The sequence below is a fragment of the Falco peregrinus genome, chromosome 6 (genome assembly GCF_023634155.1).
Source record: "Falco peregrinus isolate bFalPer1 chromosome 6, bFalPer1.pri, whole genome shotgun sequence".
NCBI lineage: Eukaryota > Metazoa > Chordata > Aves > Falconiformes > Falconidae > Falco > Falco peregrinus.
In genome coordinates this window covers 66,498,199-66,570,287 of record NC_073726.1, presented here as the reverse complement: position 1 = coordinate 66,570,287, position 72,089 = coordinate 66,498,199, and the positions used below count along the sequence as shown (strand labels likewise).

Sequence of the window (72,089 nt, the reverse complement as noted above, 5' to 3'; positions counted from 1 at the left end):
TAATAATAATAATAACAACAACAACAATAATATATTTTCAACATTGCATCTTTTTAAAAACAAGAAATCCTAGAGCTTTGAGGTATTTTAAGGTTTCCTCTTGCCTTCTCCCCCTAGCCACTTGTTTCTTTTAATCTTAGTTATATTAAAAAATGTCCATTTCAGCAGGTAGGACAGTTTACTGTCCCCTAAAGCCCATTACCCAAGTGACCTTTTTGGCCTTGAGGTACAGGAGTTCCCTTCTTCAGTTTCAGTCTTCTTTGATGTCTTTTAGTGCCCCCACAGAGGCCTTCTGCAAAAGCAAACTACATATGTCCAAGCTAATGGGAAGCAAAAAAGTTGGGATAAACAAGGTACCTATGGTACCTTTGAGATTTTCCCTGTGTGTTTGTAAGAGGGCTCTCTAGAAATGAAAGGGCATATTTCACAACTGAAACAGAACCGCCACTTCAGACCCATCAGACATTAAATATCACAGCATTAACTCTTCATTATGGAACAGTTCAATAAAATACAAACCCAAGAATACTGGAAGAAACATTCTCTTACACAGATCGACCGCTGACGGACAGTTCTGCTGTCAAAGCCCCAAATGCTCTCAGCTCACTGAAGACTATATGTGTGATGTAGGGCCTCATAACCATTTTCCCCACATTATGGGAAATGGGTGTCCTATTTTTCTCTTTTCCTCTCCTTTTTTTCCCCTGTCTCTCCATTGATCCTCATCACTCTTGTCAGCCTCAGAATGAAGAGATCTGTAATTAAGTGCTAGATGATTCAGATCATTCGCTGACAATTCAGATCACGTCAGGTGAGGCATATAGAACATGTACATTAAAAAGCTGCATTTCATCACATCAAGAGATTTCAGTTGTCACAGGCAAGCACAGAACAGAAGATCATCATTCTAGGAATATGTTATAGTGATGATGCTGTTAGGTGTTGAAACAAGGGCTTTACATGTTATGCGTTGACAAGCAAGATGAGAAGACATTTAAAATTAAGTACAGTTAAAAATCTTACAGAGTCCAAGCTTTATCATGTTTCCAGGTATTTTTAAAGCTGTAATTATTTATATTTTTCTTTTGTAACTTCATGAAAACCTAGTAAGTATATAAGAAAAGGTGTGGATTTGCTTGTGACGCAATAAAGTTAAGAATTAACTGATATTTTGTTGCAAGTACAGGAGAAATGATCTTTCTGATTATTCACAGCTCATCTTTTTCTCCCTAATAAAGTAGGAATAGGTCAAGGAAACAACTTTTATGTGAGGATATATTTATTTGTAACCAGGGTTGCTCTTCAGGTTTTTGTTTTGTCTTATTATTTAAGAAACAAAATATCCAGAAACCTTCTGGACTGCTTGTACCCCACTGTCTCGCCTCTTCAGCAGACATTGGGGTGGTTGAAGTCTCCCACAAGGGCCAGGGTTTCAATCATGAGGCTTCTTCCAATTAGCTGAAGAAGGTCTCACCTAATTCTTCCTGATCGGATGGGCTGCCACAGACACCCGCCACAACATTGCCCATGTTGATCTCTAATCCTGACCCATAAGCTCTTGCCTGGCTCATCACCCTTCCTATGGCAGACATGCACGCATTCCCACACCCTCTCACATAAAAGGCAACTCCTCCCTTCACCGTGCTGGTCTGTGCTTCTGAAAAAGCCAGTACCCATCCATTGCAGCACATCCCTGTGATCCCAGTGAGATCATAGCTCTGCAACTGCTCGCAGACATCTAGTTCCTCTTGTTCGCTCCCCATGCTGCCTGGAGTTCCTCTGGACTTCCTGGGTTTAATTCCCAGCACTAATACCTCTGCAAATACTTTGCGTCCCCAGTCTCTGAAATGTGTGTATTGTATGTTTGCTATTCTCCTGGGAGTACCTGGATAACTAACAAGGAAATAGAGTGGCCACATGCACCTTCCCATGCACCAGTGCAATGGTCTTGCAGTTACAGAAACGTACCTGCTGCACATTATTGCATGCCTGTTCCAGCTGAGCTGTGATTTCCCAAAGAGCTTTAAATAGATGCTTTTGCAAGACTCTTCTGCATCTGCCTTTTTGCCTCCTTTTGCATTTTTACGTGGGTCTTGGAACGTAATCTTTGAAAAGACATTGTATAACCCCTTAAATAAATCTCTGGTCGCTTTACAGAGTTAGGCAGATGACTGCAGTCAGCCAAGCCACTGTGATTTGCCAAAGCCCTGTTGAACGGCTGAGCTATAAAAACAGACTACAGGTGGGGTCCTGGCCCCTTGTGCTTGCAAAGTGCTGTTTAATGTCATTGCTGTGATTGTTTAACCTGTAAAATGGACAACCTAGATTAAAACTGGATGTACATTTGACTGACTCGTTAAGCACAATTGCACCACTACAGCCCATTTACAGAGGACTGCTTTCTCAGCTTTAACAGTAGGATAGTTCTCTAATGACCTTATTATTGCCTGCATTTGACTTGAAGACCTGAAAGGGAAGTATACCATCCTACATCACATGAAGGAAAATTAAGATAATCAGGAAGAATCCTACGAATTATTTTTTTCCCGTGTGTGTATGAATTCAAACTATAAATGGATGAAATGTTAGCACTCCCTCAAAATGCAACATATAATCTGAATTATTCTATGGGTCTGAGGGACCCCAGGAAATCTAGTCCAACCTCCATAAGAAATTCCAAACTGCAAACCGATGCAGATGCAGCTTTGCAACCAAGAGGGATGTGATCTCTAATGGATGTATTTGGCCATTGAAGCTGATGAAGTAAATCTTGCCATCTTTTGCTGGTTTTTTGTTTGTTTGTTTGTTTGGGGTGTGTGTGTGTCTCTCTGTGTGCAGATTTCATATTGTAGCTGTATTCACTCTTGCAGCATTTTTCTAGTAGTCCTGATAACGTAGACATGTCCTGCAGCCAAAATTACCATCTGGTTTCACATTTGAAAAATTTAAAGTTTACATGCAGACCATGATGGGTTTTTTTTCTCATCATTTGTCACAAATAAAAAGACAATAATATTATTAGATTTGTACCTTAAGCGCAAACAAATAATAGAAGATAAATTATCCTGAAATTATAGTTTTTGGAAGTCATGGAACAATAGCCTCATAGTAAAGAGGAAAAAGTCTATTACTTACAACGCAAATGTGTTTATCAAGGGATACTACAATACCTCAGGCTGTGTAATTTCAAATGAATGGTGCCTGTAAACACAATTATCTTGATATTTTTTTTTATTATTATTGCTGAAGTCATATACAGCTGTGAAGCATCACCAGAAGTGGTACTCTGCAGAGAAATCTCTGATTAAGAAGCTGGAGAATTTTGCAACTTCAATTAACTAAGATGAATGGGGGAAATCTGTAAAGCCAGTTGCAAGTGGTTTGTTTTGTATAAAACCCATTTTCCTGGGAGTAAAGATCTATTAATCAGCAATGCTACATCATGAAGGAAACTAAAATCTATTTTAAAAGGCATGGGGGGGGGGGGGGGGAGTAGCCTCATATAGACCTGTATAATTACAGAAGCACAACCTTAGTACTTTGGATGCAGTTAAACATGAAACCAGTAAAAAGAGACAATTTTTAAGTGGGAAAGGAAATAAACTGTACTGGTGTAAGTTATTTTCACATTGAAGTACTAGCATAGCTAGTGTGAACAAAAATTAAAAAAAAAATCACAATTTTATCTGAATTAATTACACCAGCATGTAGCCTGTGCCTACATAAGGCATCAGAACTGAACTTTGATAGATGGAACAGCTTTGCGATTTTGACATTGTTCAACATCCAACATGGCTCTCAGTAATTTATTTTTTTTTCAGATCGTTTGCAATCTCTTTCTCATAGACTGAGCTGTCAGTGACTCTAGGATTCTACAGAGTAGTGTCTGAGGAACAATACAAAGAGTTGCAGGTGATGCATTCTTGGAAGAAAGAAAGAAAGAAAAACACAATCCCCAAGGTTTTTTTGTAATTTACTTTTTAAAATTTCAAGCCTTTGTGATTTTTCTTTCCAAAGTCCATTATTTTTTCCAGCAAGCTGTACAGAGAGGTTGCCTTCCATAAGCCAAATATCTGATAAAACCACATATGAAGTACACTGAATGACAGTTCCAGAGGATGCCAAATCCAAATTAATCCTTTAAATTGCCCAGAAAGACAACCTAACTAATCATTCTCAATATGAGTAAAAAATTTTAAATCCATATAAATTCCATAAATGTATTCCTTTTATGCATTTTTTTTGTTAGATGTGCATTTTAATGCCTTTTAGATACACTTATCTTTATTAAATATATACATCTCAGGTAGATGAAACCACAACATTGCAACCCTAGAAGGGGTTTGGAAAAAGCGATCTAAGACCTCACCTTGTCCCAGAGGTTCACATGAGTAATTTCTGATCAATAAATAAATAAATTCCTCATATCTGTGATGGTGGCAAAGCACTGGAACAGGTTGCCCAGAGAAGTTGTGGAAGCCCCATCCCTGGAAATGCTCAAGGACAGGTTGGATGGGACATCGAGCAACCTGGTCTAGTGGAAAGTGTCCCTGCCCATGGCAGGGGGGTTGGAAGTAGCTGATCTTTAAGGCCCCTTTCAACCCAAACTAGTCTATTATTCTATGATCTCCTTTTATAAGCATTTAGTGATAGACTCCATAGACTTTCTCAAAAATCAGTTTCAGAACTTCATTATTTCTTGATGTCAGACTCCTCACTGTAGTTTATACCCATTTTATCTTGCCTACCACAGCCATGGAGAAAGACATCTTCCCTTCCTCTTTGCAAGTGTTATACATATCAGAACATCTGTTACTGAGTCTGTTTTCGGGACCTTTGATCACTCTTGCTGCTCTCCTCTGTCTGTGGGAAGAATGTTCAGTGTTTATCTTACTGAAATTAAGGACTTTCGATCTCTCAGAGAGATTTGAAGTAGCAGCAGAGGTAAAACATTAGCTTGCTATAGCCTTTTCCACCTCTTTGCTGCATGTCACAGAAGAAAAGAGATGTCATTCTTTGGCTGGGGCTTCTGGACCTCATGGTAAGACATTAAATAGGTTTGGTAGCAGTAAGCTCTGGTGAAGCTTCAGACTGAGAATTTGGAGATGTGAATTTTTCTATTTCTGTCCTTTACCATGATGCTTTTATCTCAACATGTCTGCTTCCTCTGTAAAAGCTCCCACATGCAAAACAATGTGCAAGAACCAGACATTACTAATTACATTTTTCAGCTGTTTGCCCATGCTGTCTATGTAGTGTTGAACTCCAGCAAAGATTACACATAATTCAAAGTGTTTGCTCGAATTCTAAAGGACTGTCTGGTACACTCACAGACTGATGATAAATAATTGAAATACAAGACAGTCTGATGGCTTGTCACAGGCTGTTTGAAGCATCAGGCTCCTGGCAAACCTTGGATTTTCAGTTGAAGCTCACCCAGTTCCTGGGCCTGCATTATTAACTATCCATCCAAACTTAGTTTAGACTGAGATGAAGTTGTGTATTGAAGTTGCCTTAACAGCAGCTGGTAATTTGTTGTTTGTTACAGAGGCAGGGCAGGAAATCGATTAATTCATTCAGAAAAGGAATCAATTTCTCCCCTAAGCATATGTTTACCCTTGTAAAGAGCAGTTTATAGAGTAGGATGCCTCACAAGGACTTTGGGGAAAAATAGAACTTCTGGCTAGACTCTAATTGCCTTTCTATTTACATGTTTGGGATACTTGCGTCCTCTGTTTCCTTTAAAGTTAGAGTCCAGAGCTCTGAAGGACTGTAAAGTTACAAGATAATTACTGTTAAGGGACTATGCTTTCTAAAAAAAAAAAAGCCCATATTATTTCTTTGCTATTGCCCCCCTGTCCCCAATATCCAGATGATTTTAAATAGAGAAACTTGGAGATAGTAAATGTTTAAACTTTCCAAAGGCTTTTTACAACCTCCTTCACAAGAAGCTATTGAAGAAACCTGGCAACCAGCAGGGGAAAAGTCATGGCACAGTTTAAAAACTGACCGAGAGAGAATTAGACACAAGTAGCAATTTCTCACTGTTGACAGAGGTTAATACTAGAGTGACCTAGGGACAAGCCTTAGGACTGGACCAAGGATATTCAACCCACGTATTAATAAACTGAAAGGGACGGTGAACAAGGTGACTATATCCCCTTGATTATTCTAGATTCTTGCGGCCAGTGAGGATTACAAGAAACTTTGGAAAGACTTAGCAAGCCTGGGGAATGTGCCAGATGTAATGGATCCACAGATAGCTATGTACAATTTTTGTCACTGCTGTAAATTAAGAAAGAAAAATTCGCTTCTTCTCTGTAAGAACAGCTAAAATATTGCCTCAGGCTTATAATATTTTTTTTTATTACTGTTAGGCTATGTTTTCTGCTGTTTCAGCTCTCTTCAGGACCAGATAAGCATTAGTGCTAATGCAGAAAAAGTGACTGGGGCTCAGCCCAAGGGGGGAACATCTGCTCTTTCAGCATTTGCTACTTCAACCGCTTCATCAAACTGCAGCATAAATGTTTTGTCCAAAGAGAAAAAAAAAAACAACCAAATCTGTCACATCAGAAAATCTGCTCTCCTGAATCTGGAGACCACTTAATCATTTGGAGCAGCCTTCTTCTCAGCAGGGGAAAACAATGAACAGCAATAATCTACCGGCTGTCCACTGTGTCTTTCTGTACTGTGGATATCTGTAGTTCTCCCACTACTGCTGCAATGACAGCAACACACTTGTAAAAGCCCTGGCAGCTTACACGACTGTGTCTCATGCCGGTTGTGTAAGGATCCTTTACACCAGACCCAATACATTACCCTTTGGATAGACATTTTCTTCTTCCTCTGCTGTAGTTCACAGCAGCTCATCAACCAAGGCCTGCAAGATTATATACTAAAAATGTGTTTAACAGTGCTGAAAGCAAACCTAGAGGTGACAGCTGTGAAAAATTAAGTCATTTGCAAGCCAACCTACACAGGCACTCCTGCCACTGCCAGCTAGAAGACTGGGAGCTGCCTCAAGGACAGGACCCTAGCAGGAGAGCCCAAGCTTTGTCACGCCAGATTAACTAACCTTCAGCCAAATAGATTCGTACTTCCCAGCCTCTGTTGTGATTGCTTATTACAAAATGGAAATAGTTTAGTGCTTGTTTATTTTTTTCAAATATACATTTATCTTTGTTATTTCTGTATTAAAGATCACTGGATTGGTTGACTGGTTCTGAAACTTTTCTCTATAAGGAATCTACATGAAAACAGAAGAAAGTTTCACAACTTCTAACCAGCTATAAACAAACAAATGGAACTTGGTCATTCCCAATGAGAAGAGAAATACAGCCTGAAAGTGCAGAAAGCCTGTGGAAGGTAGTGTTGGGTAACTGTTGTTCATTTACATACTGCCAATTTTAAACACACTTTTGCATTTACAAAGGGCTGCTGTGTTTGTCTATTTCAGGAATAAATATTACAACTGCTTTCCTGTGCTTTTTGCAACACTATTTCACAATGCTATTTCAACCCTGCATAATATAGTGGTTTTACAAGTCAAGATTAAATAATAGCACCATTTAGAAAGCAAAGATTGAGCCAAAGAACTTCAAAGCTGCAACATTCACTTATTCAGCTTTCATGTATTTAAAATTGCAACTAAAATAAAACAAAACCAAAATTAAATGAAAAAGCATAATTCATTCATTTGAAAATAGGTTCTAATTAATAACCTGAAGTTTAGATTTCTTTTGCTTGCTCCCAAATTTCAGCATAAAAAAAAATCCAAACCTTTTCAGCTCTCACCTTACTATACTGAGCTAATGCCTTCTGGTGCAGAAACTATTAGACTGTGTCAACCTGAAGTTCATTAGTGAATGCATTAACAGACACTCATTGCTTTCCTTTCCTATGCAGTAAAAACTCTTTCTGCTGCCCTGGTCATAAAGATAGATTTGCTGTAAGAATCATGGATATGAATGCTGGCCCTGTTTTGCCACTCTGTATTCCGCCTCCCCCCGCCCCAAGTGTTGTTGCAATGCATACTTCCCATTATTTTTTGCTCTTTTTGTTGCGTGGTATATTTCCTGCTTTGCCCCTCTTACCTATTACCTTTAGAGACCTTCACTGCAGCTGTTACTTTCCAGTGTCATTTCCTCCAAATTCATCAATTCATAATCAAAGAGAAAGAAATTATTTAGATCCTTTCCCCAAGATGATCATGTTTATTTCTGCATTGCCAGTTCTCACTGAGTCTGAGTGAGACTTCATTTCATTCAAACCTACATTTTTCTTCCTTGACTAGCAGGTACAATGAATACTGCTGAACGATTGCAGTCTCGGTACGATCCTTAGTTCTGGAAGGACATTTACTCTCAGTGACAAGAGTCACAAGTCATGAAAAAGTGATATTCGGTCTAGCCACCACCTACAATGTGAAGCTACTTTGACAGTATAGCCACATGCATTGCAGGTGATCCTGCATACTTCTTCAACATCTTCTGTTTGAAAATTCCTCCCTGCTGCTGCTCTGCTGTTTCACCACATTTTACTTTACAGACGATTGCCATTTCTCAGCATGCGAGCAGAACAAATTCAGAATACATCAACTTGGTAACAATACCCTATGCAGCTGTGCTACACAGCTTAACAGTGAACAGTACACAAGTTAACTCACGAGTACTTCCTACTTTCAATCATCTCTGTCCAGAGGGCAATTATAACTGCCAAGGTCAAATCCAATGTTTTCAAGGAGTCACTTGCTAAACCATGAGACTGAAGGATGTACATATTTTCTGGGGATTTAGTTTATATGTTGGAGAATCAAAAATAAACTCCTCCTCCCTCTCCCCATACACTTTTAAACTATGTTGTATTTTCCGGAGTTCCTTAACTGCAAGATTAATTTGTTACAGGAACAACACTCAAAGCTCAACTTTAGCTTTTGTAAGCTTTGTTTAGCTAAACACTGCAGATGAAAACAGTGAAACTATTTAACTAACACTCTTCCTAATATTTTCCCGTAATTTTTCTGAAGAAAGGGAAGCACTATATCTCACATAGAAATAGAACAGAAAAGATCAAAGTTTTTGAGAAGACCTGGGCTCCTGTAGATACTTGGCCTAACAATAGCAATGGTACTACATGGAAATATTTGCCTGAAGACACTGTGGAAAACAGAGAACAGACAAACCCTTGAGGTCTCATCTCTCATGTTTCTCTGGTGTAGTCACCTAACTTTGGGGAAACTGCTTTGAAGATGGTACTAGTACTGGCATAGATATGGAGACAATGAGAGCCTCTATATGCTACTGAATCAAAACACAGATAAGAAGCCGAGCAAGTTGCAGTTCTCAGCTTGGTGGACAAGATATTAATCTCCCAACTATCTCAGACAGGAACACAGAGGTCATTTTTGCTCTTAGTTTTTGTGGTTGTGGTTTTTTTTTTTTTGTTTTGGTTTGGGGTTTTTTTGTATGTTTGTTTTGTCTTTTTTTTTGTTTTGCCTTTGCAAAGGAAGTGGAAGATTCCCATGGCTATTTCCATACCTGCTTATTACCTGCCACTCAAAGCCACCAAGCACTTTCATTTAACTCATTACAAAGAAAGTGTTTGGATCAAATTGCTCCAAATTCTTCAATTCTCAAGAGGAAATTCTTATATACAAGGTATCAGTTGTGATAACAAAGATGCCTGATGTGATCTATTTATGTAGAATTCAACTGGCAGTAAAATTTCATCAGTTCTTGTTATACTAACCCACCAAAGATGTACTGATACAGGTATCAATTTTTAATTACAAAATTGTATCCAAGTCCAGGGATCAGGGAAAGTCCTACCTCCGATTACCTGGTGATCAATAGTCTATAAGTAAGATAAATTACCTTCTTTCTTTCTCCCTCTCTCTGAAAAGAAAGCAAAGTAACATTAAAAATATTTTTTTAAAAAACATTTACTTCTATGCTAGATTTTCTCTGCCTGTGTACAAATACATGTTTCCCCCAGGCTATAAGGGATTATTCTATTTTAGTTGAAAAGCATACAAAGCATACATCCCAGCTTTAAAACAGAGAACTGAGAGACAGGATATTAAATTCTTCTAGCATCATAAGTAGACAAATCTGTGAATACAAGGAAAAAGCTGACTGTATTTCTTAATATTACAAAAGAAAGCCTGAAGAAATTCCAACTGCCAATAATGTGTCAAAAAGTGACAATGTTTCTTACTATTAACTTATCAAGAAATAATTTTAGTGTAGTTTCAAAACCTCTCTAAGTCAAGCTTTATATTTTTATTTAGTCAAATACCTTAATAGAGCGACTCCCTTAGTAGCTGTTAGGCTTTATCAATGCTGCTCTTACACTGAATAAAAAAGAAACTTGCTACCCTGTCAGTATGCATCCACAGCAAGTTATCATTGTTTTTATTATTAGAACTGCTGTCAAGAATGATAAAGGCAACTTTAGACTTCTGTGTTCCACTGTTGTAAAGCTGATGGGTGAAACCAGAACATTTGAACAAATATTCTAACTCTTCAGGAAATGAGTGAGACATGACTGATTGGTAGGTGCATCTTAGCACAAATGCCCACTTCCTTGCAATGGTTTTAGTTTCCTTGGGAGAAGATCCAGTAGAATATACTTTTTTCTGTATAAAGTTTACACTAGCAGATCAAGCTCACGTTACCTCTTTCAAAACAATATTTTTTTTGCTCTGGTAAGTTGTCACTACATGAAAAGTAAAGCAATCTGGCTGAAACCTTTTTTTAAAAGGTGACAGTTTTCTGTCTAGATAGCCAAGAAATTATTGATGGGTTTTCACAGCCACCAGTGGGAAAAATGCATTTGGAAGTCCACAATGTGTCGCAGCTGCTCGCTGCAGCAAAAATGCTTGTGCATGCAGCAGGCAGCTCTGCATCAACACGGGCCTCTGCTTAATAGCAACACTCAGTAGAGCAGCATTTCTCAGTCCAAATGACACCTAAGCTTTTCTGAAAAAAAAAATAAAAAAAATCATACAGCATGCTGCACCTATAATTTCAGAGCAGGAAGGCAATAAACAGCTTCAGTATGAACACACAAAAGTATTACAGAACATTGTAAGTCAAACTATTAATGATAAGAGAAGCCAACAAGTTTCAGTCATTGGGATTATGGATTATCTCTCAAATGTGCACACAAATCTTATTCATTAAAATACCAAATGCTTGGGGAAACAGGATGGTTTGTACAACACAAAAATTGAATGTAATACCTTTCTTTGCCTTATCACCTCAACAACTATTGCATTCCACCCCCCACTCCCCAGCGTGAAGCTCAGGTGTTTACAAACTTGACTTATAACTGTTATTAAAGGGTTTTGTATCCAATGGAAATTTTGAAGAAATGAGCTTGAAATAGAAAATGGTCTATGAAAAACTACTCAGTCACTATGGGGATCTTATTTTTATATTCTTCACTTGCTTGCCTTGTTTGTTGGTAAAAAAACTAAAATACGGCAAAGCCTACCTCAGCTCCTCTCTGGCTGCTAGGTCTAACTTTTTACCCTTCTGCATTACAGAGGGTCTTTTAAATCCTGATTTTCACTGTACCATTTTGTCTAGTTTAATTAAAGTAAGGCGTCTGTTGCTGAATCACCCTGCTATTAAAATGTTGACTCTTGGAGATGTGCATTTGCCCAGGAGTATTTTGAATTATGCTGTATCACAACTAACAAGAAAATTGGAGTTGCAAGGCCAACCACACTGTAAAAAGCAGTAGGACCACAACACACACTATGTCTTCTGTTTCTGCCAGCAGTATGATGTGTTAACAATCAACAGTTCAGTATGTAAATTAAGTACCTTGCAGGTTTAAGAAAATTATCTTGCTTCCAAGGTTGAAACAAAATAGGGTCATTTACATTTTTCCTACCATCAGCATTATGACAGCAGCAGTCAAAAGGATGTCAAGAACCCAAACAACGTGCAGGTTAAAAGACTTGTGTTACATCCACGTTATTTCAGGTAGCATCAAAGATCTCTGTGGCACCACTGATACTACTGTATTCTGCAACCAATCTGTCTTCCAGCAGCTTTCAGAAAAAAAAAATGAGAAAGTAAATCATATTGTTTAAGTCCTAAAATTACTCAGGGTACACAAGAAGATAAAGCATCTGACAAAAAAAAAAATGTGGGACATGCTACTATAATATTTAAAGTGGAGAACAAGCCTGCAGCAGCAAGGATTGGATAGAAAAAGTCTTGCATTTACTTGATTACTCCTCGGTCTTTCCTCCTGTGTTTTTAATTCCTCCTTTCCTGTTATAGGTAACAGGCAGCCTCAGATAGAGTATTTTCGAGTAACATCTACGAACAAGTTCTCTGCTTACTTTCTCGCCACCTATTAAAAAGAGAAAGCCAAGATGGGGCTAAAGTAGAGCTTTTGAAAGCTGTGCATTCAGGAAGGGTAGATAAGGATGAGAGAACAGCAGCACCTGTCACAGGTCAGCCCTGGCAGGTGAAGAACAAATACAGTTGACAGAACATGATTGTTAGAAACCACTCAGGGAGATTTTGGCATTAATTCCTAGTACATTTCACTCTGCACATCTCTGCAAATCTCACCTCTGACAGTAAAAACCCCAACCCCTCAATCCCAACCTCTGAACTTTGCAAATTGGGAACAAGGGATTTTTCTTCCCCCAAAGCAACCATCGGCTAAATGCCAAATATTTTTTTTTTAAACTGACAAAAGAGAATGGCCAATATATATTCAGTGCTTTACAGTAAGAACAAAGCCTTAGAAGTACATCCTTATTAAGTATACAGGTTATGCAGCTTTATTACTGTAGGCTAGGTCTTTTTTCTTTCAAGTTATTGTTTAATATGGCTTTGTAAATATTTCAATTTATAGCTATCTTCAGAAATTTCATTAATTTATAAGCTTGGGTTTCGTTCTTACATTTTAAGCCTCCGACACTAGAAATTGGTGTGCTTCCCATCTGTTTAATCTCTCATTAAATAAACTCTTCTGTGCTTTTGAGAACAGTACTGACACTGACTGCAAAACACACAACCCCCCCCCACACCTTTAAGGTGTGTCAGGTCCAAAGAGATAATCCTTCAATCATCTTACAAGCTAAGTGCACAATAAAAGACATTAAGTTTTCCTATTGAGAAGCGAAATACAAAGAGGTCTGTGCATACTCATAGAATGCATCTGTTGCTGTTGTAGTGATCCCAGTTCTAACCACACCTCATCCAATGCCTCAAAAACTTAACTATTTCTTCCCGTATTATATTTATGCCTACTGTTCAGGATGTGTCCACGTGTAGATACTGGTATCAGGTGTAGGACTAGATTTTCACAGCAATTTGTCAAAAGTATAGTTGGGATGTATCTTTCAGCACACATTTTCTTTTAGAATAGATAAGAACACACAGACTACATTTTTTATTTCAAAATGACATAAGAGATAAAACTGTAACTTTACCTTTTACAACAGGGATTTACTTTTTGCAAAGGAGCAATGAAAGAAAACTTAAAAGCATTCTTGGTTTAGGAGGCTTCCTAAAGCACATGCAAGACAAATTAAAAAAAATAATATATATACACACACAAGTGACAGGAATAAACTTTGGGAAATACTTTGGGAACCATAGATATTTTTTGCTCTTTCTAGAAGGCTACCATGCTATGATGACTACAGCTCATCCAGTATAATGACAAATTACTGTTTAATAGTCTTTAATAATGGCCACTACCCTCGCGCCCTGCATGCTAAGAGATTGAGAAGTCTTCTACATTGCAGAAACTCAATTAGGCAGTAACAACTCCGTTCAGGTATCTGTCTTTACCACAGCCCTAATGAAACTTCTCCATCTGCCCTGTGCTACAGTGGACTGTAGCATGAAGCTGTTAGGACACTCCAAAAGCCTAGGACATCATGCAGCTCTCCCACAGATATCACCACTAAAGAGAAACCAAGTTGAACCATTACACAGGGACATGCAAATACCGATCTGGTTTGGTGGCTGCACTGAGAAGTTGGGGGGAAAAAAAACAAACCACCAAACATTTTGTGTCAACCTGGAACATATTTCTTGGTTTTCCATGAAAATAAATAAAAAAGAAATGGGTAGTTGGATTTTTTTTTTTGTCACAATATCCTGCTACTCTTTAAATAAAAGGCTACATTTCTTAATTACCAGTGTATTACAAAAAGAAAGAGGAAGTACAACAATTTCCATGAAAAGCTACACACTTTTCAAGACATCCCACCTCCAAACTCCCAAAACAGTTTCTAAAAAATGTTTTCTTTTACTTTGGAACAAAAGCTTTGGTGAACAAAGTGAGGCTTCTTTTGAATGCACTGAGGAATTACTTTCAGTTATAGGAAAATAAACACATACAAAGGAATGTTAAAAGGTAAATAACTTTATATATATAAACTTGAATATATTGTAGGTTATGACATTATTTTCGAGACCGAGGTTTGGATCCTTGAAATTTACACTCAGTTTGAGACAACTGTAAGAATTTTTCCTTTAATGAAGTTTGATAGATGAATTGAGACAGTCTATTGTGGTTTTGGCACACTGTCCTGCCTCTCAACTTTAATGGCCATAAGATGAACCTCAGTGCATGAAAAAGAAAGCCTCTATTCTTAATTTTGAAATGTTGCAAAATGACATGGAAAATGCAAACTCTTATTTTCCCATACTGAAAAGTACAGATGCACTCTGAATTAACATTAATCAGAATAGCAAGCAATGGTACCTAAATGCAACTTTTCATAGTTTAAAATTATTAGAAACATTGTTTTGACTGCTAAGGCAGGGAGACAGCAATGCTGCTCCTAGGGAAAAAAAAAAAAAAAAAAAAAAAATCATCATTCACCTCCCAAGCAGGCAAACACTAGGTGCTTTTGAAGCCTTTTAAGATACTGCAAGAAAAAGTGCTTTCCAGGTAACTCATCTAGCAAGTTTGTGGCATGACTTAGTTGAAACCTGTTCCAAGACATCAGATAAGTAAACCACAATTTAGAAGAGAGCTTTGAGAATGCAATTTTCTCAAAATTGAGAGAAACAACCAAGTGATTCAATTGAAAAAATTGCTTTCTTGGGCCAACTTCCTTTTGGAAGGGAGCTGAGAATTCCATTCCAAAAGATAAGCCATAGAAAAATACTAGGAAGAGTTTTTACATGTATAGATGAGTTTGGCTAGCCAGTCACTGAGGAACGTGAGTGAAAGAAATCTTCATTCTGAATCTTAGCTAGTATTTTCTCAAACAAAAAACCAACACAAAACAAACCACAAAAACCCCCACCCAGTAAGATGAACACACAGGCACTGAAGCACACACATGAGTTGCCACTGGTGATCACACTATTTGAACTGCTTTGGTATGAACATGTCCTTTTCTCCAATAATTGACTGAAAGGTTGTGCGTACAGCATTAGAAGTCCATGTTTTCGAAGTTTAGCACAGAAAAACAGATCAAGTTTCTTTTGAATTTTTTCCCTATATTTATATTTTCCCACTTTGACACAACACTTTCCTGTACTTTTCTTTAAAAGTGTATATTTTAAAACAAATCATATCAAACAATTCAAGCAATTGGATTTAAATTTCTATGGACAAGCAAAGTTATAAGAAGTCGTCCTGACAAAGTCATTGTAAAGATGCAACAGGAATAATGAATACAGTTTTCTATACAATTTTATTTATTTCAACTGTGCCTTCTGTAAATAACTGATTCAATTTCTTTGATTAAGTAAAGGAGAAAATAAATTCCTTTAGTTTTCACAGGTAACGGGAGGATGATCCCTCTCTCTACAGACTGTCTTGGAATTTAACATGAATAAGAGATCTTCAACATTATGCATTACCATTTCAGCAGGAAATGCAAACTGAAAGACCACAGAATTAATCCAAACCTCTTTTAAATGGATTAATTAAAAAACCCAAAACAACTTCATATATTTAGTTCTCAAAGCAGCTTCCATTCCACATTTAAGTCTTATAAGTATCTGAACATTTTAATCACTGTACATATGAGCTGGAGCTTAGATGCCTTCCAGACAAATATAAAGTTGTAGCCAGAGATTAAAAAACCAAAACAAAACTGGAGCAGAGGGAAATAAAACTCTACATTCTCATATCGCACAATTCAAGTTTATTCCATTCATTCTTGCAACACAAACTTAAAAATACAGTATCATTTAGCATTCTGATGTCTATGAACCATGATAATGATGAACCCAACTGTGTCAAAACAGTTAACAATGGTGAAAAGAGGAAGTCAAATATCAAAATGCACAGAGCACTAGTTTTCTTCTGTCACTGCGTAGAAAGATGATTGTTTATCCATTTACAAAATATAATTAAGACAAGTTCATTTTGAAATTTCGCATGCAACACTGCAATTGCTTGCCTAGGACACTCCATTCTTACCAGCCTCTTCTACAAATAATTCAATCTTATGTTAAAGGATAGAGTTCCATTTGATTATCATATTTCTTTTCCCATTTGCTCCCCTTAAGAAAAAGGAGCAGAGGGTATTAAATTCAAAATATACTTCAGGTTATAACTTATTGAGCACAAATTTCAAAGAGAAAGGTTTAAGAACAGAGTAGATTTCCAAGTATATGAGATTCCAGTCTGAGAAAGTATTAAGTTCTGTTTATAGAATATAAAATGATTTATGGTTTGGTATTTTCATCTAGTTAGGACCTACTCAAAGACAGAGGCAGCCACCCATTAATTTTTCCATAATATAGCTAACAAGAAGGGAAGAAATGAACAAGCCCAGTTTCTAGACAACTAAAAAAGCATAAGCTTTTATCATTACTTTTTTTTTAATCCTGGGCAAAATGATCAATTACCTCTTAAGTAGTGCAAAAAGCAAAAAAGTATTTCTTCTTTATGAGCCAAACATTAAATGCCATCTTTTAACTATCTCAAAAGGCAGCTTGGGTATATATTACAGCCAAATTAACACTTGTCTCACTGAAGTCTGCATTTTTTTTTTTCAAGTGAAGTAAGAAAAAATCAGGTGTCTACATAATTGTAGAAAAAGGGAGGCAAAATTGCCTCAGTGAATCACCAGAAGAGTTAGTACAAAGACGATGTTCATTTACTATAATGCTCAGTTGATTGAGAGTCAATGAGAGTTGAAGGGCAGGGCAGGAAAGAATGCAGAGGAAAAACCCCAAAAAATCCAAAAGCACTACGGCCAGACAACTCGACACTAATTAACACAAAAAACTTGAATAATCAAGTTTTCCACATAAGAACAGATTGCAGTTTTCTAGACTAGTATTTCAATAGCTAAGTATTTAGTAGCATAATACGGAGGCAAATTTATGCCAAAGATTGTTACTTTCATAGCTGAATAAAGAATTAAACCTATAGTCTGTGTTCACACTGTTACAATGACATGACAATCCAGCACTGATCAGAGATAAGATTAAACAGTTCTCTTTAAATAGTCATTAAAAGCCCTGTTCACCAAACATGCTTGTTCTTTTATCAGCAGCTCACCGACTGATTTATCACCGATTTCCAACCCTTCTGCTCTTCCTTGCCACTCATCTCCAAGAAGCAAATAGTAATTGCACTATACAGTTCATGGCCAGAGTTGATTGTTTTCTCCATTGCTTTTCTTATGGAATGTGTACACGTAAATCAGTTTCTGCTCTCATTTTACAGTTTAAACGCAAGGCTTTTTATAGCTGAGACATTCAATCATAATATGCAACATATGATTCAAGTAAAACTAAGTCTCCATTAAATATGAGTGGTAGTCACTAGCCTACTTCTATGTAACTTCTCACTTTCAACAGCGATATCAAAATAATACCAGCTACTTTTGTTTAAGAATTCAGCATGAGACATTATATACATTTGTTTTCTGTATTCTGTACGCTATCAGAAAGTTTGAAATCTGTATTCAAAAAAGAGGAAGATGTACAGTTTGTGGTATACACTTTTCTGTTATAAAACTTGTTATTCAATTTTGGGTGAATCAGCAGTCTAATGAAAATTTTCAAGATGAAACCCAGAAGTTCAGACATTCCTGAGGACTGTAAGATGTGACAGAATCCCTACAACATCATTTAATACCTTCCCATGAATTATCAAGGCTGTCATAGTACTGTCATACTTACTGGTACAGCAAATCTTATCTAAAAGTCCATGGATAATGTAGTATGGTTGCACTGGGAATTTTCACAACAAGCTCCATGCCTTAATGAACTTTAAGAGGTTCTTTCAGCCAACAATAAAACGCCAATTCAAAGATATGCAGAATTAAAAGTTTGGGTTCTTTCCTCCGGTAGTTAGAGCAAGACTTCTACTTGTACGTCTTCCTGTTCCTACCACGCAAACTTAGAAAGCTGACATGTATCTTTAAAGTTTACCAGAAAAGTTCAGCATCAATATTCACCTAACATGAATGTCCAAATCTGACTTCATTATCCTTGTGTACCAGCCTGTAGCTTTTGCACATGTCTAAATTTTATGACACTAAGTAAAGAAATTCTATCTTACAATCCTTTTGGAAATAACTACAGTGACATTTTGAACTCTCTCAAGAACAGTTGCTTAAAATGTCTGCCCTGGACTAGAACAAATATGGGAAAAAAATCCAAAAGTACCTTGGCAGATATTCTGGAGTGTAACACCACAATGCCTCAACTGATCTTTCCTGGTTTACTTGAGTCAGGAAAACATTAGTGTGACATCCAATTAGTCAATATAAAGAACAGCTCCAATAACTAGTATCAAAAGTCCTCAAAACTGCAACAAAAGCTTTAGGCAGAATAAGAATAAAGCTACCTGCTGAGAGAGAAGAGAGAAAAGCAACCCAGCCACCTACATTACTACACTTCAGATTATGGCAGACACTAATAGCATGGGACTATTGTCTCCTTCACAATTAGTTTCAGGTACATAGCACAGTACTTCCATCTAAAGGAATCTTTCAACAAAAATCTTAGTACTAACCTAGGAGGTTTACAAGCCAAAAATTCAAGATCATGGTCTGTCTTCCTTCTTCCATTTTCGTGAGAAATGGGAAGAGATTGTGCACTGACAAGAAGTGCTACAGGAACACTGTTCCTAATAGTTTTCAACCCTCTCCAAACAGATTATCTTTGATACAAGCCCCTAACTAGTCTGATTCATGAAGAATTTCCCTCCCCCCCAGAGTATTTAGCTGAAGAAGCTGGAAGATGCAAAGAGTGACAGACAGGCAGCAGTGTGAGGCCACAAGAGAGGCATTTAAGATATCAGTCCATCCGTCACTGAAGAAGAGTTTTGATTGCCTGGTTGTCAGTGGCTTCAAAGGCAGTTAGTCCATCTGGGCCTTTCACAGTCTTATCAGCACCCTGTAAAGACATTGAGAAGGACTGTCAATTCACAAGGCCAGGCTGTATTAGTATTAAGTGTGTCACAACAGTTATTTACCTTGGATAGTTATATTAATTACATACGGCTTTCTAGTGCAGTGCATTGTTTTCATTTAGAAACTAAACCGCCAAGATTCATGTACAAAACTATCTGGCATGCAGCTAATCGAAGTTTCAAACTTTACAATTAGAAATAAAAAGTCACATAACTTTTGTCACACAGCAAGTTGCAATATCAACAAATTATCAATTAATCTTGGATAGAAACAGAAGGATTTTTGTTTGGTTTTACTCTTATGAATGCAAGAATTCAGCGTTACGCACTTGACGAAATCTGTGGTGCAAAAAGCTTTTTCACATGCTAAATTAGACAGTTAACATCTGGAAGTGCTTACTTATTATTCTATTAAAAATATAAAATCATACTATTTTCTTTCTATATCATAAAAGACTACATCCATCTAGGATTGTGCTTCTCTCCCATTTTGAAAAAATCCCTATTGCTACATACATAATAACCACCACCAAACCATGAAATCACTCCAAGTCCAAAACTGATAAAGTTTGTTTTGAATGAACTATGCATACAACTAAGAGGCAACAAAACAGAATAGGGAGATAACAGAAGTATAGAGGATAACAGAAATGCACCAACTAGACAAAGTGCAGAATAGCAAGCACAAACACAGCCTGTGCTAGGATTATGGAAGGACAGCAGAAGAAGAGAAGCAGAGAGTGATTAGCTACTCATGTTTGAGCACTGTGCAGTCATATACCTAAAAAGGAAAACCCAGATTAGATTGTAAATAGGGTAAAGGGATAAAAATTATTAGAGAACACAGGACTGACTACAGAAATAGAGAGATGTTTCCTGAAAATAAGGTTAGACTCCAGAACAACTTTTCTTGAGAAGATAGGCAAGTGTAAGACCTTTTAAATATGTGTATTTGCTCAATCAAAATGACAGGAAAAAAGACTGTGGGTACAAGACACACTTTTTCAAGAGCATGTACTACAGAGATTTGTCTTTATGTATAAACCCTCTGTAGAAGAAGTACAAATCCTTTCTCACACTACAAGGAAGTGCACAGATTAATAGTTACTATTAAGGACACCCAATCGCTTTTTAAGAACATAATGGACCTAGAACTTCCAGAGGTTCTTTACTGATAAAATATTATACACTAAAGCCCCACTAAATTTCCATACGTACTACCACGTCTGTTCCCAAGACAACTCTCAGCCTAATATGCTTCCCATTGTAACTGTTTCCAAAAATCTAATAAACTGGATCTGATATTAGAATGAATCATAGAATGGTTTGGGTTGGAAGGGACCTTAAAGATCATCTAGTTCCAGCTTCCACTAGACCAGGTTGTTCAAAGCCCCATCCAACCTGGCCTTGAACACTTCCAGGGATGGGGCATCCACTTCTCTTGGAAGTCTGTTCCACTGCCTCACCACCTTCATTGTAAAGAATTTCTTCCTTGTATCTAATCTCTTTCAGCTTAAAGCCATTACCTCTTGGCCTATCACTACATGCCCTTGTACAAAGTCCCTCTCCAGCTTTCTTGTAGGCCCCCTTGAGCTACCAGAAGGCTGCCATAAGGGCTCCCCAGAGCCTTCTCTTCTCCAGGCTGAAGAACTCTTAACTGTCTCAGCCTACCTCTGATAATTTTTGTGGCCCTCGAATGGACTTGCTCCAACAGCTCCATGTCCATATGCTGGGGGCCCCAGAGCTGCATGCAGTACTACAGGTGGGGTCTCATGAGAGAGTGGGTAGATGGGGAGAATCACCTCCCTTGAACGGCTGGCCAGGCTTCTTTCGATGTAGCCCAAAAAGCTGACCATATTCTAGGCTGCAAGCTTATATTGCCAGGCCATGTTGAGCTTATCAACCAAGACCCCCAAGTCTTTCTCTTCAGGGCTGCTCTCGATACATTCTCTGCCCAGCCTGTATTTGTGCTTGGGATTGCCCCAAAAATCATGTGCAGAACCTTGCAATTGGCCTTGTTGAACTTCATGAGGTTTGCATGGGCCCACCTCTCAAGTCTGTCGAGGTCCCGCTAGACAGCATCCCTTCCCTCCACTGTGTCGACCACACCACACAGATTGGTGTCATCAAACTTGCTGAGGGTGCACTCAACCCCAAATTGCTATGATCTGCTACCAATACTACTTTTCACATCATAAAATATCTCCCTCAAACACCTGAATATTCACAAGTAATCTGCCATTCTAAAAAGATGTGTTTACAGTGGTTTCTAAGGCTGTGTTTGGTGGCAGTCAGCTGTGGGGGCAGGGAGACATGCTTCTGCTATCAGGGAAAGAGCCTGAGAAAATGAAATTATATTGGGAACTCCAGTAAAGAATTTAGAGGGGAATATTTATAATTGCAGTAACTCCTTCCAAGCAGCTCATTTTCTCTAGTACCTTTCAGGAAGCAGAACACATACAAAACATTTAGTGCACATGCAACAAATTCACTCCAGGACAGGTGCAAGCCTAACATTTACATCTCTCCTGTTACCATGTAACATCCTCATCCCAAACAGTAGGCTCCACACTGCAGTATCACTGTTCTACTCAGCATGAACATGAGCTGAATCATTCTGTTCCTAAGAAGTGACATTGTAAACACACACTTAGGCTGAAACCACTGAAACTCACCGCTTGTGAAACATTTATTTTTTTTCTCCTGAAAAAAACACAACTGAGATTTAACAGGTATTTTAACAGTTGCCATCTTGGCTGTCCTAGAAGAAAGGCAACCATGAAAGAAGTAATGGCTTCTTTTGCAGGTGTTGGTTGTTTCTACTGCTTAGATAGCACTCTCAAATTAGAATCCATATGGAAATCAAAGGGCTTCAAAGCTGTTCTTTGATGTTAAGCTCAGAAAACCCGAAGGAACTCAGACTTGAAGGAAAATGGAACTATGCAGTAACTGACCAACTGTATTCATCTTGAATCAGAGTTTAAAGAACTTATAAACCTCTCCACCAACGTACCAGCATTTTGGGTATAAAAAATGTAACTGTTAAAAGTTCTCTTCATACTTTAAAGTTACTGCAGCTAATTTAGACATAGGACTGCTTTCCACCCTCATGCACATTTGTACTTCAGAAAAGTTACAGATATGCAAGTCCTGACTTTCTAAAACAGCTTTACTGAATGTAGGATAAGAGGGTCATGATTACCTAAGGAGGACACCGTTTAATAAACTCTGTGTTAATAAATTAGGAGAACGGCCCCTTAGCTAGGCTGAAAGATTTCTGCCTGCATTTAATATAATGAGAAGAAATAATAAAGTTCAGGTCAATAGGACTTTAATTTTCAGAAGTACAACACTGCCTGGAAGCAAGTTTAATGAAAAGTTATAGAAGTATGATGATTCTACAGTATTCTCTACTTCCTCAGAATAAAAAGTATTAACAGATTATGTTTGCATTTATGTTGTTTTCTTAAATTACACACAGAAATACATATAAACTCTTCTTTCCTTGGCAGGGTGATAACAAACAAGAATGTCTGCCCTCTTACGCCACTGAGCAAATCACAAGCATTAAATATGCTCTGAAGGCAGTAAAATAGCTGCTAGGGTAACACTGCAGTTCAGGGGGAAAAAACCAACAAACAGCAACCCCAAAACATGAAGGCAGCAAAGGCAATGCAGAGCTGTCACCAAACCCTGTGAAACTGGAACTGAGGGCACTTAGTTAAGCTGGTAGAAGATTGGTACTCAGAATGAGTTGCCAGATGAAACTATGAAGGCAGATGTCCGTTTGTTCAAAAAAGGATATGGATGAATTCAGGCACAACAAATTATAACATTTCTTAAAGGGGATAGATATGCGTACCTCTGAAGTCCCTAATACAACTATGAATGAGGGGAATAGGTGAGCAGAAGTGCTCATACTCACATCCCTTCCCAAATGTCATCCCTTCTGCCACTGTCAGAGGTGGAAAAAAAAAAAGTGCTAAATTGCCTAACTCAATAGGATATTTTTTAACACATTTTTAGTAAAAAGCAGAGATCAAATTGCATTAGATATTTAAAATCTAAAAAACCCAGAACTATCTTGAAAACTGAACAAATGGGTGTGATTTGTCAAATCTTTTGCAACAAACCTCATCCTCCATTAGAAGCATTCAAAACAGTTTGTTTATTGTAACATCGCAGTGGCTTCTACACTAATTTAAATTACAATCTCAAAAACAAGATTCTTAAAGAAAAACATTGAACAATTTGAATTTTGTATATTTTTGCTTTTCAAATAGGCATCCCTTAAATCTGCTATTCCTGAAGAAGCTAAAAGCAAACTGAAATACAGTGATGTTGCTTCAGTCCAGTTTTTAGTACTCATTACTTAATCTGTTATTCTGTAGAAGGCTGGCACATAAGATGAGCAAAATAAAACTTTGGTGTTTTGGAAGACAATTCAGTTCAGACTTTGTCAAAAGCTACTAAAAATTAATTTTCTCCCCAGTAGTAGAATATGGTCCACTATTATGTTACTTAACATTATTAATAGTTCTGAAAAGACAGAGGTGAAAAAAATGAACAAAAGATCGGTCAATTCTGCTTCATTTTGAGGTCACAACATGCTGCAAACAACTTCACTGTTTAAAATTATAAAGACAATTTTAATATACCTCAAATTCCTAGAAAAATATTTTTAAGATTAATAAAAAGGAATAACTTCTGTTTATGTAGTAGTAGGACAAGCCCTACCTCTGAACTTTAAGCAGGAAATGCTCTTTAGACCAACTGTAGTTACTTTCATCTATTACAGTAAGTGAGAGCAAAACATTTTCAACTGAAACTGAGACACTGATAGAGCAGTTTTAGGCATCACAGCCTCCATAGGTGTGCTCATGGTGATGTCCGTGGTATAATATTACACACACTTTCATAAACTTGAAAAATATCCTACAAATTCCCAGAACTATTTCTAGGCTATATACTGTATTGGTAAGACTTGATAGTTTAAAAAGGAAGAATTATTAAAAAGGGCAGTTCTATAGGAATAGGCAACATGAATTCTTCAAAAGGTATGTTTTAAAGGATACGGTATTTTGATTTCTAGCCTGACCAAAAAGAGTGTTTATTAGAAAAGCTTGTCTCAACTCTGACTTAGAGCATTTACACTACTTCTGGTAGCCATAACACCTTAAGATTTAACTCATTCTACTCTATTAAATTCACCTATCCCTTGTTGATGACAGTAAAAACCATCTTCACCCATTGTTTATTTCAGTACCTGAGTCTTTCAATTTTTAAGAATTAATATGACACTGTATATTACCTACAGGTAACTGTAGGTTAATTAAGCTTTTTGGAGGCTGATCTAGCATACATGTAGCAGCTGTTTGTTAATCTAAACATCAAAATCTTGTGCCCAAATGGAAGGTAAAGTCTTCTCTAATGTACAGAAAAGTTTCAAGTGTAAAACCTCACATTTAATTCCGCCCCCCCCCCCCCCCACACACACACTTAAATGTTTTACAGTTTTATAACAACTTTGTGATTTCAGACCAGCATTGGAGCTTATAGATCTGGAAGGAGTGACACTCCTTGAACATTTTAAACATGCCAACAAAAACTTTGGTTTTAATCTTTAACTTTAAATTGTCACATTATCGATGTTTTAGTTTAGTTCATATTGGGCAGACCTGAACCACCAGAGATGGCCACAACTGTGCTATGTTGAAAACCATTTAATGAATCCAATCTGTGAAAATCATGGCAGTAATTGATTGTGGTTGATCACTACGATTAGCACAATAGCAGTGCTTGAAACCACTCGATCAACTGTAATCTCAATTTTTGAAGTTTTAAAACTACATTTAAGTTTCTTATGTAATAAATCAAACTGAGCATTACTGATTCCAAAATTAGAATATCTAAACAAGGCATCAGGAAACTCACTGAAATGATAACTTCAGAAGAAAGCATGTAATAAAGGCCCTTTTGAGAAACTCCTTTGGAAGATTTACATTAGGTGTTTTTCAGTTATCCTGTGCATGCACTGTAATTATGAGAGCAAAGTCTTATAACTATTTCACTTTGTTTTGAACAATGCAAGTTGGTTTACTTATGCAATGTAACTGTATGTTGATTATATCTTTTTTTTCATATTGGAAAAAGTGTCTAAACTTGAATACCAACAGACATTATTGTAATATGTGAAGCTACAGTTCAAAGTACTTTAATCATAAAACTGTAATTCAACAAAATGTTTTTTACTATGCTTCATGAATAGAAAAAAATGCAAAATATTGGGGATCAAATCTATCCAACCATTCTAATGGGTGAAGACTCAGGTTTTGGGTTTGGTTTTTTTTTTCCCCTCTAAAACACTGTCAACAACTTCAATACTGGACAAAGGATTTACCAGAGTGAAAACAACATTCTAGAGCTGTGTGCTTTCTGAAGCTGCAAAATAACTGCTTAAAACTGCTGGAGTACTCATTTGCAACCACTAATGAATATTTAAATCACATTTCAAAAACTTCCTATAAAACCTACCAGAAAATTCCATCAGATGGTTCTTTTTTTCAGTACTTAATTCACCATTTTTAATGAATGTACTTTCCAAGGTCAAACCAAATGTTAAGGGATTACTTGCCTTTCACAGATCACACTTTAAATGATTGCAGGATTCTAAGAAGAAACTTAATAGCTAAATCACTTGGTTTGGGGAGCTCTTAATACACCTCCAGAGACAGTGACTTGAAAAGCTAAAGTGTTAAAACACAGACAAGATTATGGAAGGAGTTCTGCAGTTTTCCTGTTGCTCCAGTTTTAATATGCAGCCAAATTCTACAGAATCACCAGCTGGTTTAGAAAATGTTAAATATGTCATAATTTGGAGCCACAGTTGACGCAAAACAGAATTTAATGCATTCTTAGGGGCGTAGTGGGAGGGAAGAGGCAGGGAATAAGATCTATTAAATCTAAACTTACCCAGAAGTAATCAGTTCCAGTTCCCTGAAACTGCACAAGGGAGGTATAGCAGCACGGTATACTCTGTTCTGGCAGGTATAATATTCCAGACTTTCTTACTTCTACCAGTGAAACCCCTCCTCTGAGCATGGAACTACAGCTTTTTTTCAAGCATCTATTTTGCTTCCCACCTCCTTGAAGTCTCATGCTACCTGCAGTTACAGCTGAATGTTACTTCCCATACAAAGGTTAAAACCACTGTTATTAACCTGAACTGGTATTCAGATTTTGCCCTGCCTATTTCTTTGTAAATGTTTTTAATATTTTTATTTTCATTGCTAAAATGAAGCAATGATAAGCTTTTTTTTCTTAGAAAATGCATATATTTGATTACAGGTACATTTCCCAGACAATGAAACTGTGCATTCCGACAACATGATTCCCTGTGATCAGGTACTTCCAGACACCCTCCCAACATAAGCTTCTAGACAAATTTAATTTTCCACAGACCTTATACTGCACAGCTAAGGGATTCAGACTTGCATGGAAACAAAACAAAAACAACAGAAGGAATATAGCTGTGGCAAAAGTTATGCAAGGGCTAAATAACCTTTAGCTTGACTATTTTTTTTTTCATAGAAGAAAAGTTGTAAGGCTGCATTAATCCCTCAGATACAACAGTATCTCAGCTACCTGCTGTCAAATGACAATAGCTAGTGCTTTCTTTAGTTTACTGAAACTAGTAAAAATCAAACCAGGCTTTCAAAATGATGATGACAAACAGGCTTGCAAAATATTTTCCCCAGTTCTTCAAGAATAAACATGAAGTATGGTAATAAAGGGAAACAGACCAGTTGTGCCTTTGCAATTAATAGTATAAAGCAAGTGTGGGTATAAGGGACACTACAGGGCTAGCTAAAGGGACTTCATCCTTCCCATCCGCTCCATGTCTCTTATTCTCAAATTTCATCTGAAATTCATTCATCTCCTACAGAAACTGTCAGAACAGTCAGCTGAGCAAGTATTTAGTACGTGAAAACAAGCAAACACCACCTGCCATTTACAAGGGAACAACACAGAGATCAGGTGAGCAGTAAAACAGAGAAACTAGGTTCTATCATACATCTGCAAAAACTGTAATCAAACCCAGGAGGCCACCCTCTAGAACAGGCAGGTCACATTGCAAAAGCACTGAGAAAAATTTCCAAGGCAGCAGCTGAAGTGAAACTGATGATACCTCCGTTCTGTCTCTTGATTTGGCACCAGCATTTCTCGAATTCCGTAAACGAACACAAGGAGCTAAATCCACAACAGAACTTTAATTTAAAACCACTACAGGACACCACAAACTAAACTTCTGAAGACAGCTCAGGTGTTTGGCTGAGCAGATTTAAATGTGACTGCACATTGGCTGTACGTTACAAAGCATCCAGTGGCAATGCCTACTTAATCAGGTCACCCTCCATCTCCACAGACCCTTATCAATCCTTACAAGGCTACCGAGGTGGTTTTTTTTTTGTAAAGTCTTGCTAGATTCCTCACTCATTTCCAAACGCTGCCATACAAAATCCATTTTAGGGGACTGGTAATAGTGTAGAGACTCCTCAGACCACTGAATGTTTTGTCTTGTCAAACTATAGCCTCAAAAGCTAATTTAATAATAGAATACTTCAAATTGCCCAAGGAAAGGGCCATTTATAGATCATATACCACACCTTTCCACTTTGTTTCTTCAGACAGCTGCAAGTTAAATTATATTTCCCTACTACAGTGTCATGGTTTAACCCTGGCTGGCAACCAAGCACCACAAAGCCACTCGCTCACTCCCCCCTGCCCCCCACAGGATAGGGGAGAGGATTGGAAAAGTAAAAGTGAGAAAACTCATGAACTGAGATAGACAGTTTAATAGGTAAAGCAAAAGCCATACACGCAAACAGAGCAAAATAAGGAATTCATTCGCTACTTCCCATCAGCAGGCAGGTGTTCAGCCATCTCCAGGAAAACTGGCCTCCATCAGGCATAACAGTTACTTGGGAAGACAAACGCCGTAAATACCAGATGTCCCCCCTTCCTTCTTCCCCCAGTTTATATACTGAGCATGACATCATATGGTATGCAATATCCCTTTGGCTAGTTTGGGTCAGCTGCCCTGGCTGTGTCCTCTCACAATTTCCCCTGCCCCTCCAGCCCTCTCGCCAGCAGGGCCTGAGAAACTAAAAAGTCATTGACTTGGTATGAACATCACCCAGCAGCAACCAAAACCATGAGTGCGCTATCAACTTTGTTCCCACACCAAACCCAAAACACAGCACTGCACCAGCTACTAAGAAGAAAATTAACTCTATCCCAGGATATGCAGCCATGAATGCCCAGAACGAAATTATTCCAGAATTAAGGTTGATAGTTAGATCTTTTGAATTTTCAGAAAGAAGCTCATTTATGTAACTTAATAAACATTCAAGTCCTTGAAAGCCACAAGATTTAGACATAAGGCATGCAACACAACAACTCTCCCAGCAACAGTAATTTTACTCAGCTGACCAAACCTAGCCACAGGTAATGAATGGTGGTGATAATTTTGACCTGACAATGTACAGTTCTATTCCAGACTTGAACACCAGCATGATGGAAAGTTGAATACATTGAGGAATGGCAGACACTGAAGTTGGCTGATAGAAAGCCTTCAAGGACAAGTCAGATAGTCATCTACTCTACAACAGTGCCATTCTTAAAAATGACTTGAAGATAACCTCTTGGGATCCCTTCCAGGCTTTTTAAAAATTATTTAATCCGCATGCTAGATATGGTTGAACCTGATTTAAGTTTTTCCTCAACATATTCCAACAAATACTGCAGAATAAAATAGAAAATTCTGCTTCTGAGACAGAGTGCTTATCAAGGTATCACCCTGCTATGGTACTGTCAAACCAGATCAGTGCTTCAGGGAGCTCTTGAGAATTTGAAACATCTCTCCTTCTACTGCCTTCACATAAAACTTCACATATGGTCAGCTCCCAGAGGAATCTTGCTTCCCCAGAAGCTGTGAAGCCATTTGATTCTGATGCATTGCTAACCCCAGTGAACAAGAACAGGTTAGCTGGTTGTGACTATAGCAAGAATGGCTGGAAGCACTACTTGAAAGTTGGAATTGGCTTTATACTGCTTCTCAGAAAACAATCGGACAAAAAGCTAGTTTAGGAGTAAGAACAATGTCTTTAGTCTTGCTCCTCCTGCTGTCAGTCCAAATACAGTCTAACACTTAAGTTTTCGGTAAGAAAGGAAAACACAGTTAATGTCACCTGTGTGTTCAATAAATGCATAGAATTAGCATAACAACTCTTGCTCTATATAAGTCCAAATGGGTCCACCAGCTTTATAATTAATAACAGCTTCTGAGGAGAAAAGGAGCATCTTCTCTCCAGACCAATGGAAGAACTGGTTTTTTACTTGTCTTTATAGTGTTTATTCTCTTCTGTTGAAAAGGGTGATAGGGAATAGAATTAGAATTATGTCATGTCATTTCTCCCACCTTACCACTAAAAGAGCAATGCATATAAAAGACAGTTTGACACATCACATCCAGTGGATTAGATAGATTTCAATGGATTCATAAAAGCTGTGTAGCTCAGATGTCATAACTACATGTCTAAAAAAATCCTAATCCTCAACTCTTGCAGGTGAGTGACGGTCTCTTCTCCTGAGTAACAAATGAGAGGAGAAGAGGAAATGGCCTCAGTATCTGGGGAGGTTCAGAGTAGATACGAAGAAAAAATTCTTCACTAAAAGGATAGTCAAAGCATTTGAACAGGCTGCCCGTCTTCACTAAAAAGATAGTCAAGCATTTGAACAGGCTGCTCAGGAAGGTAGTGGAATCACCATCCCTGGAGGTATTTAAAAAGGTGCGTAGACATGGCATTTAGAAACATGGTTTAGCAGTAGACTTTGCCAGTTTACAGTTGTACTCTGTGATCTTAAGGGTCTCTTCTGAACTAAATGATTCTATGATTCTATCAGTTCAGCTGTATATGGATGGCCAGCGATTCCCAGATAAACCACCAGCCTTCACTATTCCAAAAAAAGTCATTTGTATTTTAGACACAGCGTCATCACAGCATTCAAATTCCATGTGTGATAAGCATTAGCTAAGAAAAATGAAACAGTCCTTTCTGAGGAATACTAAGAGCAAACTGCTTTATCATAGGAAAGTCCTGTTGAAAGTTAGTTGAAATTCCATAAAACAAATGGTTGCTTTAAGGGACAACAGTTGGTGTAATGTCTTCAACTATTAGTATAATCTACAGAAAATTCCAAGTCACGTGGCGTACATGAAAACTTTTGTAGAGACTGAACTGATAAGAGCCAGGATAGGTCCCCCAATGTCTTTCAAGTAAAGCCCTTATGAGTGTAACGTGTTTCTAACATGAGCTTTGAAGAAGCTCGGCTGTGTTTTACTGTGCAACTGCATGATCACCAGTATCAACAATAGAAAGCACAGGTTTGCAGCAGCCCAGACTACTTCAATTTAAGATCAAGTGGCCATTCTAATAACTCTAGTCAGTTTAAGAGCTTAGAATCTTGATTCAGTGTCTCTATATGTATTTATTACCCTCTGAAAGTGAATTACGCCCAATTATTTTTAATGCGTTTACTGCTTTCAGCGGAAGAATGTTTAAAAAATGCTTTGCAGTCACACCATGTGAAGGAGTAAACAGCTTATTCCATCATATGAATGAATCTTCTTCAGTAACAGAGTTTACAAAAATCCTACAGTGTCATCTTGACTAAGCTAACCTTTTTCATAATTGATACTTTTATTAAGGTACATTTTCTGCATTTTATGTTCAATTAAGGTCTGAAACACTACTTGGAATGACCTTCCTCCTCTCAATAGTTCAAGAGTCTCACATGAAAAGTTTATGAACATTCCCACAACTCACAGTACTAGAAGGCAGTACAGAATGTTAACTTAAAACAATTCAATTCCCAAATCAACAACTGCATCCAACAATTATTTATATTACATCTAATCTTATCAGATCAAGAAGAACAATCTCTTCTTCCTTACAAAATTTTAACTTGATCAAACTGCTAGCTTTTTTATATTTGTAATATGCACATACACTAAGGAGATACGCATCACTGTGTTAATCGGTTCTCAGAACTTATGAAAGTACAAAATAATACTCGTTATTTTTGTTTTCCGGTTTAAATTACGTTAAGGAGGTTACTGACTTTAGTCCAAAAGCTTAAGGTATATGCTATGACAGAGGCCATGTATGCAAGAGATCAGCTAACAGGGTAAATGAAGGCAGCTGAAAGTAGGTACATGTAAAATAATGAAGCTTTTTAGCAGTAAATAGAAGTGTAATATTTCAAAAGCAACAAAGAACAGCTTTGAAGAAATCTTAAATATATTGATTGGTCCTTTTTTTTTTTTTTCATTTGCAGTTCCATTACTTACATACACTAACATGAGACATTCTTAATATTTGTCCTGTATTTGGAGTTACAATAAAATATACCCATTCCAAAAGTAACTAGGAAAAACACTGAACAAAGTTAAACAGTAATTTTTAAAACTTTCAACAAAGGTGGAACTACCTAAACTCCAAGGTATCTGCTGTCAAAGAACATTGAAAATCAAACGATGTTACAAACTGTGTGACAACAGATGTTCAAACAAGGGTCCTAGGATAATTGTATTAAGAGAAAGAACAATCTCTTAATATACGATCTGCCTCAGAGTGAGCTGATGAGCAAAGTTTCAGTTCATAAATACTTCATCAGCTAGCCCATGTGAATGGAAGCAATCAGATGTAGTACAACATTCAGCTCTGCATGAAGAAACCTGAAAGTAATATAGGCTTTCCCAAACTACTGAGTTGAGGTTAGAAAAATGTTCCTGCATCTCCTAGTCCAAGTTTACTTTAACATTCTGCACACTTTGTAATATTGCCTGATCTTTATGACTCTTGAACTTAACCAATGCCATTGAAATTGTAGCAAGTACAGAAATCAATACATTCTCACAAGCTGCGTGAAAAACAGCTGGTTCAGGAAGGACCTTAATCCTTAATGCCCTTGCTGACAGAGACTACTATGAATGCACAACCCTTACTAGCTGCCTGACAATTCATGTGTGAACTCAAGTTTTGAGGAATCTTATTTATTAATTGAGCAACTTAGAACACAAAACACTTCAGAACAGAAATGGAGAGAAATACAACATGGCAAAAGGGTAACTTTTCTTGTAATGTGTATATAATGATCCTAAATGAAGGATCAGTCCTCACAACAAGTTTAAGCAAGTTGGATGTACCACTTGAATCCTAAATTAACCCACACAGTACTTCTTCACAGAAAGGCATAACTAACATTAGACAGGATCAGAGAAGTGAAGAAAAGTGCAATTCATGCATCATTAAGGCAGTTAACGGAAACTTTACCTTCGAAGTGGCATATGGAAACATTACGCAGCATGAAATCCTTTGGTCAAATTATTTAAATTTGTTCATATACTGAAAACGCACTGTTAACCTCTTTTCAATGTAAGTGAGGTGTTAACAAGAAGGAGCACATATGAATGGAGACAAAACATTGCCTGAATTAACTACTGCTTCGTGAAATGGATCACCTTTGTAATACAAATCAAAGGGAGAACAGAAACAGATCAAGTTTATTCTCCCCAGGACAAAATTTACAAACACTATTAATAGAGAAACTTGTCTTCCTACTTTTTACTTCCCCACACTCTGCCAACCCAGATGGGTTTTCAGTCATCTGGCAAAAGCAGGAGGGAAACCACACCTCTGAGCAATTTCACAGTGGAGATTCCATCACATGAAACACTTAAACAGCTGCCAAAGCTAAATCCCACTCCTCCCTGTCTGATGAAGGATAACATTTTTTTTCTTGCCTGATTTGTTGTTTATTGCTCTATAGCTGGAGCGCATAGTACTTTTAGTGGTCACTACTACTACTGCTACACTACAAAAGTCCTGGAACTTTCTTCTTCAGCTATCTTCTCCATAATCAGTGTATCCTTTTGTAGGCAACCAAATGGAAAAAACAATCAATTTAACACCAAGGAAAGCCCAGAAGGGTGGGAACAACAGCAGGAGATGAAAATCGTTAATAGAACAGGGGGTGGAGATTCCCTGAGCCTGTCCAAGGAAGGTCTCAAACACTTGCAAGATCAAACAAAAGTTTACTTTGTATGACCCTGAAGAGGAACTAAAGACTGATAAGAGAGAATAGCCTGCTGAAGGATGGGTAATGGGCCAAGAAGCAGCGGAGTCCGAAGTTTTCTGCAATAACTGGGGGAAGATAAATGTGGAAAGGGGAGATCCCAACCACGGGCTCAATTCAATGCCAAAGGACTTGCCCTGCTTGCGCCCCCCAAAGAAGCATGTGTGCTAATTTACATGGCAAGCAAAGCTGATTTAAGTAAGAGGTAGTCCACATTAAAGGATAAGAATAAAAAAAGGAAGACAAGTACCATTTTGGGGGGGAATAAGAAAAAAGAAGTGACTTCCGGATGAGTGCTCCTACAAGAAACACCCCGTTGGCAGGCCCGATGCTAGACCCAGGACTGGTGATCCCTCCCCTGCTTCTCTTTTCCTGGTAAGTAACACAAGGCATAAAACTTTATACACATGGTGATTGATAAGCATTTCTACTAGCCAATTGTTTACCAACGAGCCTAACTATGGAATAAAGTCTTTGTTTACCTACAGACTTCAGATATTGTGTATATCCTATTCCAACCAACAGAGTCACCAAATCTGAGGCACTCCTACCTCCTTGGCAGGACACGACACCTCTCTGGTTTAGCAACATAAACAGCATTCGTTTGATGTTCTGAACTTACCTCAAGCATTATAATCTTATTTTAATAATCATAGTAATATACTTTGCTAACGGATAACTTGTTCTGAACATTTGTATCTCACCTTTGACAGAAGCAATTTCACACAGGAAACATGGCCCTCATAGACTGCTGATAGGAGTGGTGTGATATTATGTTTGTCTGGAGCCTGTAAATTGAGACACAATTTCACACAGCATTAAAAGGTTTCACTTTTGAATTATTTTTGTCAACAGAAAACTGAAGGTAAGGATTTAAAATATCCAGAAACTTATTCCCTCAAGATGTTTTACTCTTCTTTGTAAAAAGAATGGTCATTGTTTAAAAAAAAAAAAAAAAAGGTAACAGCAAGATGTTTCTTCCATAAGTCTTCTAGGTCTATATATATAAAAATATATATTCTATTTCTATATATAAATATATATTCTATTTCTATATATAAATATATATTCTATTTCTATATATAAATATATATTCTATTTCTATATATAAATATATATTCTATTTCTATATATAAATATATATTCTAGGTATATATACACACAAATATATCTATTTTTAGGCCAATAGTAGAAATTGTGGGGTTTCAGCTGACAAATTTTGACCAATTTACAAACACTACTCCTAATTCTTCCATTTCCCAGCCAGTCTGACTTCAGAAGCTAGTTTTGGCTGAAACATTATTTGGGCTGTCTTCTCTAAACTATAATCCTGGAAAGAACAAGAAATGAAATAACTGCAATGTTCTTTTCCCCTCTATTTTTTACTCCTCTCCAGGTAGAAGGACGTCTGAGGGAGACAGTCTTTTCAGACACCAATGGAAAAATCCAAGCCATTTTGTTACGGACTAAGTCTAAGAGGTTTTACACATAAACTTTCAGAGAAGCATTCTAAAGCGTAGTTTTTGGGGTATATGGTTAAAAAATTTTGAAACTTCACTTTATGGAGAACTACACTATTTTGAAGTGCCAATACAGCCCAGCACGTCTTTTCACAAAAAGATCCATGCTTGTCAAGATACAGCAACATGACTAAATTTGTACAAGTAAGAAAGTCTCAAAAAAAAAAAGGCACACCAACAACAGTTGATTCTACTCTAGCCAAAGATGCATTGCACTGCCTTCTGAAGTCTCTTCCAACAAATATATAGTATGTATTCCATGTAAACTTCATTCAGATGTGACGACTCCATTTATTTTTCTAAACATGGTCAAATTAAGTTTAAACTTTTTATAGCTACAAACAGCTTTTCCTAGTGTGTCCAAAAAGAATAAAAACATTTAATAAAAATAATTTTAAGCTTCTAACCTCTAGAAGCCCACCACAAATTAAGTGCATCCAATTTTTTCTCTTAATCTAAGTCCTTCAGTAACCTTAGCACTTATACCAATCCCCTGTGTGTGGGGGCAGAAGACCCTAACATCTGTTTGCAAATTGAGGTACATACATTAATATCAGCTCCTTTCAATAGCAGAAATTCCAGAATCTCAAGCTGTCCACAGTCTGCTGCATAGTGAAGAGGCTTTCTCCCACCTTCAAGTGTCCGGTTGACATCTTCACCCTTCAATGTAAACATAATCTAATAAGCAAAATTTTAGAGCTAACACACCAAGAGCTTGGACAAAAAGTCCAACACTTTCAAATATGCTGAAGAATGTTCCATCAAAATATTTAAGTCATTGCCCAAGAAAACTGAAAATTAAGTTGCTCGATTTCCTTCCCATCATCTACGCATTTAAAAATGTAAGACAATCTTTGTCCCTCCTTCCACACTGCATCAAGTGTATTGAGTACCCAAATGCACTTGGTAACATGTATTATTAAAAAAAATACCATCAGAGCTTGTAAAAAAATGCTCACATTTTGCTCATTTTGCTTCTTTGCCTGAACTGGGACCCTAGTTATCTGGCCAAGTTACTTTACCTACTTCTACACATACTGAAGTTTCACACACTGAGAAACCAGATGCATAGAAATAAGTCAGCATCGTAACTATTAGCAAGTGAATACAGATCATCCATAATTAAAAACCCAATTATGAAACTGCCCATTCTGTTTTATAAATAGCACCCAATAATTCTACACGACACAAAAGTCTGAGAACAGTCAACCAAATCAGGACACAGGAAGCTGTATTCTAATGCCACTCATACTAGTGAATCAAGACCTTTCTCAAGGCGTAAACAAAATTTAATTCAGTGAGTGCCTAATCAGCTTTATTTCTTCACCTTAGGTTGGGCAACTAAGGATAAACTGATTTGCTGCACTTCAGTAATGACAAGGTGGTACTGGAAACCAAATACTGACAAGCTATGTGGTAAGTGAGTTCCTTCTTGTTTGTATGTGCAAGTAATAGTATTTTAGGGAGCGGCTAAATTTAGCATCATATCTCCACAGAAGAACAATCAAAAGAATTACAACTGCAGCACCAATTCATACTTCTCTAGAGCCCCTGCAGTTCTCTCAGTCCTGCCCCAAATCTCTAGAAAGTCCACAGAATAGAGGGTTTGACACATCTTCTAGACATTACCTCCCTTCTAAGAATGGAAGGAGGACTGTCAGAAGGAAACCTTATTCTGCATCTAATGTTCTGTATTATCAGTTTTATACTACTGGCCAAACAACAAGATGATCTCTGAATTCTCTCCTAGCAGCAGGATATTAAATTCTTATAACACACTCTGTTGAAAGTCAAAGCAACACCACAGCATTTAACTAAACCACTGTGCATTCTGTGGTCTCAGAGGTCAGGACCCAGTTCTTACACTATTGAAGGTTCTGGCTTCAGAGAAGAATAAAGTAGCTGCAAGTAGCACAGTGAAAATAACTCTGCAACTGCTGTTACTGACCCAAAAGTATGACTATGGCTTCCGAAGTATGTTGGATATCAGGAAAAAGACAGTTTTACCTATGATTTTCAGAACAGCAACAAATTGTACCTCTAAACAAAGTCCACCGCGCTTTTAGCTATGTGGGCTACCAACACGGTACAACAGTTTATAATGTAAAATTCCAACATGACTAACTGAAGATCTAACTTTGTTTACCAGTAAAATTGTTGCAGATAGTTTTGTGATGTAAACTTCCCTTCCCTTTTGCTAAGCTCTACCCATGTTCTTATTTGCACCTTGCCACTTCCCATCAATTTAAAAAACAGCTGACATTTAAATATAACACACAATGTTTGCAGATACATTAAGGATTGGGATGCATAGCTTTAGCAAGCCAACCATGTAAAAGCCATGCAATCACTACTCTGAAGAAGGCTTTAAAAACTCCTGTAATGTTTGACACATGCTAAGACATGGCAAGTAAGAGGGTAAGGGAGAAGGCCAAGCAAGTAATACCTGGGCCAGTGCACAGTAAAGCTAGAGCATTCAAATTCAAGAACAAGTTTAGAATCATCATGTCTAAAGATTAGACCAGCCTAGCAAAACTCCCCCTTCCTTAAGGTCATAAATATTTCTCCCATTGGCTTACATTATCAGATTATTTTTTTTTTGTTTTAAAGAATATACCACAGACCCCCTCTGTTCTCTCCTAAGCTGGCTGTAGAATAAATTCCTGCTGGATAATAAACTTTTGGAAGGAAAAAACATCACCTGAACGCAGAATTTTCTCTTAAAGATGATGAAAGCTTGCTTACAGGGGAGTACCTAGCAAAAAGTCTGCAAAGATGTCCCAAACACAGATTACACAAATTTGAATACTAGCATTGAGAAAATGTATTGGCAGCATTCAAAAACAGAGTGTTTCAGTCTGAATTAACAGAACCAAGATACCCTGTAAGTTACAAAAATAATAAAAAAAAGCAAGTACTCCTAGATTCTGCAATAAACTGTCCAATATCCAGTTGTTCCATGGGTGTGAAAAGCCACGGTAAAACAGAACGCTGAATGTTATAAAACTTTGTTGGGTCTTTTCTACTCCTGGTTCAAGACATATAGAAATAGGAAGGGAAGAAAAATCAACCCATTTCATAAAAAGGGATCAAACCCTGGCACAAGCACCTGCTTTAAATGCAGTCTCTAACACATGTATGTCAGAAAACTCGCAGGACTCTTCATAAGTAATTTTTCCTCTGGCCTTTAGATCTCCTATTTGTATTGTCTGGGGCATCTCCCCATAGAAGAGCAGTGGTCTCCAAAGTGGGGTGCAAAAACCCAGACAGGTGTGCAGGACAATCCATTGGGGTGCAATAAGAAAAAAATTTTTGCACTGTTAATAAAATGTAAAATAGTGTTTATTTCAACTTTAATTTCCAATTTTGAGCATGTTTTATAACATACATACTACATAATACATGTATAAAATTTATTTATAAATATAGAGATATTGGTGGAACATGCTGGAAATTTATTTATTGATGAGGTGCATGATCAAAAAGTTTTGGAGGCTACTGGTATAGAGCTCTATCGGTATCCATGGGAACAACAATTTAATTCTTTTTCAGAAGGAGCTTCATGCTGTAACACTAAATAGTTTCAGTAGAAGTTGTATAGGTAAACTGAAACCCCCCGTAAACCATACCCCTACACACAAGTTACGCAGATTAAAGACCAATTGTCACAAAATTCACAAGGACATCTTTACAGTTTTGCTTGTGCAAAGAGAAAGTGCGTTTAGACATGAAAATACTGATTTCATATCTTTAATTGAAATTCTATTAACATTTTCTATCTTTATCTACACCAGCTTCCATTTATATGCTTAAATAAGTCTCTAAGATACAAGTTTCATATAAAATCACCTATAAAAATGGGGAAGTCAGGAAACTGCTTGAACCCTCATGATCCAAATTAGTAATACACAGGTGAAAAAGACAGTAGTTAACCAGTTACAACAATAAACATTTTACTTGGCTAGACAGTGATACGAAACATCTAACACCCTAGATAAGGTTATTAAAGATTAACTAAACAAGCTGCTGTTCTCTTTTGAGCTTTGGATATACAATCCTGTGGGTGTTGACTTTTGTCTTCACTGGATGAGCACTCCAAGTTGGATTCTCTTGCTCTTCAACTTGGAAGTATTCTGTTTAGCTAAGCTAGGGCGAGATGTTTACTTACATGGGCAGATGGATTCTCAGTTCTGACAGCCTGGCCAGCCATGACAGACCACATTTTGTATAGGAAAAGCATCTTCTCTATATGGTGACATGCAAAAAGTGATTGACTATACACTACAGAATTCAAGCATTCGCATTAGCAAAGAAATTATACTATATAGTAGCCATAGCTACAATGCTGATTCACCTCTTCATATGATAAAAAAATACCTAAGCATAAGGTCAAGACTTGAGCCCCTCATAAATAAGGCAGCTCTGGTCAAGGTGTGGCTAATTATGTCAACAAAACAAGACAAAGTGGTCTCTGAAGCCCTATGACAGGCAAAGGCAGGAAAGAGTGCAGGAAGTAAAGACTTAAAAAGAGTTCTCTCTATGTAAAGTTTTGTGAAATTGCTGTGTTTTCATATAATATTGGCCAGAGACATTATACTGAATGTTATAAACTTCCGTATCAGCAATCTTTTCAAGTGATGTTTCTCAGTACTGAACTTGGAGACAGCAAAGTAAGCGAGATTTTTGGTAGGATAAAACTCAGACTATATTAAATAGCTGCTAAAGGTTTTCTTTTAAAAGACTATATTCTGCACAGGTCAGAACACACATGAACTGCCAAAGAGCATGATTTTTCCTTTACACCCGTAGGAACAAAATCTTACGTACATTAGACAAAAAGTGATAGAAAATTTTCCCAGGAACATTTAAGGGACTTTTGTCATCTTCTAGAATCTAACATAGCAGCAAAGTAGGTATTTGTTACGAGGGTACTTTGAAGGAGACTTAGTTAAGCCAGAATCAAAGAATCATATTAACTTCAAAATAAAAATATATTTTCAAAGGCATGAAAGATTACTTAGTTTCACTTTCTAGAGTGGACCTACAAATTCACTAAGAATTGTGTAAACCTTTGTGCAAAGCCTCAGAAAAGAATTTGCCCTTGCAAAAGGAAAGACATGAACACCTTTTAACAACCTTCCAGAATATGCTGAGTTTACTTAGTCAGACATTTAAGGCTATGTCTGGTATAAGCTACATCAGTAATGTTTTTCTTTGCAGATCAACGACCTAGAGCACCAGCTATGCAGTAACATTAAAAACCAGTTCCGCACATGAAACATCAGAACCAGCAGTTAGCAGGTATCTGCCTTAATCCCCTCTATTAAAATCTGATTACAGGTAACGAAAAGCCTCTCTGTAAATCTCCAGTTACTAAACAAGACAGCATGAGAAGATTTTTATAACATGTTAATCTTATGTCCTACTTAGAAATAGCACATACATGGATAACAGCAGAATATTCAATTAGAAAGGCTTTAAATGTCATATTAATTTTTCAGTGAAGGACAGGAAAATAAAAACTCAAAGCTCAGCTCTAAATACTTTCAAGAATTTTCTCTGCTTTTTAAATAACTAATAGTAGGGTTCATTATAGCATCCTCCGAATGCAACTATCACCCACTTTCTGTAATGGAGCAATTAAATCCAAAAGATCTGTTCTAACTAATTTCTTAAGTGAGTGCTGTCAAAATTATTTACTCTTGAACTTTCTTAAACTTAATTCTTCAACTAACTTCTATCTCACACAATTTCCTTGCTCCACTTTTTCTGCCAACATACCTACACAAGCCAGGCTGTATCTCATGTCCTTTTACAGTTAAAAAAGCCAAAGCTTGCCTGGAATTCAGTTCCATCCCTGTGCACTCTGAGAAAGTGCCTACATTCTTCTTTGTTACCCACCCCCAATTCCACTTTTCATGCTCCCCCTTTTCATACCTAAGATCAGAGAGGAGTCCCCTGACAGCCAAGCTGCCCTCCTGCTGGATGTCCCAAATCTGGAAGGATCTGCACCTTGACAGCTGCCTTGAATAAATTCTGCCAAATTTAATTCCTTATTCTTTTGCAGCCCAGTTGAAAGTATGAATCAGATTTCATTGACTTTCGTCCCTAATGCACATTATGACGTCAGCTCAATGGAAATGTTGAATAAACAAGTTTAGTCATAAATTACAAGTTCTGAAACTCTTTATTTACTGGGCATATTATTTAATCACACCAAACTGACACTGTCCTTGAATAGACCCCACCTTTTCTGTAGGCTTTATTACACAGACTGTATTCTATGCACCCCTTCATCTAGCTTTACCTGCTAACCCCCTGCTTTCCCAGTTCCCGTCAGTTTCAAAGGCATCAACACTTAAAGCGAAATGAGCTGAACCAAACTTCATCTAGTGCCACTCTAGCATTTCTACAGGGTATTCCGTGTGCTTCAATCACAGGCTTACGTTGCAGTGGCACACCAACCACAACCAAATCCGAGCCAGCTATTCACCTGAGCACCATGGTTTGCCAGTAGTGTTGCTCTAGAATATTATTGCCATGCTATTAAAGTCACAGCTCACCCATCAGTTTAGCACCGATTTTCTCCTGTGTAGCAGTTACAGTATCACTACTCTTATCCACAGTTTGATCCTTCTCACCTCTGCATCAGAATTAGTGGCTGAACAATGAATCCAATGAAGGAACTAATCAGTATGAGAATTAACTTGCTAAATTTCTCCTTTCCAGCTAAATCCATTCCTTCATCTGACTCACCACTTGGCACACGTACACAGCAGAAATAAGTAGCTGGAATTTACACTGCAGTTCTACCACAGGAATAGAAGCTGAAAATTGTGACCTCATTAAATCCTATTGCATAGGCTAACTGTATTAGTAGAGCAGTATCTGTAATACTGGTGGCATTAAAATGCTCTTTCAAATTTAGAAACAACTCCATATTCCCATCTGTACTTATCCTGCCATGCAGAAATAACTTCATCTCCCTATTTCATGCACTCTTTTCATTCCGGTTTTAATGAAGGAAACCTGATTCTATGCAGTCAGATGCCCTTGGAACACAGGGAAGCATCCTACAGGAGCTGCACTACTGGGTAATTCCTATCTCCATTGTTCCGGAAAAAGATGAATTCGCTGTACAACCTGTTGCATTACTTATATCTCTTGGCATACAAAGGATAGCCACTGTTACAGTCTATTAGGTAACGCTGACATTTTAAATATAGAAATACCTTTATTGTTGTCTGAGTGGGAAAGAGGAACAATGAAAAAAAATCTCTTTATTAAGAAAAGTTTAAGTCCTATGGATGAGATATTCCAATTATCTTACTGCATACTGAGAATACTACCTCCAAACACTTCATATTTTACTACCTTCCTGTAGGCCTTTGTTCACACTGGGTTTATTGGTTTTTTAAAAAATTCAGCAAAGAGATCAAGTGACACAGGGCATGAGAAGCATTTCAAACCAATCTCATTGTACAGATCTATAGCAAAAGGTGTTAAGAATTCAACTCATGGAAAGCATCTCAGGTTTTGAGCATTTATATTACTCAGGTGTAGAAACAATACGCAAATATGTGCGGACAAAAGAGAAAAGAAAAATTTAGGTATTGTACCTTCTTGTTTCTTTGTCACATCTCAGTGCATGGTCTTTATATCAGAAGAATCATGCGTAATATTCATTTATGCACTGTTAGCAACATTCTTCACTTTTAAAGCACATAGTGTAACAACAACAACAAAATCCTCCTGGGAATTTATGCCAGAAGAAACATTAGGAAACAAGTGAAATTCAGTGTAGCATCTGCTTTCTATATTCATCTTCATAAGTTGTCTTTAAAAAACAAATCTTAGTAGATAGGTAGGTAAGCTTTGATACACCCAATAACAATGATCAGAGGTATAACTGAAATGTAAAAATCTTTCTTACATTGTGATATTCTGAATCCGGAAATCCAGAAATTAAATTGGGACACCTGACCATGGTATTTTCATTCCATCAGAGGGGGATTGAAAATGCCATGGTCAGGTGTCCCAATTTAAATTTAATTTTGTAAAATGAAACTGGGAGAAGTAAACTATAATTTATGTGTTAATGTTGGATACAATCTGAAGACATTTTGCCATAATTGAAACTATATTGGTAGCCACTGAAGGAAATCTTTCCTTCCAACCTAACTAATTTTTAGTTTTTACACCTAGTTGCCTGAAATAGTAAATTTTATGGTTTTAAGTGGAACACAGATAACCTGAGTTTTAAATCACTTAAGAGCACTGTATTCCTTAGTCTTCTGAAAGGAGAGCAAGTTTGGACAAACCACACCTTGTAAAAAATTATTAGCCATATACTCTGCCACATTAAACTATGACATACACGAACAGGGTTTAGCCGACAATCTTGCACTTCCACAACGGGAATGTGGGGGATGTAGCGGAACTAATATATATTAATCTTCCCCTAACACTCTCCTTCATTTTCTCAAACTTTGAATCAGCTCACACCCCTTCAATCACTGTCCAGTATAACTTTTTCCAGACTCATCCATCTCTGGAAAGATTTTTTAACAAACAAAACCACCGCCCACAACATAAGTACTCTGACGATAAAAATACATTCAGCTATCTTTGTCATCCTACTTGTATTCTCAAAATGGCTGTATTTTAAGTATTTAAGCCAAAGTTCACTGCATAAACCGTGTTCCAGTTGTATGTTCATAGACTTTTCAACTGTTTATTGCTGTCACATGTCAGCTCTGGGGCTCATCTAATCCAAAAGTCACCTCTCTAGCACTGCAGATCTGAATATCTTTATTAGGAATCCTTAATAACAATACAACAGAAACAAATGAAGAAACCCCCATTTTCTACATACTTCTGTTCCTCAAGGTCAATTATCCTACAATTCCAAAAATAAAATATTAAGCTCACAATTAAGTCAAATAAAAACTTCTGTCATTAATCTCTTTGCTGTAACAGTAAAAACATAAGATGATGTTTTTACATAACTAATCCATGGGTCATAAACACTAGCAGTAATGAAGGAAAACTCAACTACCACACTTCCTGAGACCTGACTAATAATCTAAAAATATAAGGACAGTTTAATTCTACAAGCTTGTAAGCCTAATGACTCATGGAATCACAGACTATTTAAGGCTGAAAGGGAACTCTGGAGGTTTTCTAGTCCTAACATCTGCTCAAAGTAGGTCCAAACAGATCAGGCTGCTCAGGACATTGCCCAGCTGAATTCCACACACCTCCAAGGACTGAGGATTACACAAGCTCTGTAGGCACAAACCCTTCCCAGGGTTTGATCATACTCACAGTGAAGTATTTCTCACATTCAGACTGAACAGTTGCCTCTTAACACTTTCACTATGCATCTCTAAACAAACCTCTCTATATCCTGCCCTTGGTAGAGAAAGACAATAAAAGTTCCCTAAAAAAAAAAAAAAAACAAAACCAAACAATCAAAACAAAAACCAACAAAAAACCCCAAACCCAAATCACCACAACTGTAAACAGCATCTCTTTTTATGTCCTCAGCAATCCTGATGGCCCCCAAGCTCTTGACTCTCAATATGTTCCAGTATGTCAATGTCCCTCTTCTACTAGGAAACCCAGAACTGGACACAGTGCTCAAATGCAGCCTCAGAAGTGGTAAGAAGGGAAACATTTCTTTCAACCTGCTGGCTGTTTTCTTGCTAACACAGCTCTGTATGCTGCTGGCCTTCAATAACACAAGAGCATGCTGCAGACTTATCTGCAGCTTGATGTCTACCAGGACCCTGAAGTACTTTTTCTAAAGAGCTCCTACTTAGCCAATTAGTCCCCAGCTCGTACAGGTGCCTGGGTTCACTTCTTTTTATCCTATTGTCCTGAACAATAAAGACATCCCATTGTCTAGGTCACCAATAAAAACGTTAAGCAATACTACTACTACCAAGCCCTGACAGACACCACTGGTAACCAGGCACCACTTAGAGGTGACACTGCTAATCACAGCCCTTTGAGTCCAACAGCCCAGCCAATTTTCCACCAACCTTACAGTCCACATACTGCAAACTTTGACTTGATCTCTCACTATATCCTTACAGCAAAAGTCTTGTCAAATGGGTTCAAGGAAGAAGAGGATTTCCTGCATAGCCTTCCCAGAGACTGAGGCTAAACTGACCTACCTACAGTTCCCCAGGTGTTCCTTCTCACCATTATTGAATATGTGAGACATTTGCTTTCTCGGATTCATCAGAAACATTCCCCCAGTCACTAAGGCCTTTCAAAGATGACAGAACAGCTGCACAAAGACATCATACAGGTCTGTCAGCACCCTCAGATGCATCCCACCTGATCACATGGACTGGCGTATGTCCAGGCTACTTAAGGAATTCCCTAATTCCATTTTCCTTTACCACAGACAGTGCTTCATTACCAAAGGCTCTCCTATTAGGTGGAGGGCCCTGGAAGGCCTTACCAATAAGAAGGGCAAAAAAGCTTTTTATGTATTTTATCACTTGGTCCTCTGCTCAACAAAGCAGTAGCTCCAGATCTTCCTTTGCCTTCCTTTCATAATCAGTCACTAGCTCCTTCTACCGCTAGTACCGATTCCTTGCTAGTTTCAACTTCAACTGAAGTTCAGCTGTCATACTCCCATCCCTGCATATTTGTGCAATGTTTCTACATTCCTTCCACTGGATCATTTTGCTTTCACCTTCTGTGTAACTCTGTGTATTTTACAAATTCCTCAAAATAGTAAGTTGTCTGTCCAAGTAACAGCCTTGAAAAGCACTCTCTCAACTCAACATTTCTCATTCTGTCATGAGTGAGTCCCTGAACAGAAAGGCCCTTGAAGCATCTTAACCTTCTTCAGCCAGGCTGCAGTATCATCTATATTCAAATAACAAAAAAAAAAAAAAAGGGCAATCTGACCTTCCATCCTAGAAACAAAATTTTATAGCTTGCCTCCTCTGAACTCTTCTTCCACCGATCAGTTCCTTAAGGACAGAACTGGAGCCTCAAATATCCCAGTTTTCAATTAACCTTCTAAAGGCTTCAGAACTAAAACTGAATGCTACAAGTTCAAACACAAAAACACTCTCATTTTTTTACTTTTGCCAACACAAAAAGCTGAGGTTTACCACTGAAAATTCAAGTGCTCCTACTTCAGTTTCCTTACTATTGACATTTTCTCACTATTGAAACATTCCTTGGACTTCGGTACAGAGAGCCCAGATTCCTCATATGACCTGATGGAGAGTGCTCTCATCCTCCTCAGTCCACCTTTGGAGTGGTTCCATATGTATACCATTCTGTAACCCTCGTTCTCACCTTAGGACTGCCAAAGAGCTGATTCAAGCACTGCTAAGCTTAACTCAAAGTTGGATTTGTAGGTGTCTTTTGTTCCGATCTATGTATTTCTATAAAACATGTTGAAGAAATCTGACAGCATTATAGAACACCAGTTCCCAACCACAGAGCTCACTATGTAAAAGTATTCACCTGGTCTGCACTTTAGGCCTTCAGTTCAATAACCCCACAACACTCGTCTTTCGAAGTGGTGCTGTAATTCAACCGAGTTTTTCCCCCCTACAAGAATAGCCTCAGGTTCTAAAAAGCAGCATTGACTTTAAAGTAGTTTTCATTCCTGCCAAAATATAGACTGATCTAGCTAACCAAAGTCTACACTAGCACTTTCACTGGTCCTTGGAGGTTACCGATAGAAGCACTCTTAAATGAATTCAGTAATTTGGGCCTAATGGCTTTTCCTGAAAAACTTATTACTAGTTTTCAAGTGTTAAAATTTATGCTACTGAAAACACCTTTGAGTAGTGGGAACAATAAAACGATCTCTTCTTCCAAGCCGGTTATACAATTTTCTCTAGAAATTTTGTCAAGTTAACTGACGTGGAGCACTAGCCTGAAGCAGTTTCTGCTGGGTAGAGCAGAGAGGTTAGATATCTGCATCCATTACTGAAACTGTCTCAGTTTTAAATTGCTACAGTAGACATACCCTCACATCAGCTATCTTAACACAAACCTGACTATAACTGAATCACTTGTCTAGTACTTTAGACAAGGAAACCATTTTTATAAGCTTCTGGGTATTTCATCATAAGCCTAGACTAACATGCTATTTTCAATTCCTGCCCACTTTTATTGATTAGAAACAAGAAAAATTCAAGTGATCAGCTCATAACACAGGTCAGTGCAGCATATTATTTAACTTTTGTACATTTTTTTGTGTAAGAGGAAAAAGCTCTGACACATGATGCTACATGGATTGCTGAACTAACAATTGGGCAGAGCAGGTCAAAAAAGATAAATTCCACATTTGCCCTAACTTGATGCATTAAAAAAACACTCAAACAATGCAGAAGGCCTAAGGAGACACAACATTTTTCTATATATTCTGCTCAGCTTTACTATTCTCAGATTACTGAGTCTCAAGTTTTCTTGTCTCTATCTTCTGACTCACAAGGACAATGACCTTGTTGCCCCCTGGTCAATATTCAACCTAAAAGCAACAGTGGAACATGGTGAAGTAACTAATAAAGGCTGTGTTAGGTCCAAAGAGCAGAAAGGGAAGGAAAAACATTGTGTTGTAACTTGTGGATAAGTTATGATTTTGAAGCAGATTTCTTCAGTTAAAAACCAGCAGTAAGTTCCTGCCAAAGCTGAGAAATCAACCCATTGTAACTGCAAGTAGGCAGTTTCCCATGGCAACTGCAAAAAAATTGTGCAGGGTCCAAGTTTTCATTTGAATCCTCTATATTTTCAAAAATTATTTATTTTCAGCCCATTAAGTAAATTAACATAATCCAGTCTCATCCAGCCTGCCACAGAGAGACTATTGCTGCTATTGCTCAGTGGTTCAGCAAATTCTGACCATTCCAGTAGTTTTCCAACTGTAGCCAGCATGGACTACAGTTGTCTGTGGACAACTGAACAGAAGCAAGTGACCTAGATATATTGTATGGGATAACTACTTTCCACTTCAAGTATTTCAGAAGATCTAGAAGTTCTTTGGTTTTTGTTTAATGGCTGAGAGGGACTACATTAGCTAAGCCTTTCTACTGATGATCTTTGTGTTGATGGCAAGAGATATTTAATAATGCCTTTTTGACACTGACAGGTTTTTTTTATTCCCTGTCCTCTATATTTCATAGCCTGGAGCAACAAGGTATTTTCTCCCAGCCGTCTTCTTTCTGCTGTGTATGCTTTGGAGAATATTTGAGACAAGCTGTCTTTACACCTTCCTCTTATCACGTCTTCCTGAAACAGACAGAAACAGCAAAAACATCCACAAAAAACCCTGTAGATTATTATCAAAAAGCAAAATCAAGTTAACAGATGTTGAGATGGAAACTTCTTGAATACAGAAAGTTAAAGCTATGTGGAAGAGGCTACGGACATCAGTAACAACTTGTCATTGCTGTTCTGGATCCACATCTAGTCTTTGTTATTAGTTTTGCATGCCACATCCATCTGACCATTTTTTTAAAAGTTGAAAAAAGGCTACTCAAAGGATTACAGTGTAACATTCCTGCTAAAAGACCGTCACCCATTTACCAAAAAGAGGTATATGTTCTGATGACAGTATGGGTCTCTCCAGTCGGCATTTTGCAGCAAGTTCTACGGCCAGAGCAGACAGATGTAGATGGCCATGTATGTTTAAAATTAGTATCTACTTTGCAGTTCTCTGCTTTGATAGAAGCCTCAACTGCTAATGATAACACTAATTTGCTCTACACAAGAAAATTAATTATGAACCTCATGCTGAATTTTGCCTGTCTTGATATGGTATTTAAAGTACTCTGAAAAGCTTTTATAAGCACCCCTACACTTATTTTGGCTTAAGCCAATAAGGTACTTAGCAAGCGTAATTTTCAGGTTTTATTTGTTAGTGGTAAAAAAATACCTAGTTTATCCATGATAATCAAATGCAATGTGAAATCCTTTGTCTCAGTCAAAAGAATACAAATCCAGAAGCAACTGCTAAATAAACTGAACTACTGAGCCATCTGTGCTTCAGTTGTATCAGCATTTTTAGAGACAAACAAACCTGATACACAAGTTGTTCTTTAGAACAGTAATGAACCTACTGTTTCCTAGCTACAGCTTCTAGAAACTCATGCTACAATCCCAGCTTCAGAGCTGTGTCAGTATGTGCATTATTGAAAACAGTTGTTTCACCTCCCCCACCCCCAGCCCAAAATCCTTAATCTAAGATTTGAGCAAGAAACAGTGGAAACCACTCACTACTTGCATTAGCAAGTGATGAAACAGGAATGAAGGGACCAGTTTTGCAGCTTCTCTCAGCTCTTACGTATTCCTATTTAAAAGCTGTCCAAAAGCACTCACCTGTCAGTTAAGCAACAGCTCAGAGTAACAGCAGCAACTAGTTCTGACAGAATACACTGATGCTTATTTTTATGTATTATTACTTCTAACAAGAGACTCTGTTCAGAGTACTACTTCTAATTAATGAATGTCAGTGCGCTAAACATTCTAGATTCTGAACTGAAACAGTCAGTGATCAGACACACTGAGCTATCTCTGCTTAGAACTGTTAGAATTTGGAATTAAAGCTAAAATGCTTTAGTTGTGGCACCAAGGCTTGTCTATCAGACATGATACAGTGGCCACAACCAAAAATAAAACCATTTAACTACTAATTCTTAAGGAATCACAGACAGATCTAATGACTTTATACCCTAACTTGACATAAAACTAATGTTCAGTCTAAAGAGACGTGTTAAGTACTGTACCCAATCAACACAGCAGTGGTCCATTTTCACAGGCAACACTGAGCTGACCTAAAATTGTATTTCCTGCAGAAATGACTTGCCAGACTCCACATCTTAACACTGCTGCATTTTGATCCAATTTGGATGATACCCACTCTAAGACTATACCAAGCAGAACATATTCCAGCCCACATGGATGCCAGATGATTGCTAAACAGCAGACATCAGCCATACTTAAACCAGAAATCAGATAAGGTCTCAGTAATTCAGTACTATACCATCAGCAGATTGACAACAGATGACACTATCAAACCAGAAAAATACACAGAACACCTGTTCATGTAGTTTCACACAAACTCAAGCTTAACATGTCAGATCATCTAGCCACGGAATTATGAAATCAAGTTTGGACAGATAAAAATACAGTGCCATGTTTTTCTTCCTTGGTGCACTAAGTTTGTTTTAGAATACGATATTAAGTTCAAGGATAAAGCAATCCAAAGGTTTAGTAACAGGATTCAGGCTATTTCCATCATCAGATCACTGCTCCAAAAGTTAACCAGCTGAGCAAAGAATAAAAGCTATTACCATCCAATCTGCACTTAGTTGCTAGCTTTGAATTAAAGAACTTTCAGTCACAGTAAAAGCCCCAGCATCAACATCTATTAAAATCCTCAGTACATATTGTCCAAAGAATGCACAGGAAGTGACTTTTCCTTCTAGAAGAACAATAGACACCAGATATTGAGTTTCTCTTTCAGCAGATGCCACCTTAATATTTCGACTTGTGTGCATAATCTAAAAAACTAAGAACACCAATCCTCCCCCCCGCAACTAAATATGAGTTCTCAAATTTAAGGTTGTACTCAGTCATGAAGATAGGAGAGGATAAACAGGAAGATGAATTTATCTTTCAAAAACTACTGGCATAATTTCAAAAAACTACTGAATTTCAATGTCATAATTGAGGCTTAATATCATAAGCATTACTTACTTCTCTAGAATATGAACAAAGGATATGTCCAAGGCAAGATCAAGTGTTCTGTTACACCCAAGCTTAGCTTCTAAGTAAGTTTTGCTATGAGATTAACAGGCATTATTTTGCTGTGCAAATTGAGTTTACATTTTATTCACACAACAATGCATAAAACGATATGAAATATCAAAAGCAGTATTAATGAGTTCTAGAAGATCTGTGCCTTAACACATTTTTTGTTGAATTGCTCAAGCTGTTTTTGATTCAAATCACACCAAAACAAAACACAGAAGTAAAACACTTAAACATAAAAGCTGTTTTTAAATTCACAGAAAAACCACTGTTTTCCAAGCAGTATATACTTTAAAAAATATGCATTAACATCCACAGAATGGCTCTGTAAACCAATTACATACACTTGGAGTATTCAGCTCCACTGTAATACTTTCATTAAAAGTTACCAATACTGATATTGCATTTTTATAATTTAAATAATCCATCTACAAAAGTTAAGCTATTTTCTCCAGATTTCAACAGGAATTACTGTTGAAAATACTTTAGTAAATACAGTCTACTAACTTGTCACAGGAACAGAACTGAAGACTGTATTTCATGTTATAGTCTAATTGAAGGAACATATTTTGAAATCAAGTGTATTTACTGTTGAGTTATTATCTACAAGGTAAACTTAAGTAACAGATAATTAATGCTTTATTACAGAGCAAATTCAAGTTTTTTAACCAGGCTAAAAACCCTTTAGCCAAGGAAGAGTTAATAGTATTACTGAAGTTATTGAAAAGTCAGCAACCCAAGAAACAAAGGTTCTCCCAAACGCCTCACTAAAATACAAAGGATCCTGCAATTATTTTTTTTATACAGGGCATAGATAGAAATGCAGATCTCACCTCACAGGGACTCTCCTGACCAGTCTTTTTTATATAAAGATTTGAAACCTCCTCCTTTCAATTCCACACCTGAATCAAGTACTTGAAGTGTTTTAGAACAAACAAAAATCGTTTTAAAGCATTTATTGCTTATGGTGTTTGTATTCACAGCATCATTAACAAATCAGTTTAGAAGACAGATGCTGATGGTAACCGTTCTAAGGACAGCCTCTATCTTATTGTCTCAAATAGCTTTCCAGCTCATCTTTCCTCCTTGAAGCTAATCACTAATTTATAGGCCACAAGTGTGTTAAAAAGCAAGTTCATAAATTACTGGAGTTTGGGGAAAGAAAGTATCAGTCATTCAACAGTAATTATCAAGACTTGATCTTAGCTCATAAGAAACTTTGAGCACACGATTCTGTTTTATAAACTGACTCCATAATTAGATACACTTCAGAATATTCTTTGAACTTTGGCTGAAAGCATGACAGGCAAATGCCCAGAACACATTTCTAGTGATGTTTTGGTCTGTTCAGCTTATTAGCCACTGTGTGCAATTACTCCATTTTATTTTCAAAGTGTAGCTGAAGGCGAAGTAAAATGATTTTACCATTTCCCTTTTGGCCTGTAACCAATGAGGAAGGCAGCAATATACGTAAGAAAAGACAAAAATCTAGACCATACTCGAATCCTTGTTGCAGCAAGAAAGTTACAAAAATTCTTTCTTTGGAGAAATGCAATAATGCTTAGTATATTATGAGTCTGTACTGAACTATGAACTATACTACAGACAAAAGACTAAAGACCATAAAAACGGGCAAAGTGCAAAAAAGCACCAAAACCCCCAAACTACCTCAAAGCCATATTTATGTGCAGATGCATTACGAGTTTACAAGACCATGTTTCTCTGTCCTTTCCCACTTTCTCTCACCAGGACTTCAGCTCCTTTCAGGATAATACCAATTTATTTTCTGTCCTTTTCTTGGTTTGGTTTTGTTTTGTTTTAAAAGCACCACGAAAAAAACCCCCAACAACCCACACACAAGTACATTCCAGTCAAACTAAGAATTAAGAACTGTAGCTTGTTCAATAGGACTTACTAATACTAATTACTTCCCAAGTCAGAAAGCAACACAGACACTAGTCCCTTAAACATTTAAAGAAAGCTACTGTATCCCTCCCCGTTTCTGGCACATGATTGCAGAATTTGCCATTGGTGGTTGCAATCAACATAAGCTTTAGCATCAATTTGCAATAAAAACAACTAATAGCATATCCAGCACCCAATAAAGATTTCAAACTCTTTACTACGAACTGTGCTAATTTGTTCCCAACCCTTCTGATAACAAGCTAAAGCAGAAAAATATCTAATTGTTCAAAACTGCTGAAACTGCAACTTTTAAGAAAAACAATTGTTGTATAACCAACTGGTCAGTTATTGGGACTTATTAATTCCAGTCAACGCTTTTGTTCTAGCAATAGAAGATCTGTCTACACAAATGACAACTGCCTCTTTCCACAGAACTGTATTGGCTGGTAAACACAACATTCAATGTGGAGCTTTTGCTAGGGGGGAATTAAAACTAGTAACAACTTAATATAAACCTTCCATTTCTCAAGTGTGCAAATTAGTTACAAAGAAGTGACTTTGTTTGCACTTTTGTCTGGACACATATTCAAGTTCAAATAAGCATAAACATAAAGCCATAAAAAAACCTCAAAAAGCTAAGAACACTTGGCTGGGGATCCATATAAAGAAAAAAATGAGTACAGGACTGAAGCAATAAAATTTTATACATTCCCCTGGCTTTCTTTATCTTTCCTAAATTTTCTCTTCCAACCTTTCACCTACATGTTTTAAGTGCCTTTCAGTCTCGAAAATTTTTGGCCTTGAGAACCCCGCATTTCTGAGTCCGCTATGTTCTGCTTAAATTTGGGTAGGATATTTGACCTTCAGGTCCTGATATCTTAACAGCTAAGCATATGCTCCTTCAGAACAAGCATAAAGAAGTTGTTTGGTCTATTGTGACCTATCTAGGGATTCCTTATTTATGCATTTTGACACTGCTACAAGATCTATTCATTCAGTATTTTTACTCACGTGGCCTGCATGACTCACCAATTCCATGGTACCCAAGTCAACGTTCATTGCACAGCCTTCACAACTAGCACCACTTTCCACATATTATTCCAAATGGAGACAGAATACAAACCACTGAAGAACTGTTCTCTTGGAATTTTAGAAAGCTTAGCTCATCTTCCGTATGCCTTCCTGTGGAAATCAAAATTACCTAACTGAGTTGGAAGACAAGAGCTAGGCTTGAAGAACAAGGATTTAGTAAAGATAAAACAGATACAAGAGGAAAAATTGAGGTTAGAATAAGGGAGGGTGGGAAGAAAAGGAACAGTACTAGATGTGTTTTCCTCATACCACTGGATTCTCTGCCTGTTATTCATAACCTATTCCTAACTTTGTGCTGTTATACTTAGTAATGCATACACTAAAGACCAGAAACTCAGACAAAACAGGATATATTTGCAGCAGAAATAAAATTTCCTTTCAGTTTAAGAAATGTTATAATTAGTAAATCTTTCGGCAACAAAAGTTTAAACTTAATGTTTTATTAAAATCTGATTTTGATCACACTCTCTTTACTTTTTGCAGCAAACATCAATTAGACACAGGACAAATCAGCATAAGAACAGCCCAAACAAATAAATACTTAATTTTTTATTTAAGCGTGAAAAAGTCAAACACAAATCACAGACTTGGGCAGTCTCTTAAAGCCACCAAGAGTTTCAGAGCACAGAAGTCAAGTGAACCAACAAAACGATCATAGGCCTGACATCAACATTTCAGAAAGATACTACTATGTTTAGCAGTTCCAGATTTGTGATCAGTCTTGTCATGACTTTCATTTACAATTCAGACAAAAATGGCTTCAAAACCAGTTATATCTGTACCTTCACCAAAAGAACAGATTTGAGGATTTGTCCATTCAGCTAGCAACTTCCCACTTTCCACCATAATGCCAGGTTTACAGGCAAGATTGTTACTCCACGCTGTTCCTATAAACTACTTAAAAAACTGGTGCACAAACTGTAAATATCTGTGAGCAATTCTTTACCACATGTACTCAGACTCTTTTGGATCAGACTGGGGAAATTAATTAGCCATCCTGAAAAGGTGTTGTTCATCAACCTCATACATCTTATTGTACGCACTACTAAAAACTAGCTGCCGCGTTGTGTACTTCTGAAAGTTCTTCTAGTTTGTTCATGTCATTATAGTTAAGAGTAATTCTACCATGAACATGGAACCTGCTAGCAGCAGGTTCCAGTAGCAAGCAACTGTCTCATTTCATAAAGTAAAGGTTTAGGTCATCATGTTCAAATTTACAAAATATAAATTGAACACCAAGTTTAAGTAGAACTAAGAAGTAAAACAAAACTGTATCTTTAGGAATCACATTCCAACACGCTCAACAGTAATCAAGAGAAAATAACAGAAGGCCTAGAATCTCCAGATAAAGAAAAACCCACACAGTACAAGTATTGGCGTAACACCAAGGAGTTACAGTACAGAGATATCCAAGAGGCTCTCATGGGGATAAACTTCAGTCCAGTAGCTCCCAGGTCAGTGCCAGACTTGATATGCCTCTAGACAAACTACTGAGGTATACTTACACTGCACTGTAATCCAGCTAGGCTTTCAGGCTCCCTGTCACTGAAAAGCAAGAAAACATTTTCCAACCCAGAGGCAATCCAGCTATCAATGTAGCTGTAACACTGAAGTGCACTTCAGTATTCAACATAGTGAGACAAGGTAAATTTCAATGGTTTCAATTAACCATGGTATGGTTAATCTGTAACTAAAAGTAATCCACCCATATATAATGGTCACTTAATTAAGTGTTTATTTTCATTTAGTTTGTTCCTGAATAAGTCATTTCAATGGACACACAAAAGAATAGAGGTTTAAACTTTTGAGGGGTAACCTATTATTTCTCCATTCTAATCAATCTTCTCACAGACGTATTTAAGTGTTTTCTCTTTTTCACAACACTTAAACCTTAACTATACCCCTGACTGCTCCCTCCATTTCAAAAAGGTATTTCTAAACAATGTTTCTGGTTTAGTCTCTCCAGTTAGTTTTGCAGTAGTCACGTTTTCTGCATTTCTCAAGACATGTATTCAAATGTCATTATATCCCAAAGAACTGCAAGACTTTGTCATATCACAATTTTGTGAAGGATGCATAGGTAGTTGCTGTTTTCTAGCAGAGTTATTGAAAGTCCTCTAGGAATTTGGTTTTGTTTGTTATTTAAAAAAATATTTTAAAAATCCACACCAGAAATGCCTACTAGGCAAGCATAGCATATGCATACTTTCTGAAAGCGTTAGTTTCACAGCGTACCATCACCTCAAACTCCCAGTCCTCTCAGCAGTAAAAATCTGGTGCTTCCAGTTTGGTTGATTGTCCTATCTTCTTATGGTGGTAGGTTGGTTGACTTATTGAACATAACTAAGCAGTGGTATGTTTAGGAAGCAATGATGTAGGGGACTACAGCAGCTCCTGAAGTGAGGACTTCTCAGTTAAGCTATGTGAGGTGAAATTACATTAGAAAAAGATTTATTGTAACCTCTTTCTTACCAATCCAAGTTTATCTGGCCAAAAACTTTGTGTCTGGTGACTGAACAGATGTTATACTTCACCTGAGAAAACTACTGCTGACTGGAAACATTACATGTACATGTTGATGGTCTTTTGAAGCAACTGTACAGCCTATCTCATTCCACTGGTGAATGAGTATAAAGAGAAGGTAAAAGAGCAAACGCCATTCACATTAAGAAGTTCTGCAGGCTTAATATACCCTGCTCTTCTTCTAACTGATACTTTTTAGCCCCCTGTTCCCTTCCTCGAGGGAAGCAAATTAATCTGCGTGGGTCCTCCTCACCCATTTAAATGCACATTTGATTCATCTCTTCCCATGAAAGCTTCTGTTTTCTTGGGGAATTTTAAAAATTTGAGTGGATGTATGTAGGAAGAGTGCAGAATTCCTTCAGTCCCTTCGATTCGTGCAAAGACACCTCTGAAGCTAACATATGCTGGCTATATTCAAATAGACAACATCAAAGAAAGCGAATGGTAAAAATTACTTCTTAATCTAGTCATAAAAATAGATGACACCATACTTAACTGCTAGCATAACACACTAACGACAGTAGTTCAGTAGAACTTATAATTTAACTTAAAGAAAAAGTTGACAGGATTAGAAGTCAAGAAAAGGAGACTAATAAGATGTTTCTTGCAAAAAAAGTATTAAGTCTTACAGGACTATTCAAACTATACAGATAATCTTTCAACTTTTTATCAAGTAGAAGTCAACAGTGTCTTCTGAATGCACACACTGGCAGCACTAAGATCTCTTTTCTTAAGCAACAAAATAGTATCATTTGACATTTGTTTGTTTCATTGCCACCCCTCAGAAGTACTATTTCCATGAAAGATTCTTTCTGAAAAAGTATTTTCAGTAGAATGAAAAACCTCTTTACACAGACATAAATAAAGTACAAATGGAGACTCTTCCTTCTGCCTCTGTATCCCTTGTCCAAGAACTGCTGAAGTGGCAGAAGCTTTCTCTACTTAAAGAAGATAAACTGTCATCGAAAAGAAAGGTTTTCACATTATACTTTTTCACCTGCTGTTTGAATCAAAGTCTGAGTGCTACTAAGCTACCTTCCTTTTGGTACCTACTAGCCAAATCTGAGATTAAATAATAATAATAATAATAAATACTAGTGACTCCAAAGACAGAACTTCTACAGCTTATTTCACACAGGTGAAGAAAAGCCAGGACTGACATTGTCAGAGTTCAACTCTTACAGTCTCACTGATGACATCCATTTACACTATTATTTTTAAAGTGCCCAGGGTGATCTAGTTAGCATTTCAAACTCTGCCATTTAGATAGGAAACAAAATCAGAGGTCAAACACTTTATGTTGTAATTGGCAGCAAAACTACAAGATTATAGTTAAAAGCTGTACTGTTTCCAATCAATTGAAGAAACAAGACTAGAACAAGGAACAACACAAATGAGAAGCTGGAAATCAAATGTTTCAGGAAGGCAGACAAAAAAGAATTTTATGAAGATGCAGACTAAGATATGTAACACTGCCTCCCACATTACAGGGAGAGGAAATTTCTACTACTGCAAAGTTCATATAAGTAAACTTAGGACAAGAAAGCCATACAACTGATAAGGAAGGCAGTCAAAAGAGAACAGGCAGTCCAGAAAAGACACTTTCCTGAGAACTGTAACTATCAAAGTATGATTTGCCTTCACAGAATTAATTTAGGAACCAAGAATGTGAAGTTCCAACGGAGGCTTCTCCTACAGTCAGAGGTTTCATATTGTTCTCTTGCCCCTCCTCAATGCACATTTCCTGTTATAAACATAAGCTCATTCCTGTACTCTTCTTCCCTGAAGGTACCTCCCTCCATTTTGTTTCATAAAACCCACCAGTTTATCACTGTAAAACTTACCAAAAATTAGCCAAACAAGTTAACAAACCATTAGGAAGGGTGTCAGTCAAAATTTGCTCATATAAGCTTTGTCTCTACATGAAACCAGGGTAGCCTGGGTACTAGCCCACAATTTGTCAAGAAAACATAATGGACAACTGGAAAGAAAACATTAGACTTCTTGTGTTACTGGCAAGTAGGATGCTTAAGAGCTGATGACAGAAAGCGCATTTGCAAGTGGGGGAAAAGAATGGACAAGATAAGGTCACAAATAAGCAGAAAATTCCCACAGTTTATTCATCTTCTACAATTGCCAGTGCTAAAATGTAAGCTTGTTCAAGGATTGCAGGCTTCTTTTACTGTAATCACCTAACCACAGACAGTATCTCTCTTTTAAGGATTTCTACCTCATTAGTGCAGTTAGATGGTGCCCTTCAGCCTCTTTACTACAGCACCACCCTGGCTGGCTCAAGCCTCTTTCAGCAGCAGATGGAACGAAGTATTTGACTTTATGCTGAAGTGGATGAAGAGTGATCACATAAAACCATTTGCCACGTGAGTTGCAGTGCCACTCAGGAAGAGTGGGAATATAGAAAAGCTTTGTAATTAGTACTGCAGTGATCTTGTAGATATAAACTGACTGAAGATAGTTACTGCCAAAGTTTTTGCCTCAGCAACAGATACACAAGGATCCACTACTCACTAGTGTGCAGTGAGTTGTCTAGATAAATATGGCATTCTTGTAAAAGGTGTATCAAGAATCCAAATCTGCTGCTGAAACACTCTGGAGGCCCCAAAGCTGAGAAGAAATAAGATACGTCAATGCAATACTCAACTGTATTACACAGACATAGATATGTGACCCTTAACAGACTGCTTAAGTGGGATAATTATATTATGCCTACTTATTAGGACCTCTAGCACTTTACAGGCAGAGCACAGCATGCGAGTCCACAGCCACTTTGATGCAAAGTTCAGTAGCTTAGCTGAAACTGTCAGAGAAGACTATTAAAGCTAAACTGTTGGACTTTGTACTAAAGCAGCTGTTAAGTACTCACACACATTTCTTTCTGCCAAGAGTGCTACAAGTTTGTGTAACTTTCAACCGAAGTCGACAACTAGAGTAGGAAGAACTTAAGTCATCACAGCAAGATATGTCAGCATGTGTCAAGCTCCCAAAGACAATCATTAACTTGTTCAGAGATTTAAGTAATTACAGCTAAATTACATGCAAACTTCTGCTCTGATGTAACAGTTTCTAGACAACACTAAGGATTCACCGAAGCAGCATCTTGCCCTTATGTACATGCACTTTACCCACAAACCTCATTGACAAGCCATGGCAAATAAGGACATAAACCAACCTCCAAATACTACAGTGTACCTGAATACTTTTCACCCCTTACACAGGTATCTACTGTTCCTGTAGCGCTTGCCCTAAGAAGGTATCAAAACACTTCACAGAAGGTTAATGAATTAAGCCTCAACACACCCGGCAGCTTAGTAGCACCCTATTAAGGATGAGCCCTGAGGCACTGCGGGGAAGGATAACCAAACCAAGGCCACATACATATACACACACACACACATAAGATCAGCGGGGCAGTACTAGGACACAGGCTGTTAATTCAGGAAGTTTCGCGTATTGACATATAATAACTTCAGCAGCAAGCACAAGGGTCGACCGTGGGGCTGGAGGGGCAGGGAGGGAGCCCAGGACCCAAGCGGGCCGCGAGGAGGGGGAGGGGAGGACCCGCAGCGCCGCGGAGGCTCACAGCCCGCACCCCGGCAGGCGGCGGGTCCTGCCCCCCGGCCCAAGGCGGCCGACCCCCGAACGGAGGGCCCCGAAGCGGGCCCCGCGCACGTCCCTCCCTCCTCAGCGCCGCCTCGCCCACCCCGGGCCCCCGGCGCCTCCTACCTTGGCCACATAATCCTTCACCTCATCCAAGTCCCCGTTTTTGAGGGCCCACATGAATTCCTTGTCAGACATCGCGGCCGCCTAGCACAGGCGCGGGCGGGCGAGGCGGCGAGGGGCCGGCAGCACCTCCACGGAGCGAGGGCGGCGGCGCGGAGGGCGGGACCCCTCCCCCGGCTGCCGGCGGCGGGCGGCTGGGCGGGGCCGCGGGCGGCGGCGGGCGGCGGCGGGCGGCGCGGGGGAGCTCGGCACCGCGCAGCGAGGCCGGACACGCGAGCGGGGCGCAGCACGGGAGAAGCCGCCTGACTGAAGGGAAAAGCGGTTTACTTGCGCGCGGCGCTTCCGCTTCCGGTTCCCATTCAGCTCCCCTCCCCCGCCACCCGCTGCCCACCCCACCGAGACACCCACGCGGGAGAAGGGGAAGCGGGGCGCATGCGCGGGGGGGGGGGGGGGGGGGGGGGCGGGGGGCGGCGCATGAGCCCGCGGTAAAGCGTCCCGGGATCCCGGAGATACCACGGGGAGGGGGGGAGGGGGGGATGGCGGCGCATGCGCTCTATGTTCCCACGGCCTCGCCCCGCCGGCGGCCCCGCCCCCGGTTGCCCGGGGTTGCCATGGTGACGTGGCCTGCGCCCGGCCCCATCAGCCGTCTCGACTGATGGCCGGCGGGGCCGCTGGGGCTGCGGGGCGAGCCCTGCGGAACAGCCTCGCCCGGTGCCCGGCACCCTGTAGTCGATTTGCGTGGGGCTTTGCGCCTCGGCCCGGGGCGCAGCAGGTCGTGCGGGGCTCGGTGGGGCGGCGGGCCGCCGGCTCCCTCCTCCGAAGCGGCTGAGGAACTGCCGGTTTAGGCATCTTTTCCCACTGAGGCAACCCAGTGTCTAAATAGCTGTTCCACAAAACCTGGGGCACTGAACGTGCTGTGAATAATTACCATCATGCTTCCCAAACATGAGCAGGGAGACATAAAAGGAAGTATGTGATAATTAATTAATATGTTGGCACTCGGTGGTTGCATCTGTTTTTCGAAACCACATGTTTTGCGTAAGGAACATGCGGCCTGTTCCGTGAATCATGCCAGAGTGCTGGCAGGCAGCCGCCGCTCGTAACCCCCTCCGGCAAACATCGCCCTCAACACCCCTGGAGCTAGAGCTGCTCTGCCGGGGCTGCACCCAGTCTGACAACAGTTTGAAAAAGCACAGATAACTCTTTAAGGGCAACAAACCCTCTTTAATGAGGCGGAGGGGCCACTACAGAGACTCTTTAAGGGCAACAATCCCTCATTAATGAGGCGGAGGGAGCGCTCCACTACAGCCAAAGAAAATTTGTGAGGAGGGGTGGTGCTACCACGCAACTCGTGATTTTTCTGGGTTTTCTTTGTACTTCTGAACCACAGAAATGTTAAATATGTAGGGATTTGCAGATTTTTGTCAGGGATTAAATGGTATTTAATTGAAATACCTAGAATGTTACTTGCAAGGAAGTAAAAATCTACAACCTCTCAAGCTGGGTTAATTACTGATTTCACTTACAAACTGTGAAGTTTCAGAACACAGGGGTTTTGTCCTTGTTCGTTTTCCTAATGTCATTAAAGAAAAAGAATACAAAAAAACTGTGAAAGACAAACTGTCAAGTGCCTTTGCATTGTTTTGTAAATACTCCCAGCGCATGCATAAATACACATATTTCAGTGCTTAAATTTTCAGTCTGAAGAAATTGTAAGGGAGCATGGATTTTTTTAATAAATTGAATCAAATTTCAAGGAGCCAATTTGTGACCACATTTTTTAAAATGTTGCATGCTTCTGTTGCCATATTTGTGCTCACTAGCCTATGCATCTAATCTTCCCATTTTATCAACAATTTGCCTGTTATCCTTAATCCTATCCCATCACTAAAGCAGAAAAACTTTCACACTTCCCTTTCTCTCTACAAGTTCTGTTACCTTAAGTACATGGTTTAGTCAGGCATTTCCCCCCCTCCTACCTGATAGATGCCTTTTCTAGAGGAATCCTCATCAGTTAGCTTCAGGCCCAAATTCTAAATGGCTTTTGTCTGCTTAATGACTAATACTGGATCTCTCAGGCATGCATCCAGAAATAAAAACCCATACCCATTTTCTAACTGCGGGATGTTGTCACATGTGCCTTCAAAGCTGCATGCACTGCCTTAGCCCTCTTTCTTTATCTTGTCCTTTTTTTGAGATTAGTTCCAACTCCTAGAAGTCTGTTTGCAGTTAAGAGTTTTTGGTTCTTAAACGTATGAATCTGGAAAAAAAGTGTAAGAAATGCAGTGAATAAATGTTTGGCAAAGAAATTCCTTAAACAATTTTTTCTCTTGAAAGCATGATAAGGTTACAGATGATTGAACAGAAATGCAGTACTAAACATATAAAGCCTGTGATACCTGAATTTGATTATAATTCATAAACTAGGGAATTTTACACACCTCTCTGCTTACCTTGTCTGTTTTGTAAGCGGTAGTAGATTCACTTTCCACTTGTGGAAAGTATCTCCTCTTTGTACTGTCTTTAACCATACTAGGAAAAGCTCTAGGCCAGCTGCAATTTCGCTGGAGAATTAATGCATCATTGGGAGGGAGTCCTAATGGTTAGCCATAGAGTTTACACTGTCTTCTGGAATATAGGCCTTCACCTGGTAACGTCCCCCACTTCAAAACACTATTTTAGTCTCATCAGCAGAAGTTTCACTGCAACATGCAAGTCACAGTCCAGAAGAGTTATAGTATAAAGGTGACCCCTAACTAAAGTGCCATTTGTATTGTGATAGAGATATAATCCAAATGTATTACAAGCAAGAACAAACATTATTCCAGTCAGCATAGCGTATCTTTGTATGTTCTCTAGGAATCTGTGCTGCATTTTTTGATTAAAAACTGGTTATTTCTGTTCTGCATCCTCCAGAAAATTTGAGAAGCACGAGGTGCATATCTCCATCATTTGAATGGGTGGAGGAGACAGGGAATGATAATGAGTTAAGGTGTAGGAAGACTGCTAGATCAACAAACTAGCCTTCTCTAGCCCAGTTATTCCCATTGAGATAAAATTCATCTAGCTATTTACTGGTTAAGCCTTGTTTTGAAGACCTACATAACTGCTAAAGTGTCCCATAGATTCATCATGCTCTGCTGACCAGAGCTTCACTTCTGTAAGTGAATCTGACTTACGGAGTATAAACATTATTTTTTTGCATATATCTTCATATATTTGCCTATATATGTTTGTATATAAATGTAGTTTTTCATTTATCTGTTTCAACAAATAAATGGTAATTCATTGTTGTATTCAGCTATGCAATGTTTCTATAATATAATGCATACGTCTGTATAAATCATAAACGCAGTACACAGCCTAGAATACAAGACAGTCCAATGAATTTAGCTATCCAAATTTTAAAAAAAAGAATGACATGAAAACCCAAGAAAGAGACTTGAATACATACGCCTACCCTTGCAGGTTTTATTTAAAAATGTGTGCTTGATCTCATATTTAGTATATTGCCTTTTGGTAATGCCAAAGAGTTTGTACACAACAGCCGTTATATTCAGCAACAACAGCCAAGCACAAAATATCATCCTATAGAACTCAGTCTACTGAGGAGAAAATAATAAAGTTAACAGCAGACTAAATAAAATTATGGAACTGACACAAGAGATCTAGGAATAACAGGTGAAAATTGGAGAATTGATTTGCTTTCTGTTTTATTAGTTGGTCATATACTATTTGATGAAGTTTGCCTGCCATGGAGATTACCAGAGAAGAAACACTAATATCTTCTTCTTACTTTTTGAATCCAGCAACAGTTTTACTTCATCTTAGCCAAAAAAGTTTCAGGTTTTGTTCTATGCATCTGTGGGAAAATTACTTGGGGGATGGGGGGTGGAATTAGAGAAGCATAGTATTACAAAAAGCCTTTCAGGGTAAAATACAGCTAGCATTTTCAGGTTGATTGACATGCACGGAATCTGCTTTACCACAGCTCGCTACTCAACACCTCCTGCCAGCTCAGCACCTACTGACAGGAGTAACGGGGGGTGGAGCAGAGTGGAGACCCCCTGGCCAAGCTCTGTTGTACTCCCTGCAGGAATGGGAATTCGGTTGTACCATGCAGCCAATAAGCTGTATAGCAATTGTCACATGAAGAATATATGAGATGTCCACCACTGAGCCAGCTGCTGTGGCAAAATTACTTTCCTCAGATGAAATAATCTCATTATAATACAGACGCATACCTCCTTCCCAAAGTTACCTGCCTCCAAGGTACACCCTCACTGGGCATGTGATACCAGTCAGTAACAAAAATATGTATGACTAGAGTCAGTCAGGCTCCACCTAGATGTTAAGAAAATGAACTGGTCCTGGACTGAAATAAGTCCAAAGGTGAGGGGGTTGTGTGGGGGAATTGTCTAGACTCCTGAATTACCACACTGATTTAGTGTTTAACTATATGTTAAACACATCCATGCAAGAAGTTAGGTCAAGCTGAGCCACTCTCTAAAGCTGTTATGAATGAGAGAAGTTAGGGAAGACTCCATCATAACTTCTGGGATCATTTGACAGGCTGAACCTGTCTTCTTCCCCATAGGGACGCCTGTTGGGTAAGAACTTTATTCTATGACTAATTCATGCTAGCTGTTATTAAGTGTTGTTTTAAGCTTGTTTTGCAGTCAGTGTATTATCACCAGCAATCTTTGAACTTTAGTCTGTCACAAACTTGTATTTTTCATAATAAAAATCTTCAGCTGAAGTTCATTTGGTATAAGTCTGGAGATCTGAGTAGTTGTGTTAAGGGATTTGACACTGTCAGCGAAGGTCCCTGAACAGGTTAGTCAAATCACCCTCTGATACAGTAGGCTGTCAAAATGCAGGTTGTGGACAGGCTGGTCGGACACAAAGGTCTGAGGAACCCCCACCTTCTTAACATGACAGTATCTCAAACCTTATTGTACAGGATATGAAAGACAAGTATCTCCTCTTTCTCGGAGTTCTTTCTTTAGCTGTGTGAATCTTTGGTGAAATAGTTTAGTATTTGCTGACATTACTGCAAATAATTTTCTTCTGAACCTTTAGAAAATCTGTGTAAATGTTTGAGAGGTAAATACACAGAGAGGACCAGGTTTTGCTTTGTGTGTCTGTGATATGAAGTGTCTGAAGGAAAAGGGAGTGGAAAGGAAAGGGAAATGAGTTATTTTTTCTCTCCCAAGGTCAAGCAAGGCTTGCAGACAGGGAACCCAGCAATTATTGACTGTATTCATCATGGTACCTGAAACAGCAGGGGAAGCAGACAAAATCAGACATATAGCTCCAGTCTGTTGGTACATGCTCATGAATCCCAATGAGGCTGGGCCTTGGAAAGTAATGCAGTAACTTGGGTGCCAGCCTTTGGTAGTGAAGAAGGAAGTCATTCTGTGGAGATGCATCTTCCCATGGAGTGGAAATGCCTTTTCCCTGGACACTTCAGTAAACACAACCTAGCTGTCAGTTTAGCAATTGCTAAACAAGGGGTTGACTCTGAAAACTGAAGCAAGGAGTGTATCAGTGTTGACAAATACTCTCAGCAAGATCAGAAGGTGAATAACAGTTTGGAGGTTTGACCCATAAATAATCAGGCTGGACTTATTTATTAATACAGAGTACAAATCTCCTTTTGGCTGTAGGCCTTCTCTCTTTCAGTATCATTTGTAGATGCCAGTAGATTTTGTTGTTTTCTTTGTTTATTTCACATTTAAGTTCTTTACCTTCTCTTCTTTTATTTAAAAGAATATGAGTATAAGCCATTATTACTGTCTCCATGAGTAAAATGAACTAAAATCTTTGTGTCTTCACGCAACAGAAGATACTTTTTTCTATAACATTATTTCTCTTTTTAGAAGTAGTATATAGGAAATGGAAGTTCAAGAAATCATCTTTTTATAATGTTAGTTATTTCTCTGTATTAAAAGAATAAAATTATAGAAACATAAAATAATTTGGGTTGGAAGGAAACTCTGGAAGTCATCTGATGTAATCCCTGCCCAAAGCAGGGCTAACTTGAATGAGGTTGCTCAGGGCCTTTTCCAGTCAAGTTCTGAATGTCTCAAAGTGTGATGAAACCACAACTTTTCTTGGCAACTTGTTCTGATGCTTGACTGCTTTCACAAACCAACCAAATAAAAATTCCTTACCTCTAATGAAAATTTCCCTGTTATAACTTTGTATTTGTTACCTCTTATCTTATACCTACCTCTTCAAGAAGAGTTTGCCTCTGTCTTCTCTCAGGTAACAAGTGATAGGACAAGGGGAAATAGCCTCAAGTTGCACCAGGGGAGGCTTAGATTGTGTATCAGAAAAAATTTCTTCACTGAAAAGGTGGTCAGGCATTGGAACAGGCTGCCCAGGGAGGTGGTAGAATCATCATCCTTGGAAAGTGTTCAATAAACCTGTAGATGTGGTGCTTAGTGACAGGGTTTAGTGGTGGACTTGGCAGTCCTGGGTTAAAGGTTGGGCTTGATGATCTCAAAGGTTTTTTCCAACCTAAATGCTTTTATGATTCTCTCTGTATTCTCATGAGGTAGTTGAAGACAGCAGTAAGTCTCCCTCCCCATACGTTAACCTTGTCATCTCAGGACTGAACAAGCCACTTTCTTTCAGCTTTTTGTCGTATGTCATGTACTTAAATCAGCTTATCATCCTGGTTGTCTTCTGATGGGCTCATGCCAGTATGTCAATGTCCTTTTTACTCTGGGGACCCCAAAACTGGAAGCGGTGCTCTATCTGCAGCCTCACAAGTAATGACTGGAAAGGGTCAATCAATCATTACTGGTTATTCCTTTGAAAGCTGAAATTGCCTTCAAGCGAACTGCTGCAATGAAGGGTTAAACACCAGAGAGCTCATGCTGGTCTGAGTGACAACACAGTCTCTGTTCCAAAGCAAGGGACTGTTCAGTGTAGCTGAGCATCACAATCAGGAGAACTTAGCCCAAAGCTTTGCTGATGGTGCAAGAATCTGAATAGGTTGCAGTTTGCTTTTTCACAACAGTATGGGCTTTGCAGTGCTGACAAAGGTGAAATCTTTTGCTAGTAAGCAAATGACAGTTGAGTGCATTAAGGACTGATACTAACAAAAAGGAAACATAAGCAACATTTTTCTCACAGTACTCGTTAAAGCAATAAACAACTGACTACTAGAAGTGATAGTAATGTGATTTTCCAGTTAAATGAAAATAAATTATTATTGAACTTGCTCAGCTGTATAGAGATAACTCTAAATTATAATACTGTAGGTGGAATGCTAGGATTTTAGAAAAAGTTAGAAAACTGAAGTTGCCCATCTCTATAGGGAAGAATTGAAGATCGCAAAATTCTGCCTTTTGTAGAAATGACAGCCACTGAGAAAAAAAACTTTACATCTATTCATGCATTTTTACCCTAATTCAGAGAAGATGTCTGTGTGAAAGTTACAGTTTGGAAAGTGAGTGTAACTTGGTGTAACTTATATGTTGGTTGGGTGAATGAATGAGTGGAGACGTTGCATAATACCAGAAGTAGAGCAGACAGACAAGCAAAACATGTTTAGAGGTTTCAAGAGAAGCCAGAATAAAGCATTTCATACTTAAACTTTTCTTTGCTGCCATTGGCATTTCCATCCAGGTCGGTGCCTTGAGATAGCAGACACTTGTGAGCAATCTTCCAGTTTTCTATTTAGGGAATAGTCATAGGTCTGCTTTTCGTAGGAAAGAGCTCTATCTGAAAAATCTACAAAGACGTTGTGGAACCTTCTGGTTCCTACAGAGCAGAGAAAGCTGCTTTTGGAGCTTTTGCTTGTTACATCTGCAGTTTTCCACATATGGACTGTGTACTTCAGCATGTGTTAGGGTTTCCTTACCCTTACTAAGCTAAGAATTTCCTGGGACCCTCTTTTTTCACGGTGGCAAGATTTTGCAACCAGGAGAGTCATTGACTGCTGCCTTCCAATTCTTGTTCATTTTTGAACAGTCATAGTTTTTTTTTAGTTCTTTAGGCACTGTCTGAAACCCTCCACTTTCAACCCAAATCACAAAATGAACAACCTTAGTTCAGCATCCCAATTTACAAAATGAAATTTAAACATGAACATTTATATCACCCACATAAAAAAGCTGAAATATGCTGTATTTCTGCTCTTTGAATGTTTTCTGGAACAATAGTTATGGATCTAGCTGTAAGCAGTAGAAACAAATGCAACTGCCTAAGTATTGTATGCAGATTTTACAGTGTATATAGCTTGTGTGTTTACTGTAAGCTAGGAAGTGCATATGTTGTGATTATGAAGTATGGAATAAATCTTCTTTAATCAAAACCATGGTTTTCAAGTTTAGAATGTTCAAATTAATCAAACAGATTTTATATAGGAAATTTAGTGTTTGAATATTTAAAAACACTGATGAAACATGTATATTAATATTCTATTCAGTACCATAATAAAATTGGGACCACTGGTTCCACGCTGACACATACCATTTCAGACCACTACGGTCCTGGCTTTATGTAGGTTGTTCACCAGTATGTTGGTTGTCCTGTCACCATCAGAGGATAAACAAGACTATAAATATAATCTAGCAAAACCCATTCACACTTATGTACGTTTGTGCTGATTTAAATACTCTAATACTTTGAGGAGTATTTTGTATATTCTAATGTGCTTCATAAACTGAATCTCTCCTTATAAATATAAGGGCAAGGAGAATAACTTCTTTTTTTCTTGGGTTTTACATTGTTTACTAGTGACATTTAACAAACAACAAGCAATAACAGTTACAGTGCCACAGGGAGACACTGTTGTCCAAACCATCACTTCCTATGCCTTCAGTTTCCCATACATAATCTAATACTTTTGTACAATTGTAAAGAGTCTTGAGAGTTTCAGAGTGAAAAAATATTACAAATGTCTCGTTGTTCCTGACAATCATAGGCCAAATTGCAGAATAGATAAGTGTAAGGAATCAGTTATGATTGTTACAACTCATCTTTGGAGAAGAATTTTAAAGCAGAGAAGAGTTAGGAAATTTTGTTCAAAGGTGATTTTTTTTTAGAAAAATGGAACATACCCTGCTTTTGCAGACTGTTTGTGTCAAAAAAATAATTATGTTTGGAAATAGATGTAAGAAAGGCCTTAACCCCACTGCAGATATTTGTTCCCAGTATAGCATTGAAAAAGTTTGGCTTTCTGCATTTTTGTTAATGCTCTCCTTTCAGAATAATTATCCATATTCTTACATCATTTATATTGCAAACGTATCTCCAGTTGTGTCTTGTAGAAATGCACACAGGATATAACAACTAAAAATGCTGTTCTTGAGATCTCTTTTCAGTGTTTTTCAGATACCCATGTGACTTGGTGTTCCATCAGCAACCATTTAGCTAGTTCAAAGGTTCTTTTAATTTTATCCTTTTCATTCTTGATTTATTTATTTGTTTCCATATTTTTTCTCTTTCTCTTGTCCTTTTGCTATTTAATACATTCATTATCCCTTCATATTAACAGAGGCAGAACTGTGGTAATGCTCTTACCATAATCTATTTATGTAACATTTTGGGCTAGGCTCTTCTTTTCCAGAAGGGAATAGCTTCCATGAGTGGGTGTATATCTCTTCTAGTTACATGGATCATATGGATTATATGGATTATGAAACATTTTGCTTTCCATTTGGTGAGGGTCTCCAGTAAAGAAGTTTGGAGCAATGTTATGTTCGATGCTGTCCCTTCCATCCTCCCAAGCTATGTTTTTGCTGTATTCTCCATAGTCTTAGTAGGCAGTGGGAGGAATAAATGACTTCCTAACTTTAAACAGCTTAAAATTATATCTTTCACCTTAATAGTGCAGTTATTGAAGGCTTGGCAAACCTGTAACATGCATTATTCCAACACTGTGTGTGGGAATACTGTAAGAGCCTTACAGTAGTCTCAACTGGGTAGCTAATTAATGCTCAGTGTATTCTGTCAGATTGTTTATGTCCTGTATATGTCACACTTCAGAAACATAGCTGCTAATGTTTGTGATGATAGGTACAGTGACATAGTATACAGCCGTCACTACTGTTAACAGGCTGTAGCACTTCCATTGCCCATATAGCCTTTACACAGAGACATCTGCATTGCTCTTTGTCATCCTAGTTTCTGCTTTGCTGGAGCAGGGGAACCAGCTCAGGTGCCCCTGCACCACACCGTCCAGTGCCTCCCAAAGTGTCTGCATCACCCTTGATAATGGAAGACTGTTGTAGCCCCTCCTGATTCTGCCACTTTCAGTCTATTCGTACTTTCAATTAACCATGCATGCACTAATGAACACTTCTGTTTAATTTCTTAGCAGATTCATGAGATTCTGAAGTCTAAAATAACACAGAAAAGGAGAGCAATAGTCCCACACCCGGAATATTTCTGCAGTTATAGCTATTTATAAGGCTTTGTGCTCATCCACCATGAGTTTGCATAGCTACTCGTTATCCATGCTTTGTTACATTCAGCCAATATGCTCAGGAGCTCTGTCACAATTCTTGTGATGCTATCTCCTCTGCTTCTGCCAAAGGGGATGGAGTACAGCAGTAGCGGGTCAATACAGCCTCTCTGGATAAATGGTTACAAACCGACCACATACTGTGTATGCCTCATTCCATGCCTGTCCTCTGTTTCTGGTATGGTCTTTGTTAACTTGCAGAATCACTAATAGCACCTTATTGAGCGTTTAGAGTGTTTTCTCACAATTCCCATTGGAAAGGCAATTGCAGATTACATTGTGTACATGCTAATAATAAAGGTTGAACTGTCCTGTGCACAGAGCTGTGACATTTATTTCTCTCTCCACCCACCAGGTGTTACTCTCCAATTCCTAACTGCTATGTCATGTGAAATTCAGGGCTTTGCAGTGGAGGTTGAAATAAAAACAAGAGACAAACAGTGAGTTTTCCTGTGTCTTTATGTTTCCTTGTTCCTCTCCATGGAAACTGATGAGCACTTAGCCCCCACTCCCCCACCCCCCTTCTCTCTAAGGAGTCTAAGTAAACTGAAGGATACATGGGTATTTGTCTATGCATATGGTACAGATTTATTAAAACAGCAATGCCACATATGTAAAATACATAGGGACACAAGAAACAGAAGACTTGTACCACTTTTCAGTTACTTCTCGAGTCCCTATTCATAGTGATTAGAGGTAAATCACTCCTACTAAAATAAGCAAGTTAGTATGAGCCACAGTTGCAGAAACAAATTTACACCATTACAGGTAGCAATTAGACATTAATTTTTGTTAATCAGTTCAGATACAAATCCAGAACAGAAGGGTTCCCAGTTCTTCTCACTTTGTGTGAGGCCAATTCTGACATTGAAGCAGCTGCATAGAAGATGTAGGACTTATTTTTAAATATCAGTTAAAGATGATAGCTGTCATATGAGGAAAAGGTTTATCAGAAATCAACAAGTATTACAAATTAGCAGATTCTCTTTTAACTACTAACACATATTACGCATGTCTTTCCTTTTTTTATTTCCTGACATATTGTGGCAAGTAGGTCTAAATTTTTTGTATCTCTTTTTGCCTAATACTTCTAAGGACTTAGATACTTAGAACTCTCTCACAGTCCAGCAGATGTCAAGTACCTATACAGATTTTGGCTAATTTGAATAAAGTGATATTTCTGATTGATGTGCTGTTTTGACAGAACTATCAGAGACAGGATCTCTAAGTATAGATTTACAGATCTATACTGCATTAGGAATGTAGGAGATACAGTTAGATGCGAAGCTTAGTAAATGTTACCAAATTTTCAGTCATCTGTTCACCCTGGGTACGGTACCTGATAAAACATAGCTATCTACAAGTAAGTAAGAAAAACAAAACCACTGTAGCCTTGGTTTTGGATAACTGAGCCTACCTTAATGTCAGTGGTGGTGGAATTAGTTTAAATGCTTCCA

At 38.1% G+C, this 72,089-nt stretch overlaps 1 protein-coding gene across 2 annotated transcripts; it reads right to left on the bottom strand.

Annotated features, from left to right (window-relative positions):
• Positions 1-16,130: 16,130 nt before the first annotated feature.
• MTPN (myotrophin) lies at positions 16,131-60,505 on the bottom strand. Of its 2 annotated transcripts, XM_055808199.1 has the most exons (5): positions 60,153-60,505; positions 53,826-53,978; positions 35,643-35,756; positions 34,281-34,364; positions 16,131-19,361 (listed from the first exon to the last, which is right to left on the bottom strand). In XM_055808199.1, the coding sequence occupies exons 2-5, from the start codon at positions 53,853-53,855 to the stop codon at positions 19,275-19,277; spliced, it is 315 nt and encodes a 104-aa protein (XP_055664174.1). In that variant the 5' UTR covers positions 53,856-53,978; positions 60,153-60,505; the 3' UTR covers positions 16,131-19,274. The 2 variants fall into 2 exon arrangements, with proteins under 2 accessions (XP_055664174.1, XP_005241838.1); XM_005241781.4 differs by lacking the exon at positions 53,826-53,978 and having other exon boundaries at positions 60,153-60,501.
• Between the last annotated feature and the right edge of the window lie 11,584 nt (positions 60,506-72,089).

Bases quoted from the DNA above. Each gene is read 5' to 3' on its own strand.
- MTPN (XM_005241781.4), bottom strand. From the start codon at position 60,224: ATGTCTGACAAGGAATTCATGTGGGCCCTCAAAAACGGGGACTTGGAT. The intron at 34,365-35,642 runs GTATGTACCTCA...CTCAATTTACAG, and splicing joins TGAAAGGAGCTGATATTAAT to GCTCCAGACAAACATAATAT. The intron at 19,362-34,280 runs GTGAGATACAAA...ATGTCTTTACAG, and splicing joins TGAAATTGCTTCTGTCAAAG to GGTGCTGATAAGACTGTGAA.